Source organism: Macadamia integrifolia, chromosome 11 (assembly GCF_013358625.1).
Source record: "Macadamia integrifolia cultivar HAES 741 chromosome 11, SCU_Mint_v3, whole genome shotgun sequence".
Taxonomy (NCBI): Eukaryota; Viridiplantae; Streptophyta; class Magnoliopsida; order Proteales; family Proteaceae; genus Macadamia; species Macadamia integrifolia.
Genome location: NC_056567.1, coordinates 30,050,101 through 30,110,647, shown reverse-complemented (window position 1 = coordinate 30,110,647; position 60,547 = coordinate 30,050,101). Strand labels below are relative to the sequence as shown.

The following is a 60,547-nucleotide window of genomic DNA, read 5'->3' as shown; positions in this document are numbered from 1 at the left end:
TCTTTTCATTTATTTTCTTTTCTTCTCTTGGCTGCCAAACACAGCCTTAAGTCCTGATTTCTCCATCAATTTTCAGAGTTATAAGTCTGCTGAAACTCTTCAACTTTGGAATTTCAGGTACTGCTCTCTGTTTTCACGGCTAGTTCTGTTTCTGTGATTTGTTTAATTTCCTATTGAGTATATTCTGAATTTTGTTTAAGGTTTTGTTGAATTCTGGAATTTCTGCTTATCGAATTCTGTTACTGTTTGAATTCGAGAGTCCTAATCCAAGGAGGATACCTTGACAGTTCTGGATCCAGCCATGGGATCACTCCCATATTTTATTGATGTTATCTTCTACTGACTGTTTAGACCATTCAATGCAAATTACTTGTCAATCTGACTTGTTTTCATTGAGTTATTTATGTTTCCTTGCATCTGGGGTTTTCCCCTTATCAGTGATTCTGGTTTCCTTGGGTTCTCTAAGCCCTGATTTTTAGGTGGTTAGATCCCCATTATAGTCCCACATTGGTTTGTTCAACACCACCACTTTACACCACCACTTTAGACCATGTATTGAGGTTCTCTATGCACTCCTCAGAGAGCTTGCATATTGCAGAGTCCCACATTGGTTTGTTCAGCAACACCACCATAGACCATGTATTGAGACACACCACAGAGAGCTTGCATATTACAGAGTCCCACTTTGGTTTGTTCAGCAACACCACCATAAACCATGTATTGAGGTTCTCTATGCGCACCACAGAGAGCTTGCATATTGCAGAGTCCACACAAGGACTTCACTGCAAAAGTGCTTGAAGAATAGGTGAGTGGGATTCATGTGACTTGTTCCAGGCTTGGGAAGGAGTGGTTCAGTAATCCTGGATGTATTGCAAACTTAATGTATTTGGTCCTTGTTAGTTGGGTTATCCAAACTTATCCTCCATTGGAAGAGCTCTGGTGTGTGAGGGAATCAGAGGAAGAAAGGTTCTCTGTGTTGAGAGTTAAATTTAAAATGCTCAAAAGAAGATCGTGAATTACCTTCGGAGAGCTTAGAAACCTAAGGCTCTTTGAATCTCAGACAATCAGAAAAATGGTCCCGAAATGAGAGCGCCAGTGACGACTGAGCCTTAAACGGTGTCACCTTCACAAAAAAGGGAAGAAGAAGATCCAGTTCAGTCTGTAGTCTCCTATGATCTACAATGCTTGCTTTGGAGTTATTTGGTTTTGGATTCATGGTTCTCACTAAGACTACAGAATGTTCTTGTGAATTATAACCAATACCAGATATATAAGCAGTGAGTTCAAATCAAGAGGTTAATCATATTCTGGCAACTTTACGTAAAGATGACAGGTAAGTCACTCTGAACCATGCATGCCTTGAGAACTCCAGTTTCTTAGTTTAGACAGTATATGCCATTACTTAATCCAGTCCAAATCCCTAGTTTTCTCTCACAGAATTTTTTTATTTTTTATTTTTTTAAAACTTGCATAAACTAATTAACCTCACAGTGATTTTGGCATTTAGAACAGAGGTGTATGTCATCCCTGAATACAGAACGCAATAATCAGAGTAGGGTTCTAGTTAAACTTGATTTTGGATTATTTTCTCAGCCCCATTATTTCCTTTTAGAGAATATACTCAAATCTATTGTTGTCATCGCTTGCCAATTAATATATTGTCTATGCTTATTTATAATATATAAAAATAAATTAGTATTTGTTCTAAAATTTTGCTTTCAGTGGCAATTATGGTGAGAATTGAGAAGTATCTCACCCAAATCAACACTTTCCCTGAATCGCATTTACCGAGTTAGGGTGACTTTGTATCTGAACTGGGGCAAGTCACCAATGGTTAATCCCTTAAAGGATTATCTTTCGCTCGTGATTTGCAATTGGCAGTAGCCATAGACATAATTCCCTTACCCTTGTGCATAATGCATAGCAGTGATTCTTAAAACAGTCTAGATAGAATGATTTAGCCACACTTCAATTATCATTCAATAAGCTTATCAACAATTATAAATGAGAAGTTTTATTATTCAATAAGCTTAACAACAATTATAAATGAGAACTTTTACATTGATATTGATGTGAAGATATAAGCAGTTGGTATGAGACTAAGGTGGCTGAATTGATTCTGTCTACCTAATGTGCTCTTTGTTTCCTATCTTATTTTATGCATCAAATGTCTCTTCTGTAAGCCAAACTTCTTGTCTACAGAGGGGGCAAGATCCTTGTCCGACAAGCCATTTATCTATACACTGGAGATGAAATAAGTGCCTGCAATTTGGGAGCTTCCTTGCAATGTCTCCCTCTGTGAGATCCTACTCATAACAGCACAAGATAGGAAAAGGAAATTAGTAATGTCATTTACTTTTCAAAAAAGAGTAGAAAACAGTTGTAGGTGTTCATTAACATTTGTGTGTGGCTTCTTACCGAAACCAACTGACACACTGTTATTTCTATAATGTATAACTAGAATCGGCAAACCAACCTAGTCCCAAAACAGTAGGATACTCTATAACAGTAGATCAGATCTGGAACACCTTGAGTATGGAAGAAAAGAGGAAGATAACTAGAAGAGAACCTCTTGTGCTTCACACCGCATAGAGTTAATAGGATCAAACACCAATTCCATCAGCCTTGATCAAACACAAGACAAATCTCCATGTAGAAGACAATAGCAACAACCATTAATTTGTTTATTAAATCATCTAGGTCTTTAGGAGCCTCCTCTTCTTTATTTATAATGTCAATGGGGGAGGGAATTACAAAATAGAAGGTTCCTCAAAAAGGAAACCAAATATTCTCTTAATACAATAGCTACTAAAAACTGAAATTAGAAACTAACTGAAATTAGAAACTATTTGAAAAAGGAAACTAGCTACTAAAGACTTGACTCAATTAATAACTTGACTCCTAAGGAAATAAATATAACTCAAATCAAGCCCAACTAGAAAGGAAACTAATGAAAATGGAAACTAACAAGCAATCCCGTACTCAATCTTAGAGCCCCCTTTTTAGACCCATAAAAGTGGTCTATTATACTTAAAACACATGGGATCAAAGGCCTAACATGTATGGAACCCAACCCTAGGCTTATTCCTAATAAAACAAGTCTATTTTGGTAATTAATCTACATCATTCTATCTTTCAATCTCCAAGCTGCATCAGCTAGCAACAGCTTGAGCAAGTGCACTCCCCATCTGCTGGATCAATCAAGGATTTAAAATTCGGGATTTGATCGGTTGGATATTCCTGTTTGGCGGATCTAGTATGAAACTAATGTTTGGAGAGTGATATACATTCTAGGTACTGATTCTGATCTTTATAACCTTGGGATCAGTACAAGCTCAACTATTGCCTTGTTCTCAAGTACATGGTTTTAGCTGAGAGAGCCACTGGTTTATTGAATTTACATCATAGAGAGCAAGGTTATAAAAACTTTGAATTTGGATCCGGTGTATCTGGATCGGATTCTGGTTCTTGAATCCCTGATAAAGAGAGAGACTACTTACATCTGATCCATTTTAGGGAAAAGAAGAAAAATCTTTAAATGGGATCTCACCTGTAAGCAGATTGTACAACAGATATCATCAGATGGAGCCATAATCTCACTGCTACTGAAATTGAATGAAGGGAGCCTATTGATCATGTTTGGTGACAGCCCATTGAAGCTATCAACATCATAAATGTGGAAGGTCTCTGTGTCGCTTCTCTCTCTGGAATTCATCTGAAATTCAACTTTCTTGTTAATCACAAGCAACAAAATTTTGCAAGAAATTTGAAATTTTAATAAGTAATATATATTCCAATGCAGTGTGATATTTTTCCTATCAATAGTTGAAAAATATAATAGGAGAAAAGAACTTTATCCTCGTTCCTCATGCTTAAACACAGCTGAATGTGAAAGGACCTAACTTCTAATTTCACATGGTTGAATTGGATTGGTGGTTCAAACCATTCCAAAGTCACTAACCATGGTTGGCGACTGGACCAGCACAGATATCGACAGATCAAGGCCGGCTTTGACACCAGAGATAGCACCGTTTATGACTCCTGTCCAGAACCTGGTTTCCGTGGTCAGGCTGGTAACTGCTCCCCTAATACTTCCTACAAGAAACCCTGCTGAAAAAAAAAAAAAAAACCCAGCCCAAGTAGTGATTGAGTAATGAGGAGGACAAAGAAAGATCAGTTTAGAAACTCTAGAAGGTGTAGTGCTGAAAGGAATAAGGAAGTGGAGCTTACCCAATGCGAGCGCTAAGGCGTATGAAACATGCGTAGCCATTACAAATGGCGCATAGAAGGGGGATTGAATACGTCCCCGTCGTCCCATAATAAAACTATCCATATCATCAAGAGCAACTTAGAAAGAGGGGTTCAACTGAGAGAGACAGAGAGAGAGAGAGAGAGAGAGAGAGAGAGAGAGAGAGAGAGAGGACCGAATACGTCCCATAATTAGTATTGTTTTTATATTAAATTCTCACTCTCCACTCTCCACTCTCCCAAACTCTCACGCAACTTGCTATTCAAAAAAAGAAAAAAAAAAAATCCATCCCACGCTTACGGTTAAAAATATACCAATTTTGCTATTTTGGAAATCTTTTTCTTATTTTATTTATTAGTTTTTTGGTATATCAACACAATCTTCCTTCTTTCTTCCTTTCATTAGGTAGCAAAATCTCAAGAGTTTCTTTTCTTGTTATTATTGGTCTATTGGGTTTTTAGTTACATATCACTTGGCAAGAATCCGGAGAAATTGAAGATTTTCTTTTGGGTTTTTGTTTGATTGTATAATGAATGGTATTGATGATATTAGAAAGACAGAAACAAACTGATAGTTGAGTTTTCATGCTTAGACTTTTCGAATCTTGTAATATTCGTGCCTTGTTTTCCTGTTCATTTTCTCTATGGGTTCTTGATGTTCTGGTTTTCAGTTGTAGCTCTCTTTGAGTTCTTTCTAATGAATTATGATGGTAAAGAGCCATCCTAGAGAGAATGATTGTAGGCTTAATTTGTTGCAACGCTCTAATGAAGTTTGATAGTCTTCATTTTTTTTTTTTTTAGTATTCTTTTGTTTGAAATAGATATTTAATTCAGATGCCTACGAATTCTCTTATACTAGATTTTTTTTTTCTTCTCATGAACGGAGAATTCCATGAATAGCTCGATGTTTCTGTTTTATTAGAGGACTTGAGGTGCTTCTGACGGAAAATTTGAGTGTTCTTTGTGGTTGTCTTTGTTTCTAGCAGGTAACTTAAGGTACCTGGAGCCAAAAAGCCAGCAAGCATGGCAAATAAGTAGCCTGGGTATGGTTCTTGCACTCTGTCTCTTTCTTTTGGTTGGTTGTTGTGCAACGTTTTACTTTCCTAATTTCTGGTTTCTCTTTGTCTTTGCCTACAACTCTCTTTTTTCAACTGACGACTTTCTTTCTGAAATGCTTGTTCTTCGGAGCCAAAGTACTATCAATAACTAGCCTTTGTCTCTACAGTTTTTGGCCAATGAGTTCACAACTATTTCTGCATCCCCTAAAGTATGGGAGAAGAATAGGATCCAAGCTCTTTCCACAATCTAATTCACTTATGTGATTTATTGCATGTCAATATTCATACATGTGTTGGTCTTCTTCTTTCTCTTTGCTTATGTTTTTATGTTAATGTTTCAGTTATAAACCCCATTGTTAATCTTCTGTTATAATTATTTCTGAAGATCCCATGTTGGTTTGATATATTGAGCAATAATCATTCCATCGTCTGTGAAGAGAGTTTAACTTGATATTTGATAAAGACTATCAGGTCAGTCGAATTATTCTCTCTCTCTCTCTCTCTCTCTCTCCTACTGAAATTTTAATTGAGGATTTTTTGGACATCCTAAGAAATGGGTGTGAAGCTTTGCAACAATGTGAGGAAATTTATGGTAGCTTTAATAGTGATTGCAATTTTTATTTGATCACACAATGAGACCTTCTCTCTTGGTCACAATTTCTATTGAAGGTTTGTCTAATCAGTTCTGTTAGAACAAACACCAAGAAACACGAATAATAAAGAGACAATAGATCCGTACAACACAGAGATTTAACGAGGTTCACACACCAGGGTGGTGTGCTACGTCCTCGGGCGAAGAAGAAGATGATTCGCTATGCAGAAGAGAGATTTACACCCTAGCAGCGGCGAGAAAAAATTCACCCTGAAACCCTAGTTGCGTGAAAACCCTATAATACAATTACGTTCTCAACAAGCAACAATACATTATATATACTCCAAAAACGTGGGTCGACCCTACAATACAATTACGTTCTCAACAAGTCTGATTTGTTTCGTCAAAGTCGTTTCTAGAATTGTAAATAGGCATAAATTTTGATTTATGTTTCTAGAAATGGGTGAAACGGAACAACTTTATCAAATGTTTTTTAGGCTATTTTTCTATTTCTGGGAACAAGAAAACGTAGAAACGGCATAAATGGAACATTGTCAATCGGTGCCTAATATATATATATATATATATGTATATATATAGGACTGTCATACGACTGTCTATGATGTATGGTGAGGAATGTTGTTGTTAGGAAACTTCATATAAATAAACTCAGTGTACCTGAGATCAGAGGAAAATGTTGAGATAGATGTGAGGCAAAATTAGGAAGAATAAAGTAAGGAATAATCAAACTAATGTTAATTTGGGAGTAGCTCTGATACACGATAAGCTATGAAAAAGTTTATTGAGGTAGTATTGTCATGTTCAACGGAGGCTTTTAGGTGGTCCATTGTGGAGGAGTAATTTGATTCAAATTAAAGGATCTAAAAGAGCCCGAGACAAACCTAGAATGACTAAGGGAGAAACAATGAGGAAAGACATGCCTAGTTTAGTTCTCGTATCAAGTATGACCATGAAAAGAGCTGATTGGAAGGTAAGAATCTATAGATCCGGCTCCATTTAGTTAGGATAAGATTGATTAGTTGTTATTGTTGTACAATCTTTGTTTGTAAAATAGACACATTATGCAAATTAACCTTTAGTAAGCTAGGATGAAGGAAAGTCCATCTAACACAGCTTCATACTGAATGAGCTACTAATTGAGGAGAAAAATTATCATTACAACCAAAGTGATTATCATTAATAGCATATCATATGAAGTTTAAACCATAAAATTCAAGCACCTAAACTACTTTTATCATAATCAAAAGTAGTTTATAGCCCAAGTGCCCAACTCCACATATCCCCTCTTCTATTTTAATCAACAAAGTTAATTGAGTACTCCAACGCACGGTAACTAGTAGATCAAGCTTTTGCTTCCATATGATTAGTTTTGAACCTCAATGGAGAAAAAAATTAGTGTGCTTTTTTGTTGTCGATTTGATTTAATTGTGTTATTAATTAGCTTTCTCATATTTGATTGTTTTGCATTTCCATTAATTTGCATATTGGTGAGAAAGAATTTGTTTTTCCTCAACAAGAACCAAATAGCTAAGACTCACAAGAAAACGCCACTTTGGCAATTTTTTATTCAAAATCTCATGGAGTCAAATTCTCATCAGTACAAGTCAACGGAATGACCCCTTGGCATCTGATTTCCATATAAAGAACAAGGCCAGTATGAAGATTCTCTTTAACTACAAGTCTGATCAACTAGATATCTTTCATAAAGAATCGAAGGAAAATGATCATTCCTACACATTCCACCCACTTTTTTTTTTTTTTCTTTTATTTGTTGTATGCGTGTTTGTTTTCAATGAAAATAATTACTTATTCCACTATGCTGCCTGTTCAAACACTACCCTTTTTTTTTTTTTTTGGGGGGGGGGGAAGGTTCATCACGCCATCAGTATAGGGCAATCTCTCATGCCGTTCTAATGACAGTATTAGATTATCATTCATATAGGACTCATATTGTCGAGAAGGAGAAGAAGAAGAAGAAGAAAAAAAAAAAAAACTCATATGAGAGGGCATACGATAAATGTGTCTCATGCATATATATTTTTGGTAAGATCATCTATAACTGTACCATAAAGAGAAAACCTCTTAATACATGGGATCTGACTCTTTGATTGAATTGGGAAAGGGAATTTCGGACTTCGCCAAATAAAAGAAATAGTTAATGGCAGTATTTGTTATTCTAGGGTCCAACCGAAACTTACCGGGTTCACTTAGAATGAACTGAATTCTTATTAGTTTAGTGTCGGATTTGGTTTTTATGAAATGTATAAAAACTAGAACCAAACTAGGCCAACCGATCGAATGCACAAAATAAAAAGAAAAGAAAAAACAGATCAAATTCAATAAAAAACTAAGACCCGGCAGATAGTAAACTGGAAAGAAATAAAAAACCCTCAAAAAAAAAAAAAAAAAAGAGGAACTTTCTTATTAATTTCCTTATGTAAGACCGGACCAAACTTGATAGTAACCCGATAACAAAAAATGAAAAACAATTGAACCAAACCGAACCTGATAGTAAAGAAACTGATAAAAACACGACCCAAACCAACCAAATACTTCAATCATACAAAATCATCTTAGATGAAAAGTTCTATCTCCTTTTATTATAAAAAAAATTGTAATCCAATTCAAATTCCAATCCAATGATAAGGATCTCAATAGTACACTACATCTGTCCACTCCAGATCATTCTGCCAGTGGAAAGATTTAATGGTGCAAGAAGTATTAAAATTAGGGAAAATTATTTGATTACCCACTTATAGGTTTCCTTTATAAAATTACCTACCAAAAGTTTCAGTTAACAATAATACCCAAAATTACCCACTTAAAGTTTAAGTTAATAAAAATATCCAAAATTGAGTTTAGGTTTATAAAACTACCCACTCAAAGTTTCAGTAATAAAAAAACACATGATTATATGTGGAAGATGAAGACTCACTATTTTAGGTAGTTTTGTAAACCCAAACCTGATTTTGGATATTTTTGTTAACTGAAACTTTGGATGGGTAGTTTTGTAAACTCAAACCTAATTTTTGGTATTTTTGTTAACCAAAACTTTTTGTGGATAATTTTTGTAAAGGGAAATCCAAAAATGGATAATTATGTAATTTTCCCTAAAATTATGATAGGTCAGATGGTAATGGCTACGAAATTGCAATCAGATCTTCAATTTTATGAGTGGGCCCCATGTCAGACTATGTTCTCTAATCCTGATGCCTGATAGGTAAGTATCTCTCTAACTGATCCGACGAACATAATCCCTCTCTCTCCTAAGCTCTGGTTTCGCTTTCGCACATCTTCTCCCCTACCCACACTGTTCTCTTCTCTCTGGTATTAACGACCTTGACAGGCCAAGAGACAAGTCGCCAGCCGCTACTCGCTGTAACTTCTCCTGCGAATCAGCAAAGCAGGTTCTGTTTCTCCTTTATTCGGGTATTTCATTTTCATTGCAACTATTGTGCTTTTTTGGTTTTGGGTCTCAAAAAAGAGAAGCTTTGGCGTTGTTTAGTGTAATTTGTTTCTGATTTTCGAAGAAATTTCTGTTTTTTTCTAGCTTTCAACGCTTTTCTCCTCAATAAATTTGAGTCTGTATTAGCTCTTCGGTAGATTTTGTTGTTCTCTTTTCTCTAAGTCGGAATAAAGTGCGTTCTAGGTAAAAATTTGTTCTTGTTTGCTTGATCATGGGAGAATTTAAAATTTGACGTTGAATGAAATTGAAATTTATGGCAGAGTTTAGGGTTTTGCTTAGCGTAGGATTTATAATGAACTTACAATGCAAATGTATGCAGGCGAGATAGCTGATTTTTTCTTTACCCCCCACCACCCCCCCCCCCCAAAAAAAAACTGTTTTTTTTTTAATCAAATTTATGTAAATGTAGAATTTAAGAAATACTGTTTCTTTTGGTAAGATGGGCTTATGGTAAACCTTGATAGATAATTTTTTTTTATTATTTTATTATTTTATTATTTTTTCTGAAATTAAAACAAGAAGATACAGGGTTCTGTTGGTGTATGATATAAAATGATCAAACGAGGTGTTTTTTTTTGAGATTGTGAAGAAGTCATTGTAAGTTCCAGTTGCAAGATTGGTTGATAGTCTGTTCTTGCGCTTTTACTGAAGAGGTTTATTTTATCTTTTCCTGACAGGTTTATGGTAGGGATGGATTTGGGTTCTCCGAATGCAACATTGGAAGAGATCAATGCTCAGAAAACGGATGGTTCCCTTTCTGTTGGAAAACTAGACCTTAATCTTGCAGTGAGTAAAGAAGAAGGGATTGACGGTTATGGTCATGAGACAGGGGCATTGGATGATACCGTTCCTGTGTATTTGAATAAGCAGAGGCAACGTGACTCCCCTTTATCTCCTGCTGGTGTTATGCCTGAGGAGTCAGATTCATTTTGCTTGAAATCCAGTCTGATAGGGAGGACTGAATTTGATCATGATGAGGTTGGGGAAAAATCTTTGGACCATGATCCAGAGGGCTTCCAGTCTCCCTTGAAGGACAAGCATTACCAAGGTGAAATTGGGGCCTTATCTGACAGTCCCTCGGGTAAATCATCATACCCAGGTGAATCAGAAACGTCTCAGATTGAAAAAAGAACTGAAGAAACTCATCAGTTGTTGGAATGTACAGTTGACACCAACTATCAGGAAGAAGAAGAAGAAGATATGGAGAATCCATGCCAAAGATACTCCCCTCTGCATGATGAAAAATTAAAGGATTCTTCTGGCATTTTGTCTAGAGATTCACCACCTGAGAAAACTGAATCCACCCATGAGGAAGTAGAAGAGGGAGCTTCTGATTACCATGCAAGAAAGCTATTGTCCCCTGAAAAGATGCAAGACAACATTGACAAGTCTACAAGGGAAGACTTCTACCATTCAATGAACTCACCATCTGAGAATGGAAAGATGGAGCGGCTTCATTCTGATCTGCACTCAGAGTCTCTGAAGGTTACCCCGAAAAGATCTGCATCATCGAGGAGGCAGATGTCAGTTTCTCCTGAAAGGTTACCTTATATAGAAAAATCTCCATATGGAAAACCATCTTCACCGCAGAGTGATCGTGACCCATCATATTCCCCCAGATCATCTAGAAAGAGACACTCACCTTCTCTTGAAAAGTTTGGTGGAGATAGTAAAAGAGTTACATCCCGGGGTAATTTATCTCCATTTGGACGAACTTCTATTTCTCCAGAGAAGCAATCTCGTCAGGATTCCCAGCGCAGGGGTGATAAATCACCTAAAAGACATTTTTTGCCACCAGGTGATAGAAGACGAGAGAGGTCCGTGTCAAGATCCCCTGTTAGGCGGAGGGATTCCTCTGGATCCAAAAGGGACCACCGGGACAGATCCCGATCAAGGTCACCTTATGAAAGAGATCATTACCGAAAATCCCCAAGGTGAGTTTTTTTTCTTGGGGTGTGTGGGGGGGGGGGAATTAAATACTGTAATTTATGATTGTTTTGTGTACCACCTTCTGAACATTGGAGGCCTTTATATGTTGCATTTCAACAGTTCCACTTCAACAACCTCCCCTCCATGTAAGAGGTGTTATGGATTTATGTCCAGAATTTTCTTACTCATGAAAGGAGTGGACTTACTTTTTCGTTGTCATTTCTGCTTGTATCTGGCACGAAAAATAATCCTGACGTTTCATTGTTTTGTAGTAGAAAATGACATTTCCTGAAAACAACCATGGGCTGGAATGGGAAGGGTGATTGTGTGACAACACCGCTCAACTTTAACATTTAGGACATAATACCTACACAATATGTATGATTATTTTTTGTTTCATCTGATTATGCTTGTAACATTGATATGATCTTGTGTGTTGCTAGGAGGAGGTATTCCCCAAGGCGCAGATCTCCTCCTTCCAGGCACTATTCTCATCGTCGTTCTCCGAGGAGAAGACCTTGGTCGCCTCCTCCTAATCGGAACACTGGAGTAGGGAGACCTGGAAACAATCTATTTGTTGCAGGCTTTAGCTTTGTAACTACAGAAAGAGATCTTGAAAGGAAATTTTCAAGGTTTGGCCGTGTTAGAGATGTCCGCATAGTTCGGGATAAGAGGTGATTACATCTAATGCTTAATTGATTTTACTTGCTGACATCTCATAAATGATCCTGAGCTGATACTGAAAATTCAAGATGCCCTTTTTCCCCCTAGTTTCAGATTTATGATACCGTAGCTGTTCTGTGTAGACACATCTTTAGTGGATCTCACTGTTGTTCCAGATTTGTTTGTAGGATTATGAAATGTTCATTAGTCTATCCTGATATATTTGTTACTTCTATTTTGTTCTTTCTTTGTGATTGGTAGCTTGGGAGAGTTATTAATTTGGTTATCTTGATCTCTTCTCTGTTATCTGAGATTTAGCCCATAACATATTCATGTTATTGCCTTTTTCTTACTGGAACAGTGTGCATTTATTTAGGTTGGGATTGGTGTAATAACATGTTGGTTTTAATTGAAAGATCATGTTGTGTTTTCTGTTGCTTTTTCAAATTTGAAATAGGTAATTCAGATTCTCCCAGTAAAATGCAAATCCAGTCTGCATGTGAATCATGTTTTGAGAAAGTGTACCCAAAACAAACTTAGGTATTTATGCTTTGTCAAATGTTGTCACTACTGTCAAATGTTGTCACTACTGTCACCAACAATGAAATTGGTTGTTCATAGGTTATCAAAAGTTCTTTAAAACCAAAATTTCTACATCTTTGTGAACATTTCCTCTTGGTTGGTTCAAGCTTAATTTGATACAAGCTGAAGTGAGACAGATGCTTAGGGTGTCTGGGCAAGGTAGAAGTGAGGAAGGGGAGAGAGGAAATATGAGTGTTTTTTTAGGGGAATTAATGCAAAGAAAAGGGACTCAAGAAAGATAGATGGTGTAGCAATCAAAAACATTTGATGATGAGGAACTTGGAATTCTTACCTTTAATGAACACACTAAAGAGTTGAAGCATATACTTGGGGGGTGGGTGCAGGGTGGACAATTTCAAAGTGGAGTTTCCATCATAAGATATGGAGAAAATTGCAAGATTTGTGATCCACTGCCAACTTATGGATGACTGGTTGTGGAGGGACCATTTCATTTTTGTAGGTTGGTTAGGTCTATTGCTCTTTCCTTGTGCCTATTTCGCTTTAGGAGGTTGGTTCACAGGTACAACCTTTGTAACTTCATGGTATACCCATGGATTGGCCGGTTCCTATTTGGAACGCTGGAATTTCTTAACCGCCGCAGTTTCTAGTCCTGCTGATAGTTTAGCACATTGGCCAAAGATATAGCTTGTTCCAGGGCAATGTCAGATGATACAAAAGAAAGGGCGGAACATGTCCCAACTGTTGCGACAGTGGATTAAGAATGAGGCTGCTGTGACCATTAAAGTGGGCCATGAGCTACTCAATGGCCTGGCAGGTTGGCTGCCTGTGTGGCTGATTTGACTGGTTCAACGGGCTGGCAGAATTGGCCTCCTGTCTTTCCTCCTTTGATCTACATCAGGATAGAGGGTTATCATTTTGGGGGTTTCTTCATACCTGGGTGTCAAGGGAGTCCTTACCCGTGATTCAAGACCCAGTTCCCTTGCTTGGTTGGAGGTCTTGCGTTGACGATCGTCCCTGTCGAAGGCGAACATCCCACCGAGGGTTTTGTCCCTGTCGCAAGGTAGGAGATGAACTGTTTCCTTTCTCCTGCCCCTCCTTTGATAGCTTTAATCTTTTGTTTTATTACCATAAATGCGCCACTCCCCCCACACCCCCCCTCCCCCCCAAAAAAATAAAATTCTTTTAGTTCCATATAATCCCGGCAATACGCCCATGCATGAGTGGTTATTGCACGTGAGTTTTATTCTGTTTCTTATGTCAACAAGGGCCCTATACTGTTCGTAGTATCAATGGTTCTGCCACTGTATTTAAAATTTTGTTACAATTATGAAACTGCCATTAATTCTTGCAATTGAGTTATCGAGTAATCGGGTGTGCCCATAGTGATTCCGAATAGATTTTCTGGTCCCCAGGATCTCCACCACTGAATCTGAAACAAACTATTTTATACTACTATTAAAACGAAGATGGGGACAATGTAAATTTGTATACGCTTCAAGAAACCAGTTCCTACTGCAATTAAGTTAAGAAACCTGTTACCTAAAATTTATCTCATATTTTTAATTATGTGATTTGCTTCCCTTAAGGTATTCCTGGAACAGATTCTGAGCTTGCATTTTCAATTTGTCTGATATTTATGATGTTTGCCTTGGAGGGATTAATGTAAGACCCGCTAGACTTGTAACTTTCATTATTTGTTTTGGGTTGCTATACTTTATTGCTGTTGAAGCATTGCCTTTTCTGTCTGTTAGGTCGGGTGATTCTCGTGGTTTTGGCTTCCTATCCTTGGAAAGAGATGAAGATGCGGATGCTGCAATTCGAGCTCTTGACCAGACTGAATGGAATGGCCGGATTGTCCTAGTAGAGAAATCAAAAACACCAACCCGTTGAAGCCCTGTTTGTTTGGTCATTGTTGCAGTGGTCAAAGCTAGTTGTGAAGTTTGAACTTATTGGAGATTGAGTTCGGCTGTCCCAATTTTGTTTCATACTTACAGTCTGCGAAAATATGGTATAAGTTTTGGACAAATAGCAAGTATGACTTGAAACAAGATTCATGACAATATAAAGACTTTAATTTAATGCTTTATATTATGGAACTAATATCAGTTTTCTATCTAGTTATAACAGTTATGTTTAATCCACTTATGGTTGTGGAGGTTATTTGGAAACTTCACAAATAATTCTACTCATTCTGGTTAAACTGCAAATTTTGCATCTCTTTTGTATGATTCACTAGTATATTTTGCCATTTCAAATCATTTACTAAAAATAACCATTCGTATAAAATCCTTTCAGGGTTCATCAGCAGTTAGAAATGAAAGTTCTATGCCTTATTTTGTACCTGAGAATCTGTACCTAAAGTTCCTTGTGCCTGGAAATTCTGGACTAGAACATGATTTCACAATTTGCCATTTTCAACTGATCATTCTGGAGTACATGAGCGTCTATTTTCAGTGGTTCACTCTAATGTAAGGCGCTGGTGCCACCTTGCTTCATTTTTATGATTGCATTAATGAAGTCATGCTCTCTCTCTCTCTCTCTCTCTCTCTCTCTCTCTCTCTCTCTCTCTCTCTCTCTCTCTCTCTCTCCCTCCCCTCCCCTCCCCTCCCTTTCTGTTTGCTCTTCTTATTAACTTAACACCATGTATTCGTAGAGTTTTGTCTCTTATGCTGCAGGCGCTGATGACCAATCATAAGTAGGAAATGGAGCACAATGGCTAGTAATGTATTTAAACTGTTGGAAAATTCATGTAGCTGGAGATTTTGGACGTGAACACTACTCTGATTGTTTTGGAGTTTGTGTTTCTTGTCAATGTTTGCTACTTGGCTTCCAACCATATTGCCTGACTAGGCTGGATCAGTGCACAGTGAAGATTTGGTACTGATCATGATAACATCCCTCCTCACCTTTACTCTTTTTTTTTTTTCCTTTTTTCCCAATTTAGTATGCCTACAGTACATTGTTTGGATATTGTTGTATTGCAGGCCATATGACATGTTCTGATGTTCCTCAGCATAACCATAAATTGAATATCATCAAATTTGATGGTCCAAACACTACTTTTGTTCAAGCTCCTTCTAGATCTGGGACTTTCAAATATCAACAAGAAATGCTGTTGGGCATTTCAAACTAATCACTGTGGACATATACCCCATTCCAATTTCCCCTATTGGTGTCTGAAACCAACCATCATGACACATTCCATTACTTGGCTCGTTGCTAGATGATTGATGTGGCCATCTGTTTCCGCATGGTAACTTTGAGGGTATCTATTCTCCTTATTTAAGACGTGTTGCAACGGTAAGTAGTAATGCAATGCTCATGTGGTTACTCTTTCTAAGTGCCTTATTTGTGTCCAGATGTCCGCTAATAAACCATTAGTCCTTTCATGCTTGGCGAATAGTCTTGATGAGAATTCTATCGTGAAACTCAGCATTTTGGGGTCAAACTTTGTATGTTTCTATGACTGTTGGTTGGATGCTCAAACATTGATTCTTTTCACCATAAGGAAGGTAATTAGCTTTCACTAATGCGGCAATTTTTGTCAATAACTGTAATCATTGTCTTTGACCTAAAGGTCATTGCATTTAGACAGACAAGCAGACATAATTCAAGTTCTTAGAGTATGTAATTTGATGTTTTTCTTGTGTAATTTGATGTTTTCTTTAGGGTCCATGTGGTTGCAAGTAAATGGAAATGAAGAGAGTGAAATTACTTATGAAAAAAAAATGGATACTTCCGTAACTATGATTGTGTAACTAACTTTTCATGTGTATCTTTATTTTCCTGCTGAATTCCCAGGAATTTGGTTGAAACATAAAGTAAAACTTATTGCTGGTAAATACAAAAATAACAACAACAACTAAATGCTATAAATATTATATAAATTTTCATTTTATCTCTTATGTTATTTCATTTCCCTTACCTTGCTGTCACATGAAGCCTTAGGACATAAAGTAAAGAAATATGCCTGTGTATCCTGCCTATGAGTAGTAACTTTGTTTTTTTAACAATCTGGAGTTTCCATAAATGTGGAATCAATATGATTGTCTTGGTAGGTTTTTTTTTTGCTGGTAGATATCATTGGTTTGTGCATTGTGAAATGTCTAGAAATGATCTATGTTGGTTATGTTAAAATTTATTGGTTTTCTGTTATTTCATGGAAAGTATTTTATAGGAATTGCTTAAAATCAGAAGGAAATTGTGTATGTATTCTTTACTCAAATGTGATACAAATCTTAGAAAAGGGTGCTTATTGTTTTCATTTAAGTGGGGAACTTAGAAGTTGTAATCTTCTTTGATTGCCTCGTGTCTTATTTCCAAAAGTTCTATAAGTCAAGGGTAAAATAGATATTTACCATTATGTCACTATTGAGAGTTGCCATTGTCTTGCCATGCTTATATGTGAAATGACCGAATTTTACCCTTACTGAAAAAAAATGTGTGATATTAAACAGGCAAAAAAGTAAGGTTACAACATATTTTTCACTAAGTTTGGTTAAGATTTTTCCTTTAAAAATTAGAAATTACTTTTAAAATTTTTGGATTGGATGTTGTTTTCCACAAGAAGTGGTGGCATTTTGGTCCTTGACACAATTGCTACCAATGGAGGATGGTGATTCTGTCACATGGCTGGATTCTCTTAATTATTCAACAGTTCCTAAATATATATATATATATATATATTTTTAATATGTAAAGTTATCAAAAAAAGACCTAATGACAAAGAAATAAGAAATGATTTTGTAAGTAGAATCTATATTTCTGGGGAAAAAAAAATCCCTTTTGAAACAAATAGAACCTAAGGGGGTGCTTGGGTTCTTTGAACCAAAGACTTGCAGGAACTCTGTATTAGTCTACTGTACACTCTTTAACTCAGTGCCTCCTGAATTTGTGGCTGAAATTGCAGCGACCTTTAGTGTCTTTGCATCCTTGTTCAAGGTGGTTAGTGCAAACTCATGTTTATGTGCTTGCCTAAAAAATAATCAGTTTGATTTAAAGGTGATATTAGCAAATAGCAACTATTAGTACATTTCTCTGTTGAAATGGCATGTTTTTATGTAATCTTACAGGTCGCTAAACATGATTTGTATGTTGGTATATTACAGAGGAAGCAATGATCTTAAGATTGATCACACTTTTGAACTACAGCTGACTGGGAATGTGTTGGGCACTAATGCTTGAAATGAATTAGCTGTTGGCAACATATCCATTGATCAGTTGTTGTATCAAGAGAGGTATGATCATCCCTTAGCTGCAATGATGGAGGCTATCTGGTTGTTAGAGGGGAGGGGGATGGTAAGGAAATAGGTTAATTAATGATCTTACGAAAGAAATTGGTTTGCTTCTGATCTCACAATGTGGATGTGGCTGTCTAATTTATTAGTACTTGTAGAAGCACATCCATGTATCATTCCATAGATTGTCATCTTTTAGCAGATTCAGCAGGAAGGACCCGGATGTCTTCAACCATGGGATTTGATGCTCTGATAGGGACTGGAAGGGGTAATTTCAACCTCATACAATAGGGATGAGAGTGAATGATGAATCCAAAGTCCACTCATAGGGTCAGATCACCATGGGTGAAGGAAAATTTAATACTGACAGCAAAATGGTATGCAATTTCATGGACTCCCAATAAATTATGAACTGAGTTTTCCTTTATCTAAGGTGGAGGAAGAATCTTTTAGCTATGGCCATCGGTACCATCAGATGACCACGGGAAACATGTTATTTTCCTTCACTAGTGGGGGAGAAAGAATCCCCAACCCATTGGTGATGTGATCATATGATAGGGTTTTTATTACATCAATAAACTTCCGCTCTCTATTTGTATATTCAAAAGTATCCTTCCCCATGGTCATTTGATGGTAACGTATGGCCGTGAGGGCAAGGGATTTTTCTTTCTCCCATACTGGGAAGGAAAATACCCTTCCCCTTGGTTATCTGACAGTACCGATGGCCATGGGCAAGGGATTTTTCCTTTCACCTGTTAAATAAACTTTGGTTTATTGTTTTTCGAATTCTTCAATAGAGGGTGATAGTTTGTTGATGAGATAAGAGTTTTAATTTATGATCACATCACCTCTGGGTTGGGGATTATTTCTCTCTTAACAGTGAGAAAAACTTTTGCCATAGGTTATTAATTCCTTTGTAAATTGCCTGGGAGGATTATGGAAAATTTCCTTTGGCTTTCCGCAAGTAAAGCTGAATAAATTGTCTGAACCTTTTTTCGCCAATCCTAGTCCTATTATGCCCCATTTTTTTTTTTTTTTAATTGGACTGGATCACTTTTGCCAGTTAACAACTTGAGGGAGAGGAAGAAGTTAACTATTGTTTCCTTAAATAAATTGTGAAGTGTTTTTTTAGGGCAAGAGCTGTGATGTTCAGAACTTAGTAAATATGTGTAGAAAATGCGTGCCATAGAATATGTTTGGGAAGAGAGTAGCATTATAATGCATGGAAATATTACAAATGTAAGAATAATGAAGGGGTAGAAGTGGTAATATATTTAAGATGAGGAGTAAGGTAGGGTGATGTAGAAATAAGTTGGACAAAAGACTATAAAGGAAAGGCTAAATGTCATCTACTAGGGTGAAGAGGGAATCGTTTCTTACATAGTGCTTTGATTCTATGATTGGATTCAAGAATGGTTGGATTTATCATTAATTTCAGGTTTGAAAATATCCTTTTAGGTTGAATCGAAGTGTCATATCAAGTGGTTGAAGAGATTTTCTCTTTCACCATGGGTGAGGAAACCTTTGTCAGGAAGTAAATGGGAAGATTCATTTATTGTTATTGAAATGGGTTCTAAGCATGCGGTCAAATATTTGTTTTGAAAATCTATAACTATCAGATCATAATTGTTGTCATAATAATAGTAAAGCTGCGTTTGGTAGTCATCCATAGAAATGTCTTTCAGTTCTATGTGAAGAAAAAAAGAGAATAAAGCATTTGGTGTCAATTTGGTGTTTTTTGGAATGTAAAGGGGAAAAAAACTTAGAAATGTAAAACGATGGAATGGTGAAACCTTGTTTTGTCATTTTGATTTTGTTTTAAGTACAAAAAAAGTGAAGAACTAGGGTAATAGTTTTTGAAACATATTTATCAAATACTTTTTTTTTTTTTTTTTCAAAATGATATTTTGAAACAGAAATTGAAAATTCTGTTTTTGACACAAAACGTCGTTTGTAGGATTGAATGACTATTATATGCAATCTTAAGTGTTCATGGAAAAACATGTAGATATTTGATTTAATTAGTTTCTCAAATTTGGCACTAGGCCAATCCATAGACTCGCTAGATGTCAATCGTTTAAAATTTGCCATGTTACTTATCTTGGCATTAGTGGTCCACTAGGAAGGTGTTTTGGTGGTGGGGGGTGGGAGTAGGTGGGGGCGGAGGAGTGGAGGAGCTGTGGAGGGGAGGACTTGAGAAATGGTTTAAATGATTTTTTTTTTTATAATAATAATAAATAAATAAATAAATAAAAAAGATTACTAGAGATGATTGGAGACTAATCCCAAACAACCTCGATTATCCATATTTATTCTGATTGCTATAGATCTTGATTCTGATCCTTATAACCTTGCTTCACCATGACTGTGGATACTGTTGAATTGGCATGAGAAGAGAATTTCGACTATGTAAAATTGGTAGTGAGAGTTAAGGATGATCAAAAGGAGTATATGTTAGCAATTTCCCATATGTGATATATTGAATGTATATCGATTTGTGATGATTGTCTTCCTTGATGGGTTAAAAGTTATATTTATCAATATTTGATTGATCTCTTCAATAGCAACATTCTTGCAATTGCAGAGATTAAGTTCCTTCTTGTGTTTCGACTTGTCTACATTTGGCCTTCACGTATGTAATATTGTTGTTTATCATCTTATAATCAAGTTTATGAAATCAGATCTGGTCCTTTTCCAATTAATATCCAATTAGTCATTCAACAGCTGAGAAAATTTTTGGATGGCTAATTGGTCAGCCCAATAATTAGATTTTAAATCTAATAATCTAATCACCTGATCACATCAGCAGTGGTACGTGGCCCTTCTATGGTTCTATACAAGTGTCACGTGAAAGGAAAATTAATCCTGGATTTTTATAGCTTTTTGACTTTCTTAGTCTCTACCCAGACTCCAGAGGCTGCACCGGTCCAGGTCTACCAGTCAGGTTGAGATTACCGTTAAAATTTTAAAAGGAAAGGGCCGTTGATTAATTTGAAGTTGTGATTGTGAAGCATGTGAGACTCAAGGCACTATGGATCAAAGGCACTATGTGAAGCATGTGGACCACTTGTATTACAAGGAGATGAGGTCAATATATTATGGAGGTGAAACTTGGGCGGATGTGATTGGATAGAATATATAATAACATTATCATAATCATAAGATATTAATTAATGGGCCATTTATTTTGCTTTTCTTTGTTTTAAGTACAAAGTAATCATGGGGAGAAGCGCTAAGGATTGGATTATAGATAATCTTTGTTAAGGCTGTGTTTGGTAGCCAATTGGAATAAAATCATTATTTTTGAGAATCCCATGGCGTTTGAAATCACAAAGGTGATGCCCTAACTTTGTTAATTACTTGTTTAAGACTTGTAATGCAGAGAATCTTTGACTTTGTATCTTGATAAATAATACCATTATAGTTGATCTTAGGTTTCCATCAATTGAATTTAGTTTTTACATATGATATGGATTTGTTTAGTGCAATTTTTATGGTGTTAAATAATTTATAATCTTATTTTTTGGTCATTAGTATAACATATATTTTTTCTTATAAGTGTTCATATTGTCATTTCAAATTATCTTTGAAAACCCTATACTTCTAACTTAAAGAACTTTTAAAAATAAGAGAAGGGATAATCAAATTCTAAATACACGTATAAAGGTATCATTTATACTATCACTTTTAAATATGGGTATGTCTAAATGTAACCGACCCAGTTACAAAACCCTTGTAACCTAAATTACTGTGTCTCCATTATTTTGTCATTTTGTGATTGCTTTTAGGTAAAAAAAGTAAATTATTATGGTTCCATTATTTTGTCATTTTGTGATTGATTTTAAGGCCAAAAAAATAAATTACTATGTTCCCATTATTTTGTCATTTTGTGATTACTTTTAAGGTTAAAAAAGTAAATTCAACCTCAACTTTTTGGATCGTTACTTTGATTTAAACGGCAAAATGAGGGGTAATTTTGAAAATAAATACACTCTTTCCAAACAACCCGAACAACCCCTTGCCTCAACTGATTGTCTTCCTCCTTGCAAGTCTTTCTGTTACCTTGGTTGGTTTTTATGGCATAAAGTTCGGCGAGATCATCTCCAGTGAGTCAGGTAAAGACTCTCTTTCTTCTCGGAGTGTCCAATGCTTTTCTGGGTTTTAGAGTTTAAAACTTCTGGTGGACTTCATTTTTGTTTTTTGAAGTTTAGAAATAAAACCTCTTTCCAGAAATTCATGTATCAATTATATTGCAATAATTTCTATTGTTGTGGATTAGAGATGAGGTTGGTAAGATAGTTCTAATCATGTCTCTCTCTCTCTCTCTCTCTCTCTCTCTCTCTCTCTCTCTCTCTCTCTCTCTCTCTCTCTCTCTTCAAAGAAATCAATTGTATTAAACATGCTAGTGTTTTCAAGAAAGGAAAAATCCAAGAAGATGACAAATGGCAATATTGTAGGCTTTTTTTTTTTTGGGTAAAGCAATATCGTAGGCTTGGTACTACTATAATGATGACATGTGAAATTTTGTAATTATAATATATTTTATAGGTTGATTCTAAGGGTTTTGGGATTGATTTTGGTCAATTCCAATTTGATTTGGATTTGGATTGATATTGGCAGCTATTGATTTGATCTCTGATTCCGTGTTTAAAATCAATTATAAGGTTTATAGGACTAGATCGGGGGTCTTAAGATTTGAGGGATTCTAGGGTTTTTTTTGGGTCTGATTCTGATTCGATTTGGATCAAAATTTATAGGAATCGGTTCCAAGGATGTAGGGGGTGGTATCGGTATCGGTCTCTATCGATGTCGATTCGATACCAATCCGGATCGGATGGGATCAGTGGGTATCGGCCTATTTTACCCCTGAGTTTTATAAAAGGTACTATATTTTACCTATTTTACCCCTGAAACTATCCAGATCAAGGATCGGTCTCAGTCGATACGATCGATCCCAGATCAATACTTGAAACCATGATCAGTTCGATCTCCAATTCCAAGTTTAAAATCCCTAGTTGATTTGGCTAGTTCGGATCAACCCCAATTCCAATTATTGTAGAATGGCATATCTAGGATTTTTGGGATTGGGTTGTTGGTTTTTAGAATTTAGTGTCAATTCTAACATTTTTATGACTAATTCGGATCTGATCTAGACTGGAATCATTAGGGACCAATTTACTCTTTGATTTTGAGTTAAAATTCTGGTATTAGCCGATTTGGATTAGAACTGGTCATGAATTATCCAACTCCGGCAGTTCTAGAATGGTCAATTTAGAATTGGAATCACTAGAGGGATTGTTTTGATACTCAATTTCGAGTTTAAAATCATTGGTTGAATAAATCAATTTCAATCCAAATCAACCATAATAATACCTATCCAGGCTGTTTCAGAATGGCTGATTATAAGGTTTTTGTGATTGATTCGATCCCTTTCCGATTTTGGTCACTTTGATCTAGATTTTATCTAGTATTAGGCCAAACTGAAATCAAAGTTCAATTTCAATTCAGGCCGATTCGGTTTTTATTGAGTTGACTTAATAGCCTCTTGTAGGTAATATGTTCTCTTTTAGTAATTTTTTAAAGTTGTTATAAGGTTTTTTATGGTTTCGATTTGCTTGATTTGGTCCAATTCGATTTTTTACCGATTTGATAAAAACTCAAATCAATAAAGGTTTGTTTCATGTTTCTCTTGATTAGTCCAACCTGCTCCACTGAAAATGGACACCCTTACTCAAAGCAATAGACCCAATCACCCAACTGTTAGTATAATTTTTCTTTTTCTTTTTTTTCAGTCCCATGTTGGACTTTAGAGAGATGGGAAATTGAGAGTTTAAATTTCAAACGTAGTGATGGGTCTGTTTGAGGATAAAATTTCATTTCTATCATTTTTTAAACACTTTGTCATAAAAAGTGGTGCAACGGCTTTTAAATTGAGAATATAAACACATGAAATTACTTTTTGAATCCCCTTGAACCAATCATTTCTTTCACATTATAGGACTTTTTGGTAACTAGAAGTGGGTTACAAGCCTTTTGTAACCTGCCTAGGTTACAACTAGACAAACCCTTTAAATATAGGTACACATTGCTATGTTATAAGTTATAACTTGCTTTTGATTGCTTTTGAAATATTTCCAAAAGTTATTTAAATTGAGAGTAAAAATGAATTTTAAGATAATTTGAAAGTGATTTATAATTATTTCATTTTCAAGAGCTACATTATTGAAAAAAAAAATACTATACTAATTAAGTAAAGATCAAGTTTTCCTTTACTGACGCGACGGTTAAGGGAGAATACTTTGATCAATGGATTGATAGTGCCCATAGGAAATATGGGAATAGTGAGAGTATTATCAACTATTCATAAATAGGGGCATGTTTTTATAGAATTATGACCATTGATGGTTGTTTGATTCCTTGTTCATGTGTTTAAGGAAATTTTAAACTTTTTCTAAAGAAATAATGTGAAAAATATCCATTTCACCAAATTTTTTATAATAAGATTTTCCCTTAAAATAGTTCTCCACAATTCATGATGAGTTGATATGGGCCCTATTTGAGGTGTTTGTGATAATTTTTTACGAACATAGGATAGCCTAGTGGTGGTTACTTCGGCTTGTGGAGCCGGCACCCAGGGGAAGAGGTCGTGGGATCAAACCTTGTTGTACACCTTTGATAAATTCTTAGTGTGGAGAGAAAGTACATGGACATACATCGAAGGCTTTATGGTTGAATATGATTTTGGAATTTTATATGTGGGAAATTTACATCATTAGCAAGATATCTATATAGTTGAAGTTTCCACATCACCTTCAAGCGGCTAAAAAATGGGTGCTGGGATAGAGATGCCTTCTACGTCAATAGTGCAGTGTAACTTGTCGCTTTAATGTAAGTAGTTTTTTTTTTTTTTTTTTTTTTTGAGCTAATTGTTATGGTCATGTAAGGTAGAGTGGACGTTTGAGATTGAATCAACAATAACAACAATAATAATTAATATAATAATGTGATGATGATGATGATACTTTTGGATAGTTATTGGTCATTTACTTTTATGGTTTTTCCTATTTAAAATGTTCATTTTACTCAAAGTAATAATGTCTAAAGTAGTAATACAGATGTATAGACATACATATGATACATGCCAATACTGATGAATTATTTGATTGAATTGGACTTGATCTGAAATTTGATATATGATTAATATGGCTCACTCCTTCTCTATCTATCGATTGAGTGGATATCATTTATTCACGCGGCAGAATAGTGTCTTGTAGTGTTTGAAAAGGCAATTAATTTTTTTTTAATAATAATTAAAATAAAATAAGCTGAAATGAGTTCTCAGTTCTAAATCTAAGAAATAATAAATGTGTACAAAGGTAGCAGGATAGGACCTTTCATTTTGTCGGCAAGAAAGGTAGTGGGAGCCCCTCAACAGCTCAGCTCAACTCCCAGGCCTGATTTCAAGCTGATTGACCTTATTTGCTCTGACCTTGTAGACAGAAGAAAAATGTGATAATAATTAAAAAGTCTTAGCTCTGGGACTCTACATTACTTGGCTTTCAATCTTAAAACAGAAGAGTAACTCATCTGTGTCTTTTTCTTTTCCCTCTTATCATTCTAAAATTTCTTCTAAAAACTAAAAGAATGAGAGGAATCTGATCACTAGCTGTAGGTCCTGTAGCCCAAGAGTAGATGTTCTAATGGAATGTATAGCTAAAGCTGCATCAGAGTTCAGAAGTGAACACAAAATGGGAGTGGATGGTGGATAGTGGAGAGTGGCCTCACTCTTCCCACTTGTTAGTGAGTGATATGATTGTGTTATGTGTCCTTCAAGTCCTTTTCGAGTGATGAAGAGTGGGAGAAAGTCTTCCATTGGTTGCTTCCAGCTGCCTTATGGAGAAGAAAATGCCACAGAGGAATCCATTTTGGATGTCTGGTTGTGGATGGTAGGGACTAGGGATTTAGGGTTAGGACTTTAAAACAATGTTGGTCCCATAGGGAAGTCACCGAAAAGAAAGTTCATGTGGAAGTATCACTTTATCTATCTATGCAATAAAAAATTTAAACCAGTGGACCTATAGACGTATACTTCTATTAGCTTAGTCAATCTCCAAGAGCTTATATAGATCTTGAAAGCTCTTTATACCTTCTCTTATGATCCCATCTAAGAAGCTCTCAACCATTGAAGGCAAAGTGGGAACCCCATTACACCTATTCATGTTTGTAATTTCATTCTCAAGTCAAAGAAAACTATTTTTTAAACCATAATTTGTACATACATTTATCATCAAAAACTTTCTCTGTTTGATGTCTGTGTCTTTGCCATTAATGAAATCTTCTTTTCCTGTCCTACCAATAAATAAACAAACAACAAAATATTACCTTAACTTGAAAAGAGAAAAAATGTCTCAGTTTAAATGTTTCTTTAACCTCATTTGTTTGAAGTATAAAAAGAGGTGGGAAACTTATAAAATGGGTTCCATATGTTATGGATTGGATTGACAAGAAAAGTAAAAGAAATAAAATAACAAATAGGTAATTTTTAGTGGGATCCACCTATATGGAAAAGAGAAGAAAAATGAATAAGGCAGGATTCTAAGAGAAAGAGAAGAAATAAGAGGATAAGAGAGGTAGACACAAAAAACAAATTTTCCATCAAATCCTACAAAAATTGATAGTATTTTGAAAGTGAAAGGAATGGGAAAAATTAACTGTTATACCAGCAAACAACCACTATTGCATTAAATGATATTGTTTAATAAGTTTCCCACCCTAGAATTTTTTGTGTTAGATTTTATTTTATTTTATTTTATTTTGAGGAAAAATTCCTCACTCTTCACCTCTTTGATCCTTTTTTCTCTTTTCTCCATTAAACAAGCTAGGCTTATTTATTGAATCTAAAGATTAATATAAGGAAGTGAGAATCAATTTGAAATTCAATTGCCAACTTTTTTTAATAGTTGGATAAGCAAAAAATTTTGCTGCTTTGCCTTCCATATATTCATGGATACCTATTGGTCCTGCAATTCTCCAACGATGATTTGATCTCTTCCCATATATCTTACACAATCTCTAATTCGTCATAATCATCTGGGTAATGGAGGCAAAATGCGTATAGAGGGAAACCTTTTTCTTAAAGTTTGTTTACCATTTGAAAAACTATGTTTGGGTCAAAGTCTAAGTAAGATCGATTGGAAAGGGTTAAAACCTAAACACCTTTCCTAGATCGAAAGGAATTAAGGATCAAGCTCCTCAGATTTTTGACTGATCTAATTCTAATTTTTTAAACCATGGTTTGAATTCAATTTGAACATGTGAATAAAAAACTTTAAGGTTTATATGTCCACCAAATTCGAGCCTGATTTTACCTACCACATGACAGATATAGGTTAGAGGTTTGTTCCTTAAACATGTATGTAGAAAAAACACGTCCAATCAAGGTTATGAAAATCAGAATCAAGATTCAAATCGGTCATTGCTGATTCTGATCTGAATTGATTGGAATTAATTGGATCAGATTAAGCGCAGATGGTGTAGTTTGATACGTAAAGTCTACACTCACCAGGAAGTCTCTTAAGTCCTTTCCTTTCCAAAGAGACGCATTTCCATAGAAATAGCTGTAATATGAATGAATAAACCATTAAAGCTTTTAGACTCACCAGGAAGTCTCTAAGTCCTTTCCTTTCCAAAGAGACGCATTTCCATAGAAATAGCTGTAATATGAATGAATATACCAATAAAACTTAAAAGCATATTAAGATGTATCATTCACGTATGCGTGGGATATAGATATTCATAGTTTTCGGTCTTATCTGCTCTGTCATCAGTTCATCCTCTGTTTTGAATCTTTCGCTCCACCACATCCGCAAGTCCTATCTGATATACCCAACTAAAACGCGTTTTTTATTCTTTTTTCCCTTCCAATTTCTTCTATTTTTTGGAATTTTGTGACCTTTTCTTTTTCTCTTTTTTGAAAGAAGCTTTCCATTTTCTTCCCCTTTTGTAGTCTTTTTGAGAACTCTGTTTTTAAGCTTTTATATGGTTGCAGGGTTGGAGTCTTGTAGGATGAGACCCAAGTGCACAAATCAGAGATTATCACAGCTTTTCAATTTTTTTTCCCAATAAGAGGGTGGTTGAACAACTGGGTTTGACTAGATTTGGATGTGTTAGTGTTTGTATTGTAATTTGTAGGTATAGTAGCAGTAGATGGCTTAGTAGAGAAGCTGTGGAATGAGTATTTCAAGGAAATGAAGGAAGGGAAAGACTAACAACTGGTTCTTATCCACTGGGTCGACGACTTGGAATCTCTCTCTCTCTCTCTCTCTCTCTATAATATTTGAAAAATTGAAGGGAAAGAGAGTTCGCCATTTCTCTCAAAAATGACACCTGATACAAGGTCTAACTTCTAAGAGACTCTGATCATTCAAACCGTTTGTTTTTCCTCTCTCTCTCTCTCTCTCTCTCTCTCTCTCTCTCTCTCTCTATATATATATATATATATATATTCTTTCTCACTGTTCAACACGCGCACCCAGTTTTGAATATTTCTACGTTAATTTTTGCATTTTTAGCTTTTTACTCCTGTTCTTAGTCCTGAAGGTGCAATTGCAACATCTGGATTCTAGAATCAGCATACGAATTCCTGGTCTCGGTTCTTGACTTTTTTTTTTCTTATTACTCCTTTAAGGGTTTCCTTGAAATTGGGCCCAAGACCTGAACCCAAATTGGTTTTTTGTTTCCTCAGATATTCTCCCTTTTATTTTTCTCTTTTTCACCTGCAATATCAGTTTCAGCAATGAAAATCTGATCTGGGTTCTTCCCGATACACAAATCCTCCAAAAATAGGCGCCTAAGTTCTTAGTTTCGACTCATTTCTCTCTCTTGAAAGTGTGAATTCGAGGTGTACGTAGATATGGGTCTCTGTTTCAGCAAGGATCCAAAACCAAGAAAACCAAGTGCTAATGGGTACAGATCAGGCGGCGGCGGAGGAGGAGGAGGAGGTGGAGGTGTGGCAAGGCATCAACAGAGACCTCAGCCTCCTGTGATTCATCAGCCTAAAGCTCCTCCCCAGCAAACCCACCCAGTACCGGAAAAGCGATCGGCACCATCACATCCTCCTGCCGTTTCCCCATATAAGCAAACTTCTCCTTATGGCCTTGTTCATGAGCCGGATACCATACTAGGAAAGCCACTTGAGTATTTGAAGTCCCACTACACTCTAGGCAAAGAACTGGGTAGAGGTCAGTTTGGTGTGACTTATCTCTGCTCAGAGAACTCGACTGGCCACACTTATGCCTGCAAGTCAATATCAAAGAGGAAGCTTGTTAGTAAGAATGATAAGGATGACATTAAAAGGGAGATTCAGATAATGCAACATTTATCTGGGCAGCCTAACATTGTGGAATTTAAGGGTTCTTTTGAGGATAGGCAATCGGTTCATGTGGTGATGGAGCTTTGCGCAGGTGGGGAGCTCTTCGATCGGATAATTGCGAAAGGGCACTACTCTGAGAAGGCAGCTGCTAATACATTTAGGTCCATTGTAAACGTTGTTCATGTCTGCCATTTCATGGGTGTGATGCATCGAGATCTGAAGCCTGAGAATTTCTTGCTTTCAAGTAAGGGCGAAGGAGCCAAGTTGAAGGCTACTGACTTTGGGTTGTCTGTCTTTATTGAGGAAGGTGAGCTCCACATCTTCTTCTTCTTTTTTCCTTCAATTTTGTAAGCTGCACATGCCCTTGTTTTAACACCGATGAGGAAATTCATTATATGCGCTAAATTTAGTCTAAAATTTTCCTTTGTTAGGTCCTCTTTTGCAACTTTATGCTTTTCCATGTTTGCCTGTTCTCAGTCTCATGGAATTTCTCTGAACTGAGAATTTGTTTAGCCTTCCTTGGAAAAAGATATTAACTCTACTCTACTTCTATGTTTTTTATTATTTTCTCTCTGAGTTTCATCAGCAGATTTCCGCTCCCCCCCCCCCCCCCCCCTCTCAATTTATCCTAGAACCTACTTTGCTAATCTCATAATATAAACTGTCGAACTTATTCCGCGTAGAACAAGTTGATGAATGGGTGGCACAAGGATAGTATCACAGATATATGATCAAGGTTACAGATGGGGAATAGTTAACCAAGTTGGTTCAGTAATGTGCAGCCAAGAGTGATGACCTTGACAGCTGAAAAGTGAGATGTAGCAAGTTTTTTTTGGGTGAATAAAGATCTATCAAGTTGAAGTTGCAGAACTAGTTGGAAAGTAAGAAACTTGAGTTGAAGTAATGAGTGTTCAATTTATAGACGAAGATTTACAGCCTTTCACTGTAGCTGAATAGAAAAACAGGAATTGTGTGGCTAACCCCAAGTAGTAGGCATAAAGGCCAAGTTTAATTCGGCTGAGTTAATGGAATTTCAGGTTATAGGTTAAAGCTTTTTTAATAAGCATATGAAAGAAAGTAAGTTCTGTCACGCTCAAGGTTTAAAGTATCAGTATCGCGTATTGTATCAATACGCACCACTACTTTAAACCTATCATATAGTAACCCTTTTAAAGATACCGATACGGTACACGATATATATCGTATTGATACCCACTGATACCGATACTGATACAATACGATATGGACTGATACTTTAAACCTTGTTCACTCTTAATTTTAATCTAGAACTTCAGTTACAGCCTATAGTCACTACCATGAGGTAATCTATCGATTTATAAATAATATATAACTGAACCTATACCTCTGCATAGTTGTCAAGGCACTGCCTAGACATCCCGGCAACTTGGTCGCCTTGCGTCCTAGCCCCCTCCAATGCCTTGGGTCACCTGGATGCCATGACAACTATGCACCACTATATGCAGTTAATTTTTGTATTTGTAAGAAGGTTCCCTCATCTTCCAACGTAATTTTATCCCTTTAAATAAGTTTAATAAGCTGAGAAGAGCTCCCCTTCACAAATTCCTAAAACTAGAATTGATTAGCGCATAAATAACCTCGCCTTTGAAGCATGTTACTCCTTTCGGTTATTCCATTTAACTGTGGAGGATAAGATAGGTGCAGAACTCTCGTGAAGTATTTTTTATTCGATTTATTTATTCTTAATGTCAAGATGTTATGGCTGGCATTCTTGGCTTTATATAGATTCCATGTGCTGCTACTATGTTCTTCCCGGTGTCTTGCTATATCTAGCTTGAGATGGATTTAAAGTGGCAAATTGTGTCTAAATTTGCATTTGAATCTTGATTAAAGCCAGAAGTTGGGTATGGAATTCTCTTAATCCTCAGAAATCGAATATTGATCCCAAATTAAGCCACTTGATTTCCTGACGAAGAAAGTGAAGTATCCTGATTTTCCTCTACTAAAAATTAAATAAAAATGCCCGGTAAAGTTTAGACGTACTTATAGACTCGGCACTTCTTGAAGCTTGAAGGACTGTTACACTGCTGGTCCCACCTATACAGGGTCCTGGGAGAGTACTGAGCACTTCTTGAAGCTTGCTGCCCTATTTAAATGGAGAAAGATGGGGGGAAAATGATCTGCAAAATATATTGTAGATTGTAACTGTTCAGTCCCCAAAGGTCTTTGTTGGCATCTATTTGCAGTGCTCAATTAGCTGGTACTCAAATTGTAGGAAAACTTAACAGAGTTATGCCATCAGAAAGCAAATAAAATGACCATAAAATGATCTGAGAAGAAGGATTTAGAAACAATAAATTACTCCGGTTCTTTTGCTTTAGGTTTTTCTTTTTTTGCAAATTGAGAAATTCCTCTGTTTACAAACTATGAACATCTCTAAAACAACAGGGAACTCATAAACAAAAGGTAGAAATGGTACAAGTAAATTACCTTTCTCCATTTTGTGCGGTATCTACATCGTTTGCTAACCAATGGTTCTCTATGTTCTGTTGAGTCAATTGTATCAATATTTTGGGAAAATGCTGACCCCTTAGATGGCCTTCTTCTACCTAGATCTCCCAAGGAAAAATCCCGTGCTTTGTAATTTGAACCTCCCATGATCACCATGAAGAAATCTATTTGTTAACTTTAGTTAAATTGATTCATGATCCCCTGCCTGATTTTTCCCCCCAGTTTACCTAGGGAGTTCATTTGTTAATTATTTTCTCATCTTTTCCCAATGTTAATGTGTGCTTTTGTTTTACTGCCATTATGTGGAACTGTCCTTTATAAAAACTTGTTTGGCATCTTGATCTCCTTCAAACTTGATTTTGTGCTTGCTTCTGCCCTCTCTATCTTATGGATTTGTTTGACTTTCCTAATTTTTTCTCCTTGCTTCTGCCCTCTCTTGTCTTATGGATTTATGTGACTTTCCTACTTTTTTCTCTTAAGTAATAGCTATTTTTGCCTTCCAATTGTATTAAGTTTGACTTTGAACAATCTTCAATGGATGAGCCAGGTAGGGTGTATCGAGACATAGTAGGGAGTGCTTACTATGTTGCTCCTGAAGTTCTGCGGCGTAGTTATGGGAAGGAAATAGATATTTGGAGTGCAGGAGTTATCTTGTATATTCTACTAAGTGGTGTTCCTCCTTTCTGGGCTGGTGAAGTCATTGTGCTCTCTCTTCGTGCTTAGACATTTGCGATCTCTCATATATGGTCCTTACCATTTAGTTTCAGTTTGAAGTAGTCGGATTTATTTATTATTTCAATGACGGGATATTGCAGAGACGGAGAAGGAAATATTTGATGCAATATTGAAAGGTGATATAGACTTTGACAGTGCCCCCTGGCCATCAATATCAAGCGGTGGCAAAGATCTGATTAGAAGGATGCTAACGCAAGACCCCAAAAAGCGGATTACTTCTGCACAAATTCTTGGTATTTTCCTCTCTTTGATTAATTTTATTTGTTTTGTCTTATTACGAGGAAAATTAACTTCTTTTATCTTTAGTTAATATTATTGGTAAGGATTTTTGTGAAGATATTATTTTAATCGGGAATTTGTGGATCTTAGGATAAGATGTTATTTGAGCACCTTAAATGGCATTATAATTTGTCAACAGCTAAACTAGAGTATAACAACTAAATTATTAAAGTTGTTTATGATTGAAGTACAGTTATCATATTTTAATGGACTTATTATATTCAAAGTTGAACTCTGCAAGTTTTATTTTTGTTCAAATCATATGAGAACATGGCTGTCAGAAACAAAAAATCATATGATGAAAAAGCCACTTGTTTTCTGACATTTCAACAACTTAATGTGTTGGAAAAATCTTAGATTTCAAAGTGTGTTTGGCATGATAATTTCACGTCATATTGGTTAGATTGCCACTGATTTTACATGCATTTATATGACGTACATGACCTAATCCATCTCAGTATAAATAATGATCCAGAGCACCCATGGCTGAGAGAAGATGGAGAAGCGCCTGATAAACCAATAGACAATGCAGTTCTCTCAAGGATGAAGCAATTCAGGGCAATGAATAAGCTCAAGAAGCTCGCACTAAAGGTAAATTATCAATCTATGTTCAGGGTCTCACCCTTTTCAGAGAAATAATAAGGGAAGAGGGAAAGGCAAGATTGGACTAGAAGACAAGACCTTGTTTGCAAGAGAATTATGAGCACTTTTTTATGGGCTGGATCAAAATGATTTTAATAGAAGACATTATCTTTACTCTGCCAGACATGTTGTATGCATTTGTGATGATCTCGTAAATGAGATCTATTATATTCTGTAGAAGCTTAGGAAAAAATAATGGTGTGCTTTGGGGGGAAGTGAGCTGTAGAGTTGACCTTCTTTTGTTGACATATAGATTGATTGATTAGAGTTAGTTGAGTTCAAAGTCACAATATATTTTCTAACAGTTAGTCAAGGTCGCCATCACAAAACTATTGGGGGGGGGGTGGGGTTGGGTTGGATTGCCAAGGTATACAAACATATACAAAGGAAAGGGCTTACAAATCAATTGAAGGAATGGAGCGCCATGTAGCATATGATCTTGAGCTTTAGAATCCCATAAAATGGAAGTTCAAATCATCCTTTGAGGCAGCCTACCAAACAGTCATTGTCAATAATCCTGTAGTTTCACTTATAAAAAAAAGGGGGAGGGGGGGGGTGGGTGGAAGAGGAAAGAATTCCATGTTTTATGTTTCTTTCATTATACCTGAGCAAACTACTACTCGACAAAAGCTCCAAATGTATGCACAGTGCAGGAGGATGGACTGTTGAATTCTCTCATCCTTTTGTTCCTGTAGTTCAAAAAATTGATTTGGATATAACAAGGTATCCATCCACACTACTAGGTATTTCGATTATTGTGTTTTCGGCCGGGTTTTTCTGCTACTATGTTGGCACAGGAACAAATGTCCTGTAGTATGTTTTGTAGGTTTTTGGATGGCTTAAATATCCATTTCTCATCAATAAAATGGTTGAAATGTGGAAATTTCTGCCAGGTTTTTCTAAGCTACCATGTTGGCACAGAAACAGATGTTTCGTAGTATGTTTTGTAGATTTTTGAATGGCTTAAACGTGCGTTGCTCATTAATAAAATGGTTGAAATGTGGAAGTTTCATTTAGTAATCTTGATGACTTGGAACCACCTCCAGGTGATTGCAGAAAATCTTTCTGAAGAAGAAATTAAAGGGCTGAAGGCAATGTTTGCAAACATGGACACAGACAAGAGTGGTACAATCACTTACGAAGAATTGAAGACAGGGTTGGCTCGACTTGGATCAAAGCTTTCAGAAGCCGAAGTTCAGCAACTAATGGAAGCTGTAAGATACTATAAACCATGCAGCTTCCATTGCTCTAGTTATCATCTTTATCTCAGTCATCATTCCTTGACTAATGTATTCTGCATTTTCAGGCTGATGTCGATGGAGATGGTTCAATTGACTATATCGAATTCATCACGGCTACAATGCATAGACACAAGCTCGAACGGGATGAGCATCTATACAAAGCCTTCCAGTATTTTGATAAAGATAGTAGTGGGTCAGTTCACTCTCTCGTGTGCATCGGATTTACTTGGGTTTCTTTCTGCAACATTTATCTGCTGATTTAGTCTGTTGATTGCTCGGTATGCCTGTATAGATTGGTACAGAGTGGCAGTCTTTGTTAGGATGATTTCAGAAACAATTTGGAGATGCCAAGTTATCACTGAACCTATTAAGGCATCAAATCTTAGATGTGAAAAAATACCAGGCTACCAATTTTTTTGAGGACTGCAGGCTTGCAGCATGACTCTAATCTGCTCCAGTAATGAACCCTTTTTTGTTGGATGTCCTTGACAGGTTTATTACGAGAGATGAATTGGAAACAGCCATGAAGGACTACGGAATGGGTGATGAAGACAGCATCAGGGAAATAATACAGGAGGTGGACACTGATAATGTAAGTTTTATCTACTTTTGAAATTTATGGTGCTCCTATAGAATTACCAATGGGTTACTGGTTTTATATTCTATAAAACCTGCAGGATGGTAGGATCAACTATGAGGAGTTCTGTACAATGATGAGAAGTGGGATGCAGCAGCAACCGATGAAACTTCACTAGTTCAACTTATTGGTGGATATGTACGTTTGAACAAGTTCATGAATTACATTTAATTTGATGACTATGCATACGAAAATATGAGAGCAGCTCAACAGCCGAACGGTCACATTGGAGGTCTAATTTATGTTGCTGACGTTCAAAGGATCCTTTTAAAAATGATCTTCAACTCAGTTCTTATCTCTAATACAGAGGGTCATTTGCAATGTCTGTAGTTGGAAAATGTAGTCTTTGTGCATATCTAGTTTCTAGTTCTTTTGTTTTTCGAAGACATTGTGTTTGTATTTCTTCATCATGCCTTTAACAAGAGGAGATTTCTTTTTCGGGATGATTATCTTTTGTTAAATACCAGTTGTTTTTCTTTTCCACTTGAGAAGTTGAAGGCCATGTGTGACGTCAAATGAGACTGAAATTTTGTGGACTCATAGATCCCAAGATCCAGTGCTTGCATATCAAATTTTAGCCAAAAAAAAAAAAAAAGATTATTGACTTAGTGGCAAAATGAAGCTTTGAGAACGAATGGAAAGTTGTAGCTTGTTGAAAAAAAACGGATTGCAAATAATGCAAGGGGAATAATATCCCAATACATGGATGAGTGTATGATTTTTTTTTTCTATTGGGTATTCATGATTGAACAAGTCTGAAATAGCACACATGGCTAATCCAAACTATTTTTCAGATTCTTAGATATTCAATGGTCGGATTCATCATTTCATACTCCCATACGCAGTCTAGGGAAATATTCATGATTGACGATTTATGTAAACCTTTTTTTTTTCTTTATTGTAAATCACCATTTTTAATGTTCTTTGGCTTTCTGTAAGGCTTGTAACTATAGTTTCCCAGGAATATTGCAGATTTTTTGGTGGCAAATGCTTTCCATTTTCCATGTTTTTGTGCCTTTCATTGCTGAAGCAACCACTGCTTTATGAAGCTCATGCAATTGCTTCAAGAACCTGTTCTGTAGTTATGGTTCTCTCTTTCTTATGCATAGGCTTGGTCAGTTTTTGAAAATTTTCAAGAATGAGTGAATGCATCTCATTTTTGTTTCTGGTAAAAAAAAAAAAAAAAAAAAATGTCCTAGAAGTTACTATCCAAGATAAATTCTTGTTGTAAGGAGTAATGTAAGAAACTAAACAGATTTAATAAATTTAGCTCCATTTTGGTTGCGAGGGAAGTGAGGGAAATATTTTCATTTTCTGTAAGATATATTTCACTTTTAAGGAAAATATTTACAATTCTCTCGCAATCAAACACCAAAAATGACTTGTTGGAAAGTGGGGAATGGACGTTCCGTAAGTATTTAGGAACAGTCACTCGCCCCTTACTCAACATAAGACTCTTCATTGAGTCAGTCTCTACTATGCCTTTGATGTAGTAAGTCTTCAGTCTAATCTGTCTGTCCTACAACTTGTAAACCTCTCACAACCCATCAAACACTGTTCCGAAATCTCTCTGGAATTTTAAAATACATCCCAAGTTCAAAATCATCCAATCTTTCTTCCTTGATTGAAAATCTGATTTCCAATCTTTGCTTCTGTTAAAAGAGATATGGGTCTCATTCTTAGTGTTACTTCCATCACTGCCTATTTCATTTGGCACTCTAAGAATCACTCATCTTTCAAAATGATGCCACAAACCTCTACCAGATTCTATCCCTTATCAACCATGGGAGACAGCTAAACCTCAATACTGTCCAACCTGAACCCATACCAATTAGAATTTTACCATACCATCACTTCCATAGACTAAACTACAATTATTGTGAATGGGAGCTCCTACCAAGCTCCTAATGGAGGAGGATGGGCACTTGTGTTAATGTCTAACCAACCAAATTGTCTCTGCCTCTTCAAATTTTGGAATTACAGGTTCAAGAAACTGAGGCTAGAGGGATAGACAGTTTATCACTATAGCTCATAAACTAGCTATTTTAGCTACTTGTAGGCATTTGCAAGGCTAGGCAATGTAACAGATTATTGTTGACCTCTATCATCTTTAGGTTTTAATTAAAATTTTTTTATTATAAAAAAATACTGAAAATGATTTTTCATGTAAAATATATTTCACTTCCTAGGGAAATATTTGCATTTAGTGGGCTCTGGCCTAACATTCAGACCCAAGTCCAATTCAAAGTACGGCCAAGCAGGGCTCTGGGCCTGTTAAGAACCAATGTTAGTCTTGGCCGGGCTCCATCCTGGGCATTACAGTGTGTTGACACTATTGCGCTTGCCATCTTGGGCAGGGCAGCACCTATTGCCACCCTACATCCCTACGGCTCCATCTGATTGCAAGTAGAGGAAAAACAAATTAATTTTGTAATCATGATTATGTAACTTATCTAAAACTCTCACCATATTTGGTAATTATATTCTTCAGATATAATTTTTATTCTATTTTTCAAATCAAAAATATAATAATAATTACAAAAGTTTTCATTTACGGGTCCAGATCCCCCCATAGACGTAAAGGGCCCTCTTTTGTGCCTTATTTGACGTTTTTAGGTTCTGGTCCTCCGTGTGCTTTCGACTTGAACCAGTAGCTCTCGAGCAAGGGAAGTTGATGAATTTTTTGGGGGCGGTCCTTTCCCTTTACCCCTACTTTCTAAGCACTCCGATGTCTGTCATTAGATCGGGGAGGATTTTGGGTTGGTGATCTCATCTGTGTTCTCTCTCTCATGTATTGACACAACCCACACCCCTCACTCCATAGGGGACCGAACTTGACTCCTGTGAAACAAGCCGCCAAGAAGTTCAGACCCTCACAACCTATCACTTGAGGCATAAGTTAAACAATTATTGACTGTCAACTTTATCTGAACTGAGAAGTATCCAATTGGTTAGAAAAGGTCGTGCGAGTGAAGAAAAAGAATGAGCAGATTTATTGATTTGATTTCACTTCCCCTTCCTTTATTTCTCTTGCAACCAGAAAGAGCGTATGTAATGACATTGTGATTCGTATATAGGCTTTCATTCTTTCTTTAAAGAGATAGTATTAAAAAAAGTATTCGATTGTAAAGATTCGAAAGGGTTTCAACCATTAGAGATGCTATTAAACATAGTTGTAGAACAGGCTAATCAGCTAACCTTCCCTCCCTTTTTTTCCTAGATAAATTACAATTGCGGTACCTAATTTTTGGAGAAACTCCGGCTAAAATACCTAATGTTTCACATATTGTTTTTGGTGTGCCTAAACAAGGATCCCCATTAATTGAATAATAAATTTTCAGACTACCAAGTTTTGCCCATTGAAATTATTCAACTTTCCCATCCTCAAGCACCCTTCTTGTTTTTTCAGCTGAATGTTCGAGTAATTAACGGTATAGAGCAACTCGATAGTGATTCATATTTGTCAATTGTTCGTTATCTTTCGCATTATGGTTTGGAATTACTTCATATTGCCATCGACAGGGAAGGAGGTAACCCAAACATTATATATGAAACGTCAGGTACCTTAGTTAAGTACTGTTGTAACTTAAATAATCTATGGGCGGAGTTGAAATTTTGAAAAGCTTTGAATAATTAAGTATCCCAAATATAATATGAGAAACATTAAGTACCTCAGGTGTAATTTACCCATTTTTTAATGATCGAGGAGATGTTCTATTAATAATAGTAAAATTATCACTTCAAAGTACTAATTACTAAACTTAGAAGAACCCAATTGTTGGTTGTAAAGGTCTTCAGAGTCTTTCAAATAATAGTGTGAAAACTGAAAAGACTAGGCATAGTTACAGAGAAGGTACTAGACTTATTGTAAATGAAGATGCACACATGCAATACTTTTAATGAATCTGGTTACAGGGCCTGCCTAACACCAGCTTACTCCTCTGAATCCCATACTTTGCAACCCAATTGCTATAATTATGGTTTTATTTAAATATATTATGTCTTCATTTCCAAATAATTAAAACAATTATTTTAATCACCTTTCATTTCTCTTATTTCAAAGCTTAACCTAACATATCATGTGGAACTAATCAATAGAAAAAAGTGGAAGCATCATTACCACAGGGCTTAATCTTATTAAACACAAACCACAAGACAAACAAAACACTATACCACAAGCCCACTTGCAACTCTGAATTTCCAAGGTTTAGTTCTTTTCTTTTTTATTAGAATTAGAACAAAGCAGAAGAGAGTGGAGAGATATCTGTTTGAATCATTCTCAAAAACCCTAGAATCGACCCCTCAGATCTAAAAATCCAACGATATGATGAGAAAAAAATCCTAAAATTGATTAAATCAAAATATTCAAAAACGACTGATTTTGATCCAAATCGGCCGATTCAATCAATCCGATTCCAATTTTTTAAAGAGTAGTGGAGACCCTCTTTTTCTGCTTCTCATAAGAGGTTTAAGTATTTCTTCATTCAGTCATCAGAACAGCAAAGCAGATCACATTTTCCATGGAACCCATAAGGTATAAATTATAATTAGAAGGATGGAATCCAAGGTTAAGTCTCATATATTCTCCTGACAAAGCTTTACATTTGAGACAACCATATTAGGTTACTATTGCACGTGGGGTAGTGTTTCAATCTTGTACCCCACTAACATTTAACCTGCACGTGTGCATGCATTTTTTTAAAGCATAGGGAAGGGGTCGGTGTAGGTGTAATGGAGTCTCTGGTCAATGTTCCCAACTTTCAACCTTCAATTGGCATTAATTTTCTCTTTCTTGGGAGGACAATGGCCAGAAATTGTCTCTCAAAAATCTCCAGTTTATGAAGTTGTAAAAACATCAGCAAGTCCTCCAACCCCAAGTGAGGACCCTTCAATTTCCTGGGTCTAATTTATTGAGAGAGAGAGAGAGAGAGAGAGAGAGAGAGATGTCATATGTGTGATGCAGCAGTTATTTAAGTTTTAACCCTCTTGGACCATAGTCTCAACTCTCAAAAGAGGAGTTGCAATTACCCTAGGAAAAAAAATCATGGTTTAAGATTTAACCCTTTTGTAATATAGTTTCAATTCTCAACAGAAGGTTAACCCAAAAATCTCAAAAGAAATTGTTAAATTTTTCTCTAATTTTTTACTTGTTTTGAAGATTGATTTGTTTTGACATAATTTGGTGGTGACTTGGATGAGAAGTTTTCTAAGATCTGTGATGGAAACAAAGGGGTTGGGCCGATAGGTCCAAAGCCGAAGCCCAACAATGATCTAGTATGGGGTGCGGGGGCGTAGCCCCGCGATATGGTTCGACTTGATCGACCGCAACTTGGAGGATATATAATGTACTATCGTCTTATTGATCAAATCATTGTAATTCGGGGATTTTTTGAGCTAAGGTTTCAGGACGAGTTTTATCGTCGCTGCTTGGGTGTAATATCTCTCTTCTAAATAATGAAACATCTTCTTTCTCACCTGAGGACGTAGCACACCACGTCGGTGTGTGAACCTTGCTAAATCTATGTTATGTGGATCTGATTTTATTTATTTTTGTATTTATTGGTGATGGCTATAATAGAAATTTCTCAACATATAGTGCAGGCTCTCTGCCTTCCAAGTAGCAGTAGCCCCATAAGCATAGCCACTCAATGCTAGGACCTTCACTGCTACTACCACGGATGTTCACTGTTAGACCCAACTTGGACATCTAGCAGAGAAGAGGCCCTACTGGGTTTGGAGGTTGAACTGGGTCAACCAGTGATATATTTTTATGTTTCTTAACCGTTCTTAAGATGTCAAGAATTCAAAATCCTCCATACATGTCTAGTTAGACACAAAACCAGGGAGACTGACCGATGTCACTGCCCAGAACTGCATTTTATATCCATTGATTGTTGCTGATGCTTGTGCATACAACTTCTGATTTACTGACATCAGCAAGTTTTGATTTTTTATTGAACCAATGGCTGGGGCTGGGGCCCCTGGTATAAAAGTTTGAAAAGACCTGAAACAATTGATCAATTCAAACAATCAAACTATGCTCTGGTTTTTGTTTTTTCTTGTAATTCAAGCTTTCTAACTGATCTAATTCCTAACCCAAAAAAAAAAATCTGATCTAATTAACAATATAAGATCTTTCAACAGAAGCAGGAAAATAAACACTACATAGGATCTTTGAAATTGGTGAGGGACGCCTCGGTTGGGGGGGCCAGAAGTTGTGGTGGGAGGGGACCCCTTTTTTCGCCCATCACCTCTCTAGTTACGAGGTACGAAGGTTTTCACTTGACGTAAGACCTAAGAGCTTTGTCTTATGAGTAAGGATTCTGGAATTTGGAGCCCAGGAAATTATTATTAATGTTGAGTTCACTAGTGGAGAGCTAGAGAGGAGAGAACTCATTCAGAGAAGGAAGAAGAGCAAGAGAGAGAGAGAGCTGAGAAGGATTTGTGATGCACGTGGTGTTGCATGCCTCATCGCTCGGTACCCACCTCTTTCTTATACAATAACCAAACCCATAAAGGATCTCCTGAGTCCTGGTCATCTCTCTCTAAAGACTACGTATTTGCATAACAACAGAAAATTTCTCTTATTTAGAAGTCATCTTTTTTCCATTTTTCCGTTTTCTCTCTGTAACTCCATCAATTTCCTATGTGTCTGATGCTTCATAACCCCCATTATTCTATCTGGGTTCTGTTTTTTTCGTCTTATTTAGTTTCTCTGTATTGGGTTTAAGTAATCTGATGTGTTGAATGAATGCTCACTTTCTTAACTTCTGCTCCAAAAAGACCATATTTGATTTCGCTGATTCTCTTGAAGTTTCTGATCTTGGATACGTGTTTTGAGTTTGCTTTTTAGGTATTTGATCTTCATCCCTGATGGGTTTTCCGGGAAAGCTTTGAACTTTGTGGGTTGCACTGGGTTCTGTTTTATGGGTTTTCGGTTCTCTGCTTTCTCTCCATTGAAGCACAGTCCCTTCTATGTGGGTTTTGCTTGAACTTTTAAAATTTTGAAGCAGGGTTTGGATATTATTAATGGCAGAACTACATTCCTGTGCTAGCTTGGTTAATGCTTCTGCATTGTGTGCGAGAAACAGAGGGTGTTCCTTAGAGTTTTCTGCTCACCCAGCTCCAATGGGCTGTGACGAGCAGGATGTGAAAGGAGACAAAGTTAACATTGTTGCAGAGATTTCAGCCCAGTTGCAGAGAGAACGTCAGAAAAATGCAGAGCTTATGGAAAGAATATCTTTATTGCAAGCTCAGATACAAGATAGGGAGAAGGCCTCCCTCCTTAACACTTCTCAGGTACGGTCATTTGATCAACGGAAGACTGTTTGTTCAACTTTCTTTTACAGTCTTTCATTTGAAACACCTTAAACTGGACCACAGACATATTGAGGGATGGTTTCAAAATTTCAACAGTATCTGTCTTTCTCTATAATTGATTACAATCTGTATCTGATTTTCAATTAATCTCTAGGGCTAATTACTTTATTTTCAGGATTTTGTAGGTATATAAAACACTACCCTGTAAGTGATGATCTCCACTTATCAATATTTACATGGATGACTAAGTTCTTGAGCTTTGTAGGTGTTTGAATTTGTTCTGAATGAATTCAAATTACATGCAGTGACTTGCATGGTTTTCTTTTGTACAATTGTATAATTGACTTGTACATGGAAAACAGGCTTCCTAGTCAAGGAACTGGTTTGCATGTAGAGTTGGACTAGGTGACTTTGTAGAAACGCAACCCTAAAACGATGCAGAAGATAATGGAAAAAAAACAAACAATGCACACGGATTTTACGAGGTTCGGCAAGGTTGCCTACGTCCCCGGTGAGATGAGATCCTACTTCACTATCAATGGAGAATAGGGTTACAGCACTCGTCCTCACACCTCTCAGTATTACTTGCATTACAGAGAAAGAAACCCTGGCTACAAATATATAGCGAGAAAAAACTCTAATCCGGATTAAACTACAATTGCCACCCTAATCCGGATTAAACTACAATTGCCCTCAAATAAAAAAATTCGAGCGGGGCTGCGCCCCCCTACACCCCTTGCATGCAGGGGGGCCTCCTGCCCCCCTTGCAACCCCCACGGCCCGCTAACCGGCTAGTGGGATTGCCGTCCTGGCTGTCTAGGTGTTGCACTAGTACTCCCTGGATTAAACTGCGACGGAATACAAGACATCATACACCAACAGACTTTCCGTGTCTCACGAAGCCTCCTTCTTGCTAAGCTGGTAAAATTAAAATAAATTGTATTTGATCTAGATTGAGATCATGTCTTCATCTATTAGAAAAATAGTGTTTTATGAAATTTGAAGGTGGAAAGAATGTTAATAAAAAGGTGAGTTCAGTAAACATCAGTTTAGAAAGAAAAGAGCTGTGTTTTGGATATACAGAAGAAAAGTAGTTGGTAGTGAGATCATTTTGTTCATAATCTAGATGGGTGAAAAAGAAGTAGAAGATTTAACTTTATGGACCTTTGATTTGCTGAAAATGGCATAAGGTAATTCATTAACTTGGAAAACAATTGTAACAAATGAGCACAGCAATCAAACATCTAAATGGACCATCTTTGATATTGTCCCTGGCTATTTCAAATCTTTGTTTACTGGATTTTAAATTTGAAAAGATGATGGAAATGGATAGTCACTGACAGTAGATTGGGGGCAACAAAGGATAACTTGGAGCAACCCTGCTTTATCATTGGGTGGTCCTACGAATCAGAGATAAACACCTTGTTTAAATGGATAGAATCACCTAATCCATTTGGATGCCTTAATGCACTTTTACCAGGAGATCCATAACTTACTGTGTGATGTCACTTTCCTGTAACCTGAACTTTGAAGATCTAAATACAGTGCTCTTTCTGCAGAAGAGCACACGTATTCTGGAAATTTCTTGTTTGCAAAGGTTGGATACTATGGAAGTTAAAATCTGTTAAAAAGTTCAGGGCTCTCTCCAATACTTGTGTTTTTTTATGTTCCAAATCATATATCTCTGAGTGATCCAAAAAGTAAATAAAATAATAGACATTTTTGTTGCAGATGTGTCATATAGGGTTCTTATTTGTTCCACTTGTGATTTTCTCTCTCTCAGGTTGATTGCCTCACTGCAACAGAGAGAAGTTTCAAGAAGTTTAAGCGGCAAAAGATAGAAAATGGTGAAGTTGGAGATGCAGAAACTGCAAAGAGTCCTAACATGGGTGACTCTCCATGTGTGCCCCTTGAATATTCCGATCAACGAGACCACCTAGTCAACTGGATGAGCATGGATGAGATGCAGCTTCTAAATGTTGAAAAATTTAAAGACATTGACCTGGCTGTAGATTGTGAAGATACAGATGATAGTGATGATGAGGATGATGAGTTCTATGATGAGGACAATGTTGATATTGATGACAAGGATATGGAAATTAATGACAAATTAGATGTTGCCAACACTTTAAAAATGCATTTCCATGAAGAAGGTGTTGATGGGGGAATACATGTGCCACGCACAGAAAGACTCCCTGGTTATCCAAGCAAACCAACAGGTCTGAGTGTAAGCCAAGAAATAAATGGAAATCAAGACAAAGGTTGTGTGTTACCTGATTCAGGAACCACTTTTAACAAGACAAAACTTAAAAGGCACAACAGGAGAGAAAACAAAAAGATTAAAAGATATAAAGCATCATCAGAGATCCACTTTTCTGGTTCTGGACAGGAGAGTAGGCAAAAAGGATATGGAAACCTCTCATTGCATAAGAAGCCCCCAAAGGTGGCTTTTTGTCCAAAGGAAGTCAAGAGAATAATAGAGTCAGAAGCACTTCTATTGAAAAATGCTCAGTCTCATACCATACGGAAGATCATCATCTTTGCTTCTCTTGGCATAAGGCATGGGAGTGAAGATATGTATGAATTAGACTTCAATCACTTTAGCATATTAAGGAAGGGAGAGCCATTTGTATCACCAAAAGATCCTGGGGTAAGTAATTTTATTTTGTGAATGTGTTAGTTTTGAACTTCGGTCATCTAACAATGACATGGCTGCCAGAGGGATATGCTCGTGAATATGGTATTGATTAATTAAGGTTATTCATTAGTTGCAGCTGCAACTTTTTTTTGTCTGTGGACATTGTTGCCTTTCGTAACAAGTGTCATGAATACACTTCTTCATGTTTAGCCCTTCTGTTTGCAATGAATCCCAACTCATTAACCTTAATATGTCATGTGTTTTTCTGCACCTTATACTTAATTAAGAGATCCCATGCTGTAGAGGTCAGCAAAGCCACTTCTTTTTCACTGTAATAAAAGAAAAAAAGAAGAAGGCAAACTCCCTCTTCCGGCCCTACTGAATGATAAAATATTCTTGAGATGGTCAATTCATCTCAGGGACATCTTCATTTCTATAATTTTCATGGCATTGAATTACTGCATATCTTCATGGTAGACCTTTTGCTCTATTGTGGATTGTTTTTTCCTATCTCATCCATTAATATCTGTATGGAATCCAGGGAATTATGTTTCCATTTCCTTCCCAAGTTGTTAAGTTGAAATAGGATGGTCATAGGCTGTATCTTGTAATTGTAATAGGTGAATTGATATTTGACTTGAGTTACTGAGTGTTATTAACTAAATCTCTAAATTATGATTGGCTATGCTTACGGCATCCTTTAAATAACATGCAATAGGTTTTGGCCTATCCATACTCTTTCTAGTTCATCATATGTTTGTGCCAATTATAAATAAGTTTTATTAATTATCAGGAACATGTTTTATATGCGCATCCTGGAGTGAGGAGGAAGGTATTCTATCCAAATCGGCAGAATCCAATACTCTGTCCTGTTCAAATACTTGAAGAAGAGAAGGTTATGCGCCCATCCGACCCAAGCTGCCCATCATGCTTATTTTTGTGCATAAAATATGGAGGGAGGACACGTAATCTTCCACAAAATGAGTAAGTTCAGTACTTCTCTTTGTATGGATCCTTGTCCTTTTTCAGCATGAAGTGATTTCTTCAGCATTTTACACATGGCCAAGTCACTAATCTTTTACTAATGACTAACCAGAAAACATGCAATCCTGACTTGAAGCTTTGTTTTTGAAAAAAAAAAAAATCTTTGTGCTTCATTTTCCATGGATCTGATCAACACACTCAAGTGAGTGGGCTAAACTGCTAGACCTTCTACTTGTCCCCATCCAAGGCAATTCATATTGACCAATACGAGCTCAAGTATCCACATATGCATATACATATATGATAATTTCGCTGACCTGTTAGTTCAGCCTTGTTGATTGATCAACTAAGATTAACCTAAACATACAGATGATAAATTCCTCGATGCAAAAGAAGGATTACTCTTTATGTTCAATTAATATTGGTATTACAGCAGAAGAGCTAAGTGGCAGTTTCTTTCACAGTAAACTGGCATATTTTGTTATATTCTCCTGATGGATTTCAGGGGATAATAAGTTCTGAAATATTGGAATAGCTTGTCAGAGAATGAGATTGCAGCTTATGTACCCCATGGACAAGCGAATTCACACTACAGTCGGACTCACCATGTATTTATTCTAATGTGACTTCTTGCTTCTGCAAGTAATTACATTGTTCATTATAAGTGACAGAAAGGGCAAATGGCTACAAATCGAGGAATGTTTTATTGAAATTTCCTCACTGAGCTAAATTAGTATCAACCAACAAGCCCAGGAGACTTTTTTAACTTTTTCATTTTGATAGGAAATGAAGGAGATGCAATTGAAGAAGTTCTATGCATGAGGATGGTGTGCCAGGTTAATGTTAATGATCCCACTCATGCAGTACTATTTCTTGTAAGAAAAATGTATTCAAGAGAAATCATCAATAACTAACATTCTAGTAGGAATTAATAGGCTAGTCTACTTGAAGGAAGTCATATGCATTTGAGAGTTCAAAATGATTTTGGAAATCAAAGACAAGGTGTTTTTCTGCTATGTTAAATTAGAAACCACTGACCAGTTAATTTTTATGGGTATTACCAAGAAGTTTGCTTATGCTAATATCATCACTAACTCTGCAGAGTATCAGCTTTCAGCCTAATCTGGAGATATCTATGGGCTGAGTTGTTGCAGGTATGTCAGGCAGCGTATGGGAAGGAACAAACTGAAATCTTTTGGGCCACTTATCTGCCAGATGGCAATGCTGGTAAATATTCGCGGTGGAAGCTTCTTCTTCAAGGCCTTGGGTATCACACTTTTGTTTATGGCTGGTTTTCCCGATGATGTTGTTCAAAGGGAGACCAAGTACAGGAACTTGGACCTGCTTCAGAAATATTACAGGTATTCACACTCAATACAGAGTGGCTAGCTTCAGCCCACCAGACCTAAGCCACATTAATGGAAGAGATTGAAAATCTTTTCTAAGATTGATCTTAGATATACTTTAGTCAAATCCTTAGTGCATGCATAAAATAAATAAACATCACCAAAAGATTTGGAATGCTTTGGATCAGCCATGGCCAAAAAGGAACTTCACTGAGGAACATAACTTCTTCTTGCAGGACAGATGAAGATGCTGAAGGGGAGGAGTTGTTTCAACCTTATCCACTTTCTTTTGACACTGTAAGACCATAGATCGTTAACCAATCACTGTTTGGTTCTCATTCTTCTAAATTTTATTTTTGGAGGGTTGAAACTCTAAATGTATTGTCAAACTTAAAACTTGATACTGTCTCAACAAAATGAATTAGTATGACCAAGGTAAGTCAAAAAAGGAAAATCATGATGCAACCAATAACCTTGTAATTGTGAAACAAAGAACCATGTGTCTATGCAGCAATTGCATGTTTGCGACCTGGTGGTCAAGCAGTTGAAACAACCCTCGACATTCTTGGGGTAAGCTGTGTAGATCTTGCCCCCCTGGACCTCGCACATGCGGGAGCCTTGTACACCGGGTATGCCCTTTTTAATTTACACTTTCTTCTTTCATGGTTGATAATTTTTTTTTTTTTTTTTTTCTGTGACAGTCTAGCCTCAATTCACAGCAGTCTGCTGGGAAACCAGTTCCGACGAAACCTAGCAGCAAGAAGCAAACAGCCTCAGTAGGCAAGTCCCGGAGTTCGCTGAGATCTTCAACCCTACCACCTGTTCCTTCTAGCCCTTTATCACCTATACCATTTGGGCTTATGGGGTATTCATCCCTCCAGACTCACGCAATGGCAGCTTTTACTTCGATGCCATCTCGTGCACTAAGAGATACTCCTACTTCAAACCCTATGATTTCTAGTTCCAGCCCCAAAGTCTCCTACCATGCAAATCACACACCAACTCAATATCCCATGTTCCCACCCCACCCAACAAACCCATTTATGCCAATTACATGTTGGCCTCATATGAATGCAGTTCCTTCTTGCCCTTACCCATCTACATATGGTTACCGATCTTTCCCTCCTTCCACGAATTACATCTCTCTTCATACACTGCCTTGTTATGGCCTCCCTTCCAGTATCCCCTTTGGCAGCAAAGTAGTTGAAGGCACTGGGAAGAAAGACACTACCATGGAGGGAGCTCAGAGGGACTCTGATAGCAGCTCAAGTAGTTCCAAAGTGAAAAAGGCATCAGCAAACTGTAAGTAATGGACTGATAACTACTCATGTTTGCTTTCTTGTGTAAAACATTACATATCATGGAAATGGAAATTGTACCAGAAAATTTTGTAGTCAATTTCTGCATTTTGGCCTCTGTGAAATCATCGATGCAAACCTATCAAGTCATGCCTAGAGGTTATCCCTTATGAGTTCATAGGAAACTATTTGATAGTTGGGTTTGGTTAACTATAGGATTCATGACTAATTGTGATGATCAAGGGCTGAATTAATTAAAGTACCTATCAGTTTAGAGGCAAATTGTCAAACTTATTGTTCCTTATGGTAAATAATATCCATTTTACCATCCATATGGGATCATTCATGTCATTAGAGAACAACTAAAGAGTGCTTGTTGAGGCTCAATGAAGAGAATTTTCTCTTTACCTTCAAATGTAATTCTCAATGACCAAGTTTTTTATGCACACAGTGTCTTACAAGTATTAATTCCCACCAAGATGAAAAAAGAATAGAACCAAATATTCTTTTAGATTTCTCAAAATCAAGTCCTGGAAGTTTTTTTTTTATTTTTTTAGGTAGGGAGGGAAGTAGATAGCAGCCAGGAGGCTCGCACTCGAGACCTTTTGGTGACCATAGGATTTTTGTGTGTCACAACTCACCAACTACACTAGGTAGTACTATGAGAAAGGTTTGTTGAGTTAGCTGATACGATTCTTGCTTCTGCATGGTTTTTCTTGTGCTTGTGGAGCTTTTTTTTAACCACTTGACGAATTTCATTTGGAGTGAAATTCTACATGTCAACAAACTCTACTTTAACTGAAACTTAAAACGTCGGAAGAGGAACATGAGGTCTACTTGTCCAAAAAATTTATATCCCATCTTATCTGCTGTATAGCAAAAATTTGGGCCGTCTTTGGTAAATTTGCAATTAAACAATATCACGTCTCTTTAGGTTGGCTACTCATTTTATATGATTTATGCTTCCGGTCTTTGGAAAAATAATACACTCAATTAAATAGCTAAGATTGCAATCATAAAATATATTTAACTTTAGTTTTAATTAATTAAAAAAAAAAAATCTCTGAGCCCACCGTGGAGGAATCTGTTCATGCATCTTACCCATTCTCCAGATTGGTGATTTGCCAAATTTGAGACCCTTCTTAGATTAGATGTTCGCAATGTGATAAGATTATCTCAGTGTGTAGATTCATGTGCACACCCTCACACGGTCACATCCCATCCATGAACTCCACCCTTTCTTCATTAAAACCCCTATCGAAGGATTCGATTTCCCACCTCCTCATTAATGGGGAACTGGACTCTAGCTCCATCCATGGACTCCATCCTCTCCTCGTTAAAACCCCTATCCAAGGATTTGTTACCCACCTCCTCATTAATGGGAAACTGCACTTTAGCATAGTAGCAATCCCTCTCCCTTCTTCTATTTTCATTGATCTTTGCTAACCTCACACCAGCCTACCTCTACAGATTACATGAGTCATGACTCATGAGATATTGAACAATGAAAAAGACCTTTTAAGGGGGGGATAGGGGGTTTAAAACTTAGCATTCACATGACCTGTGTTGGGCTATAATATTAGTATCAGACACTAAGATTAGCATTTTGATTTTTGGGTAGTTTTCAAACTATTTAAAAAAAAAAATTATTGATATATTGAGTTGAGACCCACCCTTGTGTAAACTCAGATTTCTATAAAGTGACTTCTCTCCCATGGGAATATATTAGAATGTGCTACTATATATATATATATATTCACAAATCACAAGACCAATTGCGACAAATGCTTATAAAAATCGTTTATAACTAATTATATAAGAGACTTTGGTTTATTATTAAAAATCTTAGGTCAATGGGTGGATTGGATTTTGGAATTTATTCAAAATATTCAATATTTGATTTATAACAATGGAGCTGAGTCTTTATTTATTATTTTGCGTGCCATAAAATAAGCATAGACTGTACTTAATATAAACAGATTGAAAACCATAGCTTATGGCTAATCTAATCTTTAGACCCATCGATCCAAACCAAGCTAGATATTTCATCATACAAATAACGCTGTGTTTGGTTTGGTAGTCAAGAGAAGAAAAGAAAAGAAAAAAAATACAATATATATATATATATTTTTTTTTTTTAAGAAATTATTTTTATGTTTAAATTTCAAAATTCACCTTAAAATGCTAAAATTTTCTTTTACAACCTAAAAAATATTCTTACCAAAAACACAAGAAAGCATAAAAAAATACAAAAAATTAAAAAAATTCTTTTCTCTTCTCTGATAGTAACCAAACACACATATTTTTTCTATTTTCTTACTATTTCTTTAAACACACATACTTTTTCTATTTTCTTACCATTTCTTTTCTATTCTATTCCATTCTTTTTTCTTATCTTCTCTTGGCAATATGGACCCCAACCTTCTAACTTCTTAAGACCCCACTACCGCACTATCCCTTGATTCTCTCTCTCTCTCTGTCTCTCTCTCACTTTAAATTAAGAGAAGATAAGGTTAAGATATCTAGAGAAGAGAGCCCGGGGGTGGGGGGGATTCTCACGCATGAGTTATAAAGAACCATTACCATTGGAACCCATAGTCCCATACACCACCACTCCACATACATACATCATCTACATCCCCAACACATCATCCACCCTAAGCACAAAACCAGATGAACCCACCATTAAACAAAGAGAGAAAAGCCTACAGAGACACAATAACAACAGTACCAGCAGCCATCATCATGCCAAGCACTACAATCCCATTGATGACTAAACCACTCTCCATGAAAAAAGAAACAAAAACCCACTGAACCCAATTCTTATTCCACTAAGCTTTTCACTCCTGCCCTCTCAAAAGAAAAGGTCTCATGAAGTAGAAGATAAAAGCCTTTATTGGGCCATATGGGAAGCAGTAGTAGTTAACTAGTAAGAGTAATCTTTACTCTTTACACTCTAATGGTGGTTGTTGGCTACGTTGCACTGCTTTCTGATCTCACCCTTTGTCCCAGTAAGAGGGTTATTCTCAGTAAGGATGGTAATGGCTCTTGAAAACTCCTTGAAGAAGTAGTCCTGGCTCTTGGCCATCTTCTTCACATAAGGCTTAGTCCTCTTGTCATTGGCCAATTGGTGATCCACTATTAGAAGACCCTTGTTGTCTAATATGTTCCTGTAGTAGTTGTTGTCCAGCTTCATGGGTGTTCCTCTGTCATTCCTCACATATTGCACTGCCTTGGGATCTGGGATTGGATCTGGGCATTTGTGGAGCATGTGCTCTATATGATTTGGGTTAATTTCTGGATCCACTTCTGGGTAGAGACGATGAACCAACTTCACACAGTGGGTGCGACCTACACTGTGAGCTCCTGCAAAATTAATAATACAAGAATGGTGAGCCATTAATGATGATAATCTTATGGTTATATATTCACAAGATGATGCATGTTGTTTGTATGTGTTAAGAACAAACACCAACAATGTATGTGTTAAGAACAAACACCAACAAATAAACAAACACAGATTCGCACATTGCATAGAGATTTAACAAGATTCACACACCAATGTGGTGTATTACATCCTCGTGTGAAGAAAAAGATGTTTCACTTTGTAAAAGAGAGGTTATAGTGATCACTCAGGAACAACCAAATAGTGGCAATTAAACTCGTTCTGAAACCCTAGTTTGAAAAACACTCAAATTACAATGCTTAAAAACCTCCAAATTACAATGCTTGCTCAACAAGAAGAAAGTATATTATATACTCTTCCAAGTCGGTTGCGGGCTGATCTATTGGGTCATGGTCGGTCAAGTCATATGCCTGCACCCCCTTCAAAACGGATCGAAAATTCGAGACAAACTTAACAGTATGTATGTAGCATGCATGAGTGTAGTAAATGATGAGATGATGTAAACCTAGCAAGGCCACCACTCCAGGGGTGTTGATGCCCATGGCTCCAAATCTTTCAAGCACCACTGAAATGCTTTCATTGTGGTCAGGAAGGTACTGCTCTAGTATATCTGCACGGCTCTTCCTACCGTCCCTTCTTCCTGTCTTGAGAGGGATGTAAGGCCCACCAAGCTGATCCAAAGAACAGAAGAGATAAAAGTAATCAGCTTTGACTTACAAGACTTGACAGGAAGAAATTATGAATATTACCAAACTCCAAAGCAATTAATTAACAACACTTTTACTGAAATGCTAAGAAATTAATGAAACTAGACACAAAGATAGATCTGTATAAGGAATCAAGCCTGATATGGAACAAGATCTCAAAATAGAACAAGAGAAAAGAAGTAAGAAACAGGGCAAAGATTCATTAAAGCAGTTAGGATTAGGAGTCAAGAGCATCCTCCATGAAAGAAAAAAGTGCAAGAACACAAACCCAGTTCAATTTAAAGCAGGATCAGGCATAAATCAAGAACAGGAAGAACTGCTTCATCAAAAAGAAAAGGGGGGGGGGGGGGTGGAGAAAGCAACAAAAGTTGAAGGAAATTAAATCTACAGCAGTGAGCCACAATCTACCCTACCATCTGAGGAGAGGAAAAGAAAGTAGAGTAGTAAACCAAGAGTGACACACTACAGGCCCAAAGATGAAGGGGGAAAAGGGCTATAGAGTGAGTACCGCAACAATGCCATCTCTTCCAGACAAGACAAGGATATCTGCACAGGAAACCACTCCAGGGCACTCCCTCTCCACAGCCTCTTTAATGGTGTCAAGGTATCTGAAATTCCTCAACCCAAAGCTCCTGTCTGTTTCCTTTTCAGACAGGGTCCTCCTTGTGGAATCCAGTAAGAGTGAAGCATCACAAGACTACCCAACAACAAAATTAAAGAAGGGAAAGGTCAGATCAAGTGAAACAAGAGATTTTAAACCCAAAATCATCAAAAAAAATCAATGGGGGTTCCAGTTTTACCTGTACAGCACAGTCATGGAAAATGTTCCTCAGCCATGAGAATGCAGTGTTCTTGTGGCGCTTGTATAGAAGCTTGACTTGCTCCCTTATAATGTCTTCTGCTTGAGGACATGAATCCTTGTAGAAGTTCATAACAAGGCCAGGATCTTCCTCATTCTCTGCAAAAGCAGGACTGAGAGACAGAGCAGAGAAGGAGAATAGAACAAAGAAGAAGAAAGCCTTGGAACCCATTTCCCTACCCAGAGTTCCAAATCAGTGTCACTTGCAATGTTTGATCTCCCTTATTTATGCTCTTAAATAATGCAAAAGAGCAAGCAAATGCAAATTTGGAAAACAGAGGAAATTACAAGAAAGGTAACAATCAAAGGGCAGAGTTGGGTTTTGGTTGAAATTCTTATTCTATGAATATCCACTTGTCTATCTTATCAAAAGAAATATCCACTTGTCTGCAACTTAGCATTTACTATTTTATTGTGATCCTGAACTTCTTGTGGGTAAGGTGTCAAATCCAACCGAAATCGGAAACCGAAAACGGAATTCAGTTTCGAACCAAATAGCCTGAACCTAATTAAATCTATTATAATATGGTTAAATCCTGAATCTAAAAATAAGTATTTATAATTCGATTAAGTCTGGATCTAAATTTATACCAAGAACTGATAGATCTAATTAAAATCGGACCGAATAACTTAATTTCACTTTTCCTCTTTAACTAAAAACTTGACACAACTTATATGAAAACCCTCCTTTTTTTTTTTTTTCCTTAGGACTCATGAACCGTGAGTTAAATGATCTATTTAACTATAACTCTTCAAGTTTGAAGTATTATGTTCTTCCTCTTCTCACGATTAGAATAATAATAACTCTTTATCTTAGACAAAGTTGCAGTGGCTGAAAGTATCCCTTCTTCATTTTTTCCCAATTTTTCAACTTCAATTATTCGATTCTTCTCAACAACATTATAGTATGGCATTTTTCCATCTCCTACAACATTGCACTCGTTTGATTTTCAATCTTCAATAGCGTTGTAGTTTTTTATATGAGTTTTCTTATCTTTCTAATATATGTGTTTTTATTTTAAACAGAACTTAAAAGTTATTGTTTTTTATCTATAGATATAATGTTAAGACTCATCCAATCTGCTACATTATAAATAATTGGGCGTTTGAGACAAATCTCATTAGACTGTTGAGTTAGGGACCTTTGCCATTATTTATTGCTTGTTCTCAAATTGAAACTAGAACCGGACCAAAACCAAATAGATCGGGTACAAGTAGCAAGTTTCGGAATCGAAATGGGACTTGATCCGATTCTGGATCACACTAACAGTCATTGAAACCGAAATCAAAACCAGACCAAGTACTTGGTTCCGAACTGACTGACACCCTTACTTGTGGGTTTGTGAGGCTTATTATTCACTCAAAAACAGTTAAAGTTGATCAAAGTTATTGGCAATTTCACAAAACCCAACTGATTAGTTTGCTAGAGCCAATCAACAATCAGACATTATTAAAAGATTGTGATCTTGTGACCTAAATCAGATGAATAAGGTTATCCCCTTGTATTTTTAGTCATCAGTGATTAAAAATTTCTTGTAGATCATTAGCTTATAAGGTGCAGTCAATTATAGCTAGATAATATAACCTTATAAGCTATCCAAAACAAGAGTCAGACGGAGACTACCTAATATTAAATGGATAGATTAGAAGGAGATCCCAAGAACCCATTTAGCATTTCCAAGAAAAACTAAAAAAAAAATAGAAGTGCTCTGCAGTTGTTGGAAAATCTCTATGCTAAAATACAAGTCTCCACGCAAGAAATTTAAAATATAAGTGACAAAAGCAGGGAAAAAGGGTTCGTACACGCCTCTTTGTAAGAATTTTTCTACATTTCTTGCCATGTGGATCTTCTTTGCTTGTCTCTTGTTAGTATTTGTAATTTGACATTAACGTGAGTTTTTCTTAGTTGAGAGGAAGTTCAGATAAATCATGAGTCCCTCCCCCTCCTTGATTGTCAATTATTTCTTGGAATAGTGGAATCCGGATTGAGACTTTCGGGCTTAATAAGGCCATCGAGCTTTCATCTACTAAGTTGTGGCTATTTTGACAATTGGATGGTGAGAACATAATTTAGATTAGTCACATAAATATCATTGCGAATATTGATATGCATTTCATGTATATCCACGCACGTGGTATGGACTCTATCATGATCTAGGATTTTTACAACTTTATTATTCCACAAGGAAAATTCCAATAGGTCTGAATTAAGGCATGTGAATAGAAGACCTAGGGTCTATCTCTCTACAAAAATTGGATACCATGAGATGAGCCATGTGGTAACTTAGATCGGACTAATTGAACCAATCAAAATTGATCAATCAATGAAATTCCTTATGGGTTAACCAATTAGACCGATCATAAAATGAAATCCAAGACCAAGTTGATAAGAGGCCATCGAAACAAATTGATTCGATAGTTATCGATTTTGGTTTAGCTTTTATATGGATTGAACTTCCTACTTACCCAAATGGCCAAAAATAGACAAACTAATATACGAAAAAATAAATTAAACCAAATTCAACCCTTATCAACCGTTTGACACTCTTGCACAGGGATCCGATTTCTCTTCAACAACTTGGGTCTTCAATGACCATCTAAGGGTTGGGAGGGTTTAAACATACATACTAATACTTGTCAATCCATCCCAGCTCTTGGATGAGTGATCGATCTTAGAGAGAGAGAGAGAGGATTTTTTTCTCTTGCATGGGCGTGTAGTAACCAAATTCTTTATTAAAGGAAAAAAAACAGAAAAGAAAGGAAAGAAAACGCTCAAGTGCAAACAAGAAAAAGAAAAAGAAAAAAGAAAAAAGAAAAAGTTAACTCCATTGCTTTTGCCAAATAGAGGGTGGGAACCGCGAGGGTTGGGTTGACCGTTAAAGGGCAAGAGGAATAAAACAGTTAAACCCCAGATACCCAACTTGGAGTCCCCAACATGTTATCCGATTTCATTAAGAATGACTACTTGGGTCCGCCACCTATTCAATTCGTGATATTCACCGATTCTCAGACGGCTGCATGGAAGGCATCTTCAAGGAAAATAGCTAAAGATATATGATCATCATCAAATCATCTTTAAGGCTGTGTTTGATAGTCAAGATAAGATAAAATATAAAAAATTTTCTATTTTCTTAACTTAAGAAATTCTCATGATCTAAGAGAAGATTCTTTTTTTAATTAAAAAAAAAAAAGTCTTCTAAAAAACATAACAAAATACAAAATCTTTTTTTTTTCTTTTTCTTCCAATGGTAACTAAACATATATACTTTATTTTTATTTTTTTACCATTTCATTTTTTTTTTTCTATTCTTTTATTTTCTTCTCTTTTCTAGATTCATTTTTCTTTTCTTTTCTTCTCTAGCCTACCAAACACAGCCCAAGAGTTTTTGTAACTACTAAATGCAAAGGTTTAGCACTGTGCCAAAGCATGGATCAACAATAACATGCGCAGCATCAACCAAAGGGACAAGCCAATTTTTTTTAATCAATAAATAAAATTTTATTACATGAAAAGAAGGTGGGCTAGCTTAACCACAAAAAACATGAAATTTCTAGGTAAGGTTGGTGTGAGCTTTTCTGTTACTGCCATGAGGCTGAGACCATTCTTGATGGGTTCTTATGACCAGGAGTTTAGGATTTGTCTAGTTTGGGTATTTCATGTGAGGGGGGACAGAGAGAATGGAAGTTAGTTTATCATTTTTATTTGATTTAATTTTTGAGCCATCAAGGGAGGATACATTAGTATCCTTTCTCTCTATTTTCACATGAAATGATCTTATTACTCTTTTGTGTATGAAATCATTTTGTCACACCTGTTTTTGTAAGTTTCTCTCTATGTCATTTATTCAAAAAATTCATTCCTATTAATTTATTGAGAAAAAACTCTTTGAGTCTAAGGCGTTCTCTACCTCCTCTCACCCTTTTAATGCAACCGGGAAAAATTTAACTTATAAATATGTGACCAAAAAAAAAAACTTAAAAGCACACTCCATTTATAGCTTTCAAGCATTGTTGGAAAATTAGTTTTTGTGACTCGACTCGTCCTCTCTAAATCCTAGTGAGTCAAAGCAAGTTATAGATAATCAGGCGAGTCATGTCATATTTCCCCCTCTTATTTCCATACTAGTATTTCTCAAGCAATCTAAATAAATAAATAATAAATTAATTAAATGAGACAAGATAGAATAAAAGTGTTTGTTTTTCAAATTTTTTTATGAAGCTCATCATTCATTGTTTTTTGGATGAAAATGATAAAATTCGACTTTGAGATGTCATGGTCATGAATCATATTTTTTTAATTAAAATTTAGATATATGCACTCAATAGTTCCTAGATTCAATACAGAAGACTTCGGTCAATGAACATTTAACATCATTAGAATATATTTTTGTTCAAAATTATTCAGAAATACCGACTTAAATTTTTGACAAGAATCAACTATTTTGTTGTGACTCGAGCAAAACAAATGAGTCTTGAATGACTCAATATGATTTGGTCCCAGTCTTGTCACTTTTAAAACAGACAAGACGAGTCTTCGTGACTCTTGATTAGGTTTCTAATAGTTTTACCAAACTCGACCTAGTTTTCCTAATCAAAACCTAGTTTGCCATAGATATGTTTTTTTTTTTTTTTCCTTTTCTAGAAAGTGATAAAATGATTACATTAACTAAGTAGCAAATCCTCAATTAATTACATTAGTTATCACTCATCATGGCCAACCCTTTCAGTACTAAGCCAAGATGTGAAAGAAAAAGTTAACCAATCTTGAATTGGGTTCTTGGCCTTCGACTGTGGCTAGAAGTCATTTTTTCTTTTTCTTTTTCTTTATTTATGAAAGACCTGCACGATTGGGACCAAGAAGGGACTAGCAAGGGTGGCCGACTAAGCCACATTTACTATTAACTATTATATCAGGAATATGAGAAATAGTAAAAAGGGCAAACTATCGATTTCTTTTGATTTACGCTAGATCTAACTGCTTAGCTATCTTCCACTAAGGTAGAAACTCATTCATAACTAGAAGTCACATTTAAGTTTTAGGCTTTTAGCCACTTCAATTATTTTTTAGGTTCCCTATCCAAAGGCAAATTTCGAGTAAAAAATCTCTTATATTAAAGGATGAGAGAAAGAGAGAGAGAGAGAGAGAGAGAGAGAGAGATTATATTATGAGACAAAGTTTTCTCTCCAGGAGTGACCTTAGGTCACTGACATAATGGGCACAAAATGACTAATGTGCCCCTCTTGTGTTTGCACACCACTATGTGCATTTTTAGATAGAAAACACTTGCCTTATATTATACAAAAAATGTTGTTGATTAGGGTACGTAACCAAAGCCCCTTGTTTCTATCTCTTTTCTTCTCTATGAAATTACATATTGACCACTGAAGAGAAATAGATACATTGCTCAATTGCTCATATGTAGCAAATTAATCGATGAAACATCAAAAAATAAAAGCATGATCATTTTAAAGAGAAAAAATAAAAAATACTTTTTTTTGTTAATCAAAATAGTCGATCAACTTACGTGCATCCCAAGTATCACACAATCCTCAATTTGACCTAACATCACAAATTCAACACCTAATTAATTAAAGATGATATTTTTCCCAACAGGTGGCGGGTGCTACCTTAGAGTATGGGTGCGGTGTGCTCAGCCTTCAATGATTCACACATGAATTAATTAATTAAGACTAAAAAAACACCCAAAGGTGCGACGTCGAGTCCCTGATGACTGTGACGGCCACCGACACTACTCTCTCTCTCTCTCTCTCTCTCTCTCTCTCTGAGGCTTCCCATGCGCTGTTGTCCTGTTTATACTAATTTCGAACCAAGTCGTCGATGGGAATCAGTGGAAGATATAAAAAAGAAAGAAGGGCAAACAATAGTGTGTGCTTGCAGCGGCAGAAGTGCAAATAATATGAGACCAGATTGATTGTACCGACCAAAATCGATCCACCAAATTCTTTATCGATTTGATATTAATTTTGGTTTTTTTTTTTTTTTTTTGGGTTTTTCCATTGTAGGCCCATATGTCACTTAAACGTTGGCGTCTAAACTCATGGGAGGGTAGGTCGATCAGGCTCCTCTCCAACAACTTAGGCATTCAATCATTTACTCTTGCTTATTCAGAGGCTCAGATGACTTGAACACGCATGTGTTGAAGAGGGTCTTTCTTTGGTAACCATTAATTCAGGAAGAACCATTTTCCATGATTGATACCTTACCATATTAAGTGAAAACAAGTTTTAGTTGATGGAGTTGAATCGGCCATGAGATATCATATTAGATCTATAAGGTCAAGGATTTAATTCGTGGTATCACTATGATACTAATATGTATCAACCATATTTGAATGATACAAAATCAAAACATCATTTTTTAACAAGAAGATAGATGTTCGTATCATATCAATCGATTCGTATTGATTAGCTATTGGTATTTATCCTAATTGATCGATATAGTCATGTATCAATGTCTATATCGTGGATATGATATTGATAAAATGACCATGAATCCTAGATTTTAGATAACCAAATTGAATTTTGATCCCAAATTTTTAAGGAAAATCATAAGCTTTTCTGAGCTAGGCCAAACCATGCTAATCCATATTGATTTTCAAGATGATGACCAATATCCGTTCCGATATCATACACTTTTTTTTTTTTTTTTTTAATTTCTGCGAATTGTCTTTAAATGGATTAATAGTTTAATACGTACTACCAATTATGATGAATTATTTATTTATTTTTTTCAAAGGGATGATACAAAATAAGATTTTATCATCTGCATCTGGTCAACCTTGATGACCAGAGAATTTTTTTTTTTTTTTCTTTTAT

General features: G+C 36.3%; 5 protein-coding genes across 12 annotated transcripts; 3 read left to right on the top strand and 2 right to left on the bottom strand.

Annotated features, from left to right (window-relative positions):
* Positions 1 to 745: 745 nt before the first annotated feature.
* Positions 746 to 4,561, bottom strand: LOC122094395 (NEP1-interacting protein-like 2). Of its 2 annotated transcripts, XM_042665184.1 has the most exons (4): positions 4,231 to 4,561; positions 3,962 to 4,110; positions 3,551 to 3,715; positions 746 to 2,306 (listed from the first exon to the last, which is right to left on the bottom strand). In XM_042665184.1, the coding sequence occupies exons 1-4, from the start codon at positions 4,331 to 4,333 to the stop codon at positions 2,157 to 2,159; spliced, it is 567 nt and encodes a 188-aa protein (XP_042521118.1). In that variant the 5' UTR covers positions 4,334 to 4,561; the 3' UTR covers positions 746 to 2,156. The 2 variants fall into 2 exon arrangements, with proteins under 2 accessions (XP_042521118.1, XP_042521117.1); XM_042665183.1 differs by having other exon boundaries at positions 3,962 to 4,561.
* A 4,583-nt stretch (positions 4,562 to 9,144) lies between these two features.
* On the top strand, positions 9,145 to 21,225 carry LOC122093789 (serine/arginine repetitive matrix protein 2-like). 7 transcript variants are annotated; one of them, XR_006144558.1, is made up of 7 exons: positions 9,145 to 9,326; positions 10,063 to 11,319; positions 11,758 to 11,988; positions 14,272 to 14,528; positions 14,816 to 14,988; positions 15,174 to 16,032; positions 17,629 to 21,225. XR_006144558.1 is itself a non-coding variant. In XM_042664272.1 (4 exons), exons 2-4 carry the CDS (start codon positions 10,067 to 10,069, stop codon positions 14,408 to 14,410), a joined length of 1,623 nt encoding a protein of 540 aa, XP_042520206.1. In that variant the 5' UTR covers positions 9,145 to 9,326; positions 10,063 to 10,066; the 3' UTR covers positions 14,411 to 14,620. The 7 variants fall into 7 exon arrangements, 1 of the variants encoding a protein (XP_042520206.1); XR_006144556.1 differs by lacking the exon at positions 17,629 to 21,225 and having other exon boundaries at positions 15,174 to 15,397; positions 15,505 to 16,172; XR_006144559.1 differs by lacking the exon at positions 17,629 to 21,225 and having other exon boundaries at positions 15,174 to 15,397; positions 15,476 to 16,172.
* A 6,273-nt stretch (positions 21,226 to 27,498) lies between these two features.
* LOC122094020 (calcium-dependent protein kinase 2-like) lies at positions 27,499 to 35,598 on the top strand. The gene is made up of 8 exons (XM_042664617.1): positions 27,499 to 29,435; positions 32,166 to 32,309; positions 32,434 to 32,586; positions 33,108 to 33,223; positions 34,321 to 34,488; positions 34,581 to 34,708; positions 35,008 to 35,107; positions 35,193 to 35,598. Exons 1-8 carry the CDS (start codon positions 28,670 to 28,672, stop codon positions 35,268 to 35,270), a joined length of 1,653 nt encoding a protein of 550 aa, XP_042520551.1. The 5' UTR covers positions 27,499 to 28,669; the 3' UTR covers positions 35,271 to 35,598.
* Positions 35,599 to 41,508: 5,910 nt separating this feature from the next.
* On the top strand, positions 41,509 to 48,817 carry LOC122094430. Its single transcript, XM_042665233.1, has 6 exons — positions 41,509 to 42,451; positions 44,256 to 45,122; positions 45,904 to 46,094; positions 47,249 to 47,455; positions 47,677 to 47,737; positions 48,142 to 48,817. The coding sequence occupies exons 1-6, from the start codon at positions 42,182 to 42,184 to the stop codon at positions 48,748 to 48,750; spliced, it is 2,205 nt and encodes a 734-aa protein (XP_042521167.1). The 5' UTR covers positions 41,509 to 42,181; the 3' UTR covers positions 48,751 to 48,817.
* A 2,487-nt stretch (positions 48,818 to 51,304) lies between these two features.
* LOC122094301 (peroxidase 42) lies at positions 51,305 to 54,029 on the bottom strand. Its single transcript, XM_042665064.1, has 4 exons — positions 53,652 to 54,029; positions 53,360 to 53,548; positions 52,650 to 52,815; positions 51,305 to 52,104 (listed from the first exon to the last, which is right to left on the bottom strand). The coding sequence occupies exons 1-4, from the start codon at positions 53,880 to 53,882 to the stop codon at positions 51,695 to 51,697; spliced, it is 996 nt and encodes a 331-aa protein (XP_042520998.1). The 5' UTR covers positions 53,883 to 54,029; the 3' UTR covers positions 51,305 to 51,694.
* Between the last annotated feature and the right edge of the window lie 6,518 nt (positions 54,030 to 60,547).

What these genes read in the sequence shown, in the direction of transcription:
- LOC122094301 (XM_042665064.1), bottom strand. Translation starts at nt 53,882, where the DNA reads ATGGGTTCCAAGGCTTTCTTCTTCTTTGTTCTATTCTCCTTCTCTGCT. An exon ending in GAAGAGATGGCATTGTTGCG is followed by an intron (nt 52,816 to 53,359) that starts GTACTCACTCTA and finishes TCTTTGGATCAG; the next exon opens with CTTGGTGGGCCTTACATCCC. An exon ending in TGGAGTGGTGGCCTTGCTAG is followed by an intron (nt 52,105 to 52,649) that starts GTTTACATCATC and finishes TTAATTTTGCAG; the next exon opens with GAGCTCACAGTGTAGGTCGC.
- LOC122094395 (XM_042665183.1), bottom strand. Translation starts at nt 4,333, where the DNA reads ATGGATAGTTTTATTATGGGACGACGGGGACGTATTCAATCCCCCTTC. An exon ending in TGGTCCAGTCGCCAACCATG is followed by an intron (nt 3,716 to 3,961) that starts GTTAGTGACTTT and finishes GTTGAATTTCAG; the next exon opens with ATGAATTCCAGAGAGAGAAG. An exon ending in GTTGTACAATCTGCTTACAG is followed by an intron (nt 2,307 to 3,550) that starts GTGAGATCCCAT and finishes TGTTATGAGTAG; the next exon opens with GATCTCACAGAGGGAGACAT.
- LOC122093789 (XM_042664272.1), top strand. Translation starts at nt 10,067, where the DNA reads ATGGTAGGGATGGATTTGGGTTCTCCGAATGCAACATTGGAAGAGATC. An exon ending in CATTACCGAAAATCCCCAAG is followed by an intron (nt 11,320 to 11,757) that starts GTGAGTTTTTTT and finishes GTGTGTTGCTAG; the next exon opens with GAGGAGGTATTCCCCAAGGC. An exon ending in CGCATAGTTCGGGATAAGAG is followed by an intron (nt 11,989 to 14,271) that starts GTGATTACATCT and finishes TCTGTCTGTTAG; the next exon opens with GTCGGGTGATTCTCGTGGTT.
- LOC122094020 (XM_042664617.1), top strand. Translation starts at nt 28,670, where the DNA reads ATGGGTCTCTGTTTCAGCAAGGATCCAAAACCAAGAAAACCAAGTGCT. An exon ending in GTCTGTCTTTATTGAGGAAG is followed by an intron (nt 29,436 to 32,165) that starts GTGAGCTCCACA and finishes TGGATGAGCCAG; the next exon opens with GTAGGGTGTATCGAGACATA. An exon ending in TCAAGAAGCTCGCACTAAAG is followed by an intron (nt 33,224 to 34,320) that starts GTAAATTATCAA and finishes AACCACCTCCAG; the next exon opens with GTGATTGCAGAAAATCTTTC.
- LOC122094430 (XM_042665233.1), top strand. Translation starts at nt 42,182, where the DNA reads ATGGCAGAACTACATTCCTGTGCTAGCTTGGTTAATGCTTCTGCATTG. An exon ending in CCCTCCTTAACACTTCTCAG is followed by an intron (nt 42,452 to 44,255) that starts GTACGGTCATTT and finishes TCTCTCTCTCAG; the next exon opens with GTTGATTGCCTCACTGCAAC. An exon ending in CGTAATCTTCCACAAAATGA is followed by an intron (nt 46,095 to 47,248) that starts GTAAGTTCAGTA and finishes GAGTTGTTGCAG; the next exon opens with GTATGTCAGGCAGCGTATGG.